The 72,089-nt window shown below is 38.2% G+C and overlaps 1 protein-coding gene and 2 long non-coding RNA genes across 13 annotated transcripts; 1 reads left to right on the forward strand and 2 right to left on the reverse strand.

Annotated features, from left to right (window-relative positions):
• Window positions 1–11,968: 11,968 nt before the first annotated feature.
• On the reverse strand, window positions 11,969–15,899 carry LOC131248612 (uncharacterized). Its single transcript, XR_009172310.1, has 3 exons — window positions 15,738–15,899; window positions 12,759–15,509; window positions 11,969–12,245 (listed from the first exon to the last, which is right to left on the reverse strand). It is a non-coding gene; the product is annotated as an uncharacterized LOC131248612 (long non-coding RNA).
• Window positions 15,900–23,930: 8,031 nt separating this feature from the next.
• LOC131248614 (uncharacterized) lies at window positions 23,931–43,467 on the reverse strand. Its single transcript, XR_009172319.1, has 5 exons — window positions 43,328–43,467; window positions 42,899–43,149; window positions 42,652–42,750; window positions 42,513–42,554; window positions 23,931–24,026 (listed from the first exon to the last, which is right to left on the reverse strand). It is a non-coding gene; the product is annotated as an uncharacterized LOC131248614 (long non-coding RNA).
• A 17,156-nt stretch (window positions 43,468–60,623) lies between these two features.
• LOC131248613 (structural maintenance of chromosomes protein 2-2-like) lies at window positions 60,624–70,186 on the forward strand. 11 transcript variants are annotated; one of them, XR_009172313.1, is made up of 4 exons: window positions 60,624–61,092; window positions 62,596–62,797; window positions 63,297–63,356; window positions 63,445–63,590. XR_009172313.1 is itself a non-coding variant. In XM_058248978.1 (4 exons), exons 1-4 carry the CDS (start codon window positions 65,094–65,096, stop codon window positions 66,122–66,124), a joined length of 309 nt encoding a protein of 102 aa, XP_058104961.1. In that variant the 5' UTR covers window positions 64,903–65,093; the 3' UTR covers window positions 66,125–66,265. The 11 variants fall into 11 exon arrangements, 3 of the variants coding, with proteins under 3 accessions (XP_058104961.1, XP_058104962.1, XP_058104960.1); XR_009172318.1 differs by having other exon boundaries at window positions 63,483–63,528; XR_009172317.1 differs by having other exon boundaries at window positions 63,449–63,526.
• Window positions 70,187–72,089: the final 1,903 nt, after the last annotated feature.

Genomic DNA, 72,089 nt, shown 5'->3' on the forward strand with positions numbered 1-72,089 from the left:
CATATGGCTTTGTAGAAAACACTGCAGATGAATGCATTTACATTAAAACCAGTGGGAGTAAGTTCATTATGGTGATTTTGTATGTTGATAACATTCTGTTAACTAGTAGTGATACCAGGATGTTGAGCAACACCAAGAAATTCTTATCTCAAAGGTTTGAAATGAAAGACCTCGGTGAAGCTTCTTATGTCATCGGCAATGAGATTCGCCGTGACAGAACACTTGGACTGCTCAGCTTGTCACAGAGGGCGTATATTACTAGGGTACTCGAAAGGTATGACATGCAAAATTGTGCTTCATTAAAGTCGCCCATTGTGAAGGGCGACAAATTTAGTTTATTTCAGTGTCCAAAGAATGATTTAGAAAAGAATCGAATGAAAGAATTTCCATACGCATCAGTAGTAGGGAGCATCATGTATGCTCAAGTCTGTACGCGACCGGACATTGCCTTTGTCACTGGAATGTTGGGAAGATATCTATCTAATCCAGGAATGCAACATTGGATAGCTGCAAAGAAAGTATTATGGTATCTTCAGAGAACGAAAGACTTCGGACTCACATACAAAAGGTCTGATCAGTTGGAGTTGATCGGATATTCAGATGCAAACTTCGCAAGCTGCGTTAATACTAAGAAGTCTACTTTAAGATACATTTTCATGATGGTGGGAGGAACTATGTCGTGGAAAAACGTGAAACAATCTACCATAACCTCATCCACTATGGAAGCTGAATTTATTGCCTGCCATGAGGCATCTAATCAGGCACTATGGTTACAGAATTTCTTCTCAGGTTTGCGGGTACTGAATCATATCCCAAAACCATTGAGAATATTTTGCAATAATTCGGTTACTATTTCTTTTTCTAGTAACAACAAGCATTCGTCAAGGTCGAGGCATATCGACATCAAGTATCTTGTTGTAAAGGAAAGGGTTCAGAATCATCAAGTGTCCGTGAAATTCATCGGCACCAAGCAGATGATTGCAGATCCGCTCACTAAAGGGCTCCCTATCACGCCATTTCAGGAGCATGTAACATCCATGGGAGTCATTGATCCCACAGATGTTTTCAGTTAGTGGGAGTTGAGCGTACTTTGATTTTCACAGACACTTAGAGATCTTGTTTTATATAGTTTGTTTGGATGATTTTGATATAAAGATTTATTTCTGCTTCTCTATATATATGCACAAATTTTGAGTAAGTAGAACTACAGTCGTATCTCGTTGGAGACATGTAAAAGCTTCAGGACCTCTTAATGATAGGCACATAACATCACACTAAAGTGTGTAATCCTTATACCACATTTCCTAGTTCGTGATCTATGTCGTTAAAATTGAAAGTATTTGTGATCGCACTTAGACTCACTTCGCCTAAATGTTGTGATGACTACTGCATTTTGAAACTGATTGTCTTGATGGACCAGATTGAATAGCATTACTCATACCGTCCCATTGTTTTCATTGGTTAACCATTTGGATATTTTCTTAAAAGATCAAAACTTGTTTTTCAAAATAATTCTATATGACTATCATTAACGTTGTTCAATGAAGCCCAAGTGGGAGAATGTAAGAACTCTATTTAGTGGGCCTCACTGATCAACGGTCTGGATTGTCATATAGTTGGACTGGATTATTGAGTAGACTAGTGGGCCCCACTTCGTGTGATAGACTGCGCAGCTTTGCGTACTAAGGCTGGAATGCTATAGCTGTCTTACGCAGACAGCAATTTGAGTTGCACTAGGATGCTACAATGTGGAGCATGGGACAGAGAGTTGTGATGGGTTTCAAACTCTCTCTCCACAGATTCTATAAAAGAGAGCTGGGTCCCCAATCTTACACCACAACAGAAATTCGAGTCTCATCTTGTGAATTGCAGAAAGGGTGTGAAGGAGAGGAAGATCCTAAGCTCTACAGGTTTTTTGGTATTCTTATCCGACTTCCATGGCGGCGTCTCAGGTTGGTAAGCTATCCGACCCCTGACCGCCATGTCCCATGCATAGATAGATCCGTGGGCCTATTCCGCATATAGATTAAGTCCCACAACAGTGACATATCATGTTCTCGCAATTTCTTGGCCTATAATTTATTGGAAGATTTTCAAATTTTGAGGGTTTTATCAGCATATTATTAGAAAAATCTTATAGAAAATAAAATATTTATTATAAATTAATATGCCTCAGATTTCATTCTTAGCATCTAGCGAAAATGAATGAGGATGAGTTTGGGTGAATCTAGATGAGATAGGGAGGATGCATCTGTTGGATGAATCTGTAAATAAGAGAGAGGATGCATCTATTGGATGAATATGCAAATAGCAGGGAGGATGCATCTAGTTTGCCCTTTCCAACAATGGTGAGGTTGGATTCAGAGACGTCTCATATTAGAAAACTATCTTAGAAAGTGAGCAGCATCCAATCATATCCAATAGTTATAAAAGAAACTGACTTAAAGGGATTAATTAAATCTAAATAAATTTTTTGGCAAAAAAGCCAATGAACATTCAAAGACAAACATTCGGTCAAGCTTAAGAGGGCAAGATTTGTACTCGTTTGTGCGATAGCAAGTATCACATGCACATACCCACTTTTTCAAGAAGTTAAAGAAGAGAAATGCTTATAAACACATCCCCGTATCTTCTCCTTATCTAACATGAGACTATAACTTTTGCAATTGAAAAAAAAAAAGGTGAAAAGAAGATAGTTTGTCTTTTGGTTTCTTTTATTCCTTTTTATTTTTTTAATAAACCCTAATAAAATATACAATGCTTAATATAGCTACAGTGAGTCTAAGTTCAACAAGTGTGCATGTGCTCCTCTTGCCCAAACGATCATATGTTTTCATTCAATTAATAAAGTGACTGAGTGGGTTCAAGAATCCAGTAGCATACCTGTGTATTTTGGGAAAACCATGAACAATGTGGTATATTTTTCTCAATGTTGCTAAGCACAGTGACATATCATATTCTCGCAATTTCTCGGTCGATAATTTCTTGGATGATTTTCAAAATTTGAGGGTTTTATCGGCATATTATAAGAAAAATCTAACAAAAAATAAAAATATTTATTATAAATTAATATCCATAAGATTTCATTCTTAGTATTTAGGGAAAATGAATTTGGATGAGTCTGGATGAGACTAGGAGGATGCATCTGTTAGAAGAATCTGCAAATAACAGAGAAGATGCATTTGTTGGATGAATCTGCAAAATAGCAGGGAGGATGCATCTGACTTGCATGTTCCAACAAAGGTGTGGTTGGATTCAGAAACGTCTCATATTAGAAAACTGTCTTAGGAAGTGAGCAGCATCCATTCATATCCAATAGTTTTATATATATATATATATATATATATATATATATATATATGGCCAAAAAGCCCATCAACATTCAAAGACCGACATTCAGTCAAGCCCAAGAGGACAAGATTTGTACTTGTTTGTCCGATAGCGAGTATCACGTGTACATACCCACTTTTTCAAGAAGTTAAAAGGAGATAAATGTTTATAAACACATCCCTGTATCTTCTTCTCATCTAACGTGAGACCGTAACTTTTGCAATTGAAAAAAAATAAATAAAAAGAGGTGAAAAGAAGATACTTTGTCTTTTGGTTTCTTTTATTCCTTTTTTTTTTAAAAAAATTTTTACAAACCCTAATAAAATATACAATGCTTAATATAGCTACAGTGAGCCAAAGATCAGCAAGTGTGCATGTGCTCCTCTTGCCCAAAGGATCATATGTATTCATTCAATTATTTAAGTGACCAAGTGGGTTCAAGAATCCAGCATCATATCGTGTATTTTGGGAAAACCATGTACAATGCGGTATATTTTTTCTCAATGTTGCTAAGCACAGTGACATATTATATTCTCGCAATTTCTCGGCCTATAATTTCTTGGAAGATTTTCAAAATTTGAGGGTTTTATCTGCATATTATTAGAAAAATCTTATAGAAAATAAAATATTTATAATAAATTAATGTGTCAGATTTCATTCTTAGCATCTTTCAAAAATGAATCTGGATGAGACAAGAAGGATGCATTTGTTGGATGAATCTGCAAATAATAGAGAGGATGCATCTGTTGGATGAATATGCAAATTGTAGGGAGGATGCATCTGGTTTGCATGTTCCAACTGAGGTGAGGTTGGATTTAGAGACGTCTCATATTAAAAAAATGTCTTAGCAAGTGAGCAGCATCCAATATATATATATATAAAAACTGATTTAAAGGGATTAATTAAATGCAAATAATTATTTTAGCAAAAATTTCATCAACATTCAAAGACGGACATTCAGTCAAGCTTAAGAGGGCAAGAAGTTAACACCACCAAAATCGCAAATTTGGAATGCCTACATGTTTGGTTCTGGAATGACTGAAGCCCGTTTCAAATTTGAAATGGTTTTAAATCGCACCAGACTTGTAAAAAAATTAGACGAGGAAAGGCTATTGAGTCCGTGTATTTTGCTGCGGTTATAAACCATAGATAGATTATCTATAATCTGTAGCTAAAGGCTGCTTTCGTCTCCAGCGTGGTTGGAGCCTAATGGTCCTTTAAGAGCTCTATGATGCCCACCGTAATTATGTGCATTTCATCTATTCTGCCAATCAATTTTTAAAGCCTATTTTAGGTATGATCCTAGAAAGGGATGCGGATCGAAGGCTCAAGGGGACCACACCATAGGAAACAGTGGAGATTAAGTGTCTACCATTGATCTATGATGTGGTCGACTTGGGCGTTCGATCTGCCTTCTTTTTGGAATCATGCCTTAAAACTGGGTGTCAAAATGAATGGACAGTGTGGATCAACTTCATACATCACGGTGGGCCCCACGAAACTCCCGATATGACCGCCATCTCTAGCTCCAAATCTTGGTGGGGGTATTTTACCCAAGAGAAAACCAACCACCTTCATTCCCGCTCTCTCTCTCTCTCTCTCTCTCTCTCTCTCTCTCTCTGTATGTGCTAGATCCAAAGAAGGGAGAGCTCCCTCCCTCTCTCTCTCTCTCTCTCTCTGTATGTGCTAGATCCAAAGAAGGGAGAGCTCCCTCCCTCTCTCTCTCTCTCTCTCTCTCTCTCTCTCTCTCTCTCTCTCTGTATGTGTTGGATCCAAAGAAGGGAGAAAGCTAGATATGCCAGCATCTGGATTTCAAAATCACAGCCACCGGAGTTCGATTCGTCACCGCTAACTCAAATCAAAAGCAGGATTTAGCGGTTGCACACCTCTAATGGTAGCCACCACTCATCTGTTAAGCCTTCTTCTTCCTCCCATCTATGATTTGAAAACCCCTCTTTATTTCGGTTGGGAGCTCTAAGAGCTTGTTGCTGCCATTAATGGCTGCCGCAAGCTCAACGGTGATGACAGTGGCAGCTGACACTAATGGTTGCCGTATTCGGTGGGTCTTCAATCGGTTGTCCGTGAAGCAGACGATGATGGAGGTGATCAGACATGTATTTCAGTTACTGTCAGTAATGGGTTTAAAATCCTAGTGATTTGGTTTATTATATCCAGCAGCCTAGCATTGCTGGAAGTTTTGGGAGTTTGTGTTGTGAAGACTACTAAGATTTTTAGGTGGTTTTTGTTTTACCTTTTGTGACTTGCAATCTATACTGAACATGATTTTAGATCCTAATAGTTGGATTTCATAGAGCCATTATGTAATACCTCCTGTATTTTGCGCATGCTAACTATTTGATAAAATGGCTTAACCAGAAATGTTTTGTGTGGATTGTAGTATCTTATATCTGGATGTGATCTTGAGTTGGTAAATTTGATACACTCATCTGCAGCCATATTAGGCAAGTGTACTTCCATTGGCAACTTTGAAGCTACAGATGTTTTATATTGAGGCATACTTGACTTTGATTTAATAAAATGATGAAAGTTGCATAAGACTTTGAAAGGTTTGGGCATTGTGTTCAAGTATAGTTTTCTTGCATTGATGGTTCTTTGAAAATAAAATGTATTGATATGTTTAGCAGTACAATACTTGATTTATTCTTCAATTTGGTATTGTGCCTTATGTTTAAATTGGCATAAAACTCCCATAAATATCAAGTCAAACCTTTGTTTTGGCATTACAATGTTGTAAACAATTTGGGATTTGTATTTAACATTCTAGGTTACATAAAGATGGTACCTAATGGTTTCCTATAATGCAACGGATGCAGTTTAAATCTCTATAGGCTCCAAGGATCATTTGCCTATTAGGAATTACTTCTATAACTAATGGTTTCTGTCAGTTTTTATTCAAGGATCATTTGCCTATTAGGAATGATCTGCTGGGTAAGAAAGAGCATTGTTAGTTCCTGCTGATTCAACTGCATGATCTGCATTGTCGTAGTGATATATAGCACATTGTGTAGTGAAATCTATTGATGTTTCTGTACTTTACTATGAATTAAAATATTAATTATCACGTAGATTTTGTTTTCTCTTTATATGCTAGACTTTCTTTTTTCAAAACTTTGTTAACAACAACAACAACAACAACAATATGGAGTTGGCTAAATGTGTGGCAACCCAATCTCTTTCATCAATTCACCCAATGAGAAATCAGAGCATGGGCAGATTCCTAGTTTGGCCCTGAATAATTCTCTCAATGCTGCAAAAATTAAAATGGAAATTTTGAATTGAAGCATCGGACATGCAAGGAATAATCATGGTAGCAACTTTTTGTTCCTTTTTTTTTTGCTTTAATAAAATCAGTCCCCTTTCTTAAATTTCTTTTATAAGAAAAGAAAGAAAGAAAGAAAGAACAATTGATGTTGGTTGAGACCCGTTTGAAAGAAGAGGTACTGTCTGTTACTGAAAGTATCACATACTGTATGGATTTACTCTAGTGAAATTTGAGTAATCCCTTCATTTTTAACTCAAATAGTTGTAGGTGGAAAGTGTGAGGGCAGTGGCTGCTGGAAAAGAAGCAGGACTAACTTCTCAGTTGGACGAGCATGCAAGGCAACTCTAAGAAAGAGAAGCTTTAGGCGAGAATGCATCTTTCACATTAGATTTTCATTTCATTCTTCTTCTTTTTTTCTTCTTCTTTTTTTCTTTTCTTCTTCTTCTTCTTCTTCTTCTTCCTTTTTTTTTTTTTTTTTTTTTTTTTTTTTTTTCGTGACGGGGAAGGTTTTTTGGGGTAAAAACGTCCTTTACATGATGGAGCAGACCTTAATATGTTTGTATATTCTGCTGTAAACATCACAGAAAAATGTCTGTGGATGTTGAGTGTGCTGCCTTTGTGGAGCTTCTCTGTCAAGGTGCATGTCTCATATTCCATTGCCTTGATGAGCAGTTTTCCTGACATTACCTCCCGGGACCGGCCATGAGATATGCGTCTCTTAACCACTTGTACATTTGTACCATTTGTCGTGCTCCATCTACAAAAGGTATGCCACATCTGTGCTTTGGTTTGTTGGTTAGTTCAGGAATTTGCATATTTTATGTCTTGATATTGGATTGAGAAAAGAAATTAAACTTCTTTGTATTCAAACATTTCTTGACTGCAAATCCTTCTTGTATGCCTTCTTGAGTCCACTGATTAGAGAGTGAGATAGCTACTGAAGCTGCCTTATTATTTATTCATTTAATCTATCATTTTGTCTCGTTCCTAGTTTTCCATATTTTGTCTGTTATGCTGAGGCAGTTGATTGCTGTTCCATGGACACTCTTTAGCTTTCATATGTGGATTGTGAAATATATATGCAGTGTTTTGGATCCTTGGATTACCAAACTTTTTCTGATTTGTAGGGTTTTCCTTCTAGTTATTCATTTGGGGTTTAGAATATCTGGTTGGCTTTTTTGGACTGCGGTCGGTCTTCAGCATCTTAGTCCCATTTTCAGCTTTTGAATTTATATTGCATGGTAAAAGCTTAGCACAGTTTCAATTTTTATGGACAGCATTTTTCTAATTATTTTCACTTTGTTATCTCTCTGTTTCTTTTTTTCTTTTTTCTTTTTTTTTCTTTTTTTTTTTCTTTTTCTTTCTTTTGTAAATCTTTCGCATTTAAAGTGTAAATCTGAAAACAAAATCGTGCCCAAGCTTCATCACAAGTGTGGATAGACTACATACATCACGGTGGGCCCCACAAAACCCCTGATAGGACTGCCCATCGGGCCTTCCACAAGTACACGTGAAATGATATGGAGACTAGCAGAAGAGGGAATGAATGTAGCATGACTAAACATGTCCCATGGAGACCATGCTTCCCTTCAGAAGACTATTGATCTGGTTAAAGAATACAGTGCTCAGTCCAAGGACAATATTGTTGCCATAATGCTTGATACTAAGGTTTGCTTTCTACACATTAATATTTTATATTTATTTGATGATTCCTCTCCAAAATCTTCTTTGAGTGCAAAACACATCATTATCATGATGTATTCCCCAGTGCATCTAATTCTTACGTAATATTGACTCTGCTTGAGGTTTTGTTTTGTTATTATTTTTTTTTAATAACACCTCTTCCATCTTTTTCTTTATAGAAGTCTTGTTGTTGAAAAAAATTATGATTATGAAATTTGGAATGTGCGATTATCTTTCTTTTTTTTTCTTTTTTTCTACTTCATTGTGCCCTTACCAAATTATTCTTAGTCACTTAAGACCTTGGAATTTCTGGGGAGAAACATGTACTTTTATGCTGATATGGCAAATGATGATTTGTTGCAATTGGATTGATGGTGCACATTGAAGTAATCTAGTCATCAATAATCACAACACACTCTTAAGAGTTCTTTGGAGATAGAAGATATCCCTTATGCATTTCATGGAGCCAATTTCATCAGTCAGAATCTTCCACTAGTCTACTTCTAGGGCCCTGTCATTTTTACATTCCCGAGTACTCTACAATAGTTATTTGAGATCCTCATCTCTGTTCGTGTGTGAAACTGTGCCTTTTCTTCTTGCTGTAACTCTGTGGTTATGCTGTTTGATGCACACTAATGCAGTGCCACAGTGACAAGGATGCTAAGTTTGTATTTATTTATTTATAATTTTTTTGCTAATGGTTGTGGGGTAGTATGAAACCTTTCTCAAGAGTGGAATAGGGAAGATTTTTGGTGTATTAGATTTAACAGAATAAATTATTACCTTGAATCAGTTATCTTTTGGGTCTCTTCATCTTTTATCTTTGTCATAGATTTTTCTTGGATCTTAAAACATTTTGCTTTTATATTTCATTGAAATGACTTTGAAAGCTTAATGCACTTTTATATCTGATGTGATCTTGTCGTAATCTTTTTTCACTTCCATTTAGAGTTTAATGATAGATCATAATTTTCTTATGGTTCATAAGTTGTCTTACTGCTTGATGCATGTATTAATGTCAGAATCCTTTTCTGCAGCTTGTTAAACTTCCACATAACCCAAATGTCGATGACATATTGATTAAGTATCTAGATTACAGGTCGAAGAAAGATGGCATGTGAGTCTCAGATGGCATAGATCCTTTCAAAAGTTGCATCACATCAGATTTTAGTTCTATTAGGAAAATTGTTACTTCCATTTTTGCTTTCCAGCTTGGTCATTAGAATTTTAAGTTTGTTCTTGATTTAATTTTATTCGAAAGGTAACAAGAATCTATTAAAAAGGCAAAAGGACAGTGCAAGAAGAGGTGGTTGACTGTTTCCTTCTGAAGGTTGTCAACAATCAACACCCTCTTTCTCCCAACTATAACCAAGTGAAAGCCAGTACTGTTACGAGACACCCATAGGACAAAAAAAAAAAAAAAGGATGTACGCATCTCTCCCGCCTTCTCGATTTTATTGATCATTCCATTTGATAAATAAGTCTCCTAGCCATCCAGATTTTGATATTTAAGCAACACAATACATGGTGATTTTCTTGGTTGTTCTAAAGATGTGATAAACAACATTAACATGCCAACTGTTCCCTTAGAATTGCATAAATGAGGCTTCAGCAACTAGAGAATCCAGTCATTTGAGATGCAAGTCAAAGAAGTTACTCAAGGATTGCATTTGAACTTCAGAAATCTTAAAACCTTTAGCCCCAAAGATTTTGAACTGCTGGGTGTATACTAATCCTTCGATTCTCTTAAGTTTCATTTGAATGATTTCCATGGTTACTAGTGCACTGACCATCTCGGATTATAGTGAATTCCTTGATGTGGACATTCTGTGTCACCCCAATGAGTATCTTGGTTTAATGTCTTTTCAAACTTGTGAGAGTCTGTGGCAATTAATTTTAGTTCAAGTACTTTGGTTCAAGTACTTTTCAAATTAGGCTTTTGCCCTATGAATTGATGTTGATAGTTTGTCTGCTTCTTATTGATGATTCTCAAAACTGGTAGATATATCTTGTAAGTATCATTGATGGTGTTCCCGATTATTTTCTTAGCTCTGTCCATGCCTGTGTAGATGTTAGCATTTAAGATTTTTTTTCCCTATCAACCAATCAAGGGATATGAAGTTCTGGTCCAGATATTTTTGACACAAATTACGTTTTCCCAAGTCAATCTATGTGATATCCTTTTTTAAAAAAATAAAAAAATTATGCTTTCCCAAAGCTGGAAAACTGTCTATTTGCTGTCCACATATTGCTTATTTCCTAGAAGCCCATGCTTGTGAAGTAGACATTTCCCTTGAGTTACTCTTGTGCTTGTTCATGCTATTAGTGATGGATGTCTCAAGCTTTCTTTCATTAGTAAACTGCCTCTAGCAAAATATGATCATGCAGTTTACAAAGGAAAGTGAGCAGGAGTTAATTGTTGCAGTTTACAATGTTATTTTTCTCTGTAATTCAGAAAACTGACATGTTAGTATTATGCTGACCTTTCCAAAAAATTCTCTTAAGAATTCTGTGGGTGGTGCACTGACCATGGGGCCCACTTCAATGTATGGTTCTATATCTACACCATCCATCCGTTTTGCCAAATCATTTTATTCCTGTGTCCACAAATGTAGCAATACAAATCTCAGGTGGATGAATGACTACTTTAAAAATAAATTTGTGGGCCAAAGTTGATATTTGTGTTTTCCCTTCATCCAGATGCATGTGTGAGACCTTGTCAACAGGTTGGATGGAAAATAAACATTACAGTGGGCCCTACAATATTTTTTTAATGGAAACAATAATCTACTAACACATGTTCCTCTATGGGAAGTTTCTATTAAAAGCTTGTTGTTTGATTACTGCACAAATCATATTTAACAGTTAGCATATGGAACAGTTTCTTTTCAAAGGTAGAATTATGTTGACTTCAAGAAATGGCACGTTTGATATGCCGTTTTTTCATGCTGACTGCTGAAAGCAGACCAAGCATACACGCAAAGTTTCACTTCATTCTCTTCTTTTATGTTCTTAGTTCAGTTGCCTCACAAATCCCAGATTTCTGTATTGACAAACTTGTCTGGCAAAGAAGATTTGACTATTGACAGTCTAGTGCTGCATACATCTTGATGATGTAGCACATGGGTTCTTTTCTTTATCAACGTGACATGAATATTGATGTCGCCATTAGCATATAACTGTAGTCTCAGATTTGATATTAAAGTTAACTTCATAATCTCTCTTTCCACTATCATTCATCGCGCCTTGTTAATTGTTACTTGCAGCGTGTGGCTTTGGAACATGGTCTGATACTAGTGGACGCAAAGTACGAATTTGGAAAGGGAGCCAATGGTACTCTTCTTTTGCTTGATGAGGTAGGGTGTCATTCATTTCAATGCAGCACTTCTATGCCTTTCGAAATGACGAACTGGTAGGAGATGTATGATTTATTTTCTGTTTGAATTAAATGTGAATTGCAGTTCCTTTCACATCTTCTTATCCTATGTTTATATGATCTTGTTGCATATATACTTCTGTTGTTTAGTGGTGAAACACTGCAATGAATTTCGTCTTCAGCTGAAGTCCGCGAGGAAAGCAGCAGAAATTGCTGCCACTGGAAGTCTTATAAGAGTAGTGTCAACAGCAGGACTTGCCTGGAAATATTCGAAGAGTCCACATGGTATTATACTATGAGTTGAATGTGATGAGATTCATGTGATCATTACTCTTTAGAAAGACACGCACATCCACATGCATCAATACAGATATGCATGCATTAGAAGAGTGTTTTTTGGGTAGATGAGAAAGACCTGCACGCCTACTTGTTGGTTTTGTATAAAAGCTTGGCATAAGATAGTTGATAGCTTGAGGGCATAGTCTCTAAATACCAGAGTACTGGAATCTCTCAAGTTCTTTGATGCGAACTCCAAGCTTGCAGTCTTTCTTTGCTTCCTCCACATCTCTCCATCTGCATCTAGGTAACACTTCCATGTACGAATGATACACTTCAGCCTGCATCATCAAACACTCATCTCCCAAAACAAATCTCAGAATATGGGTTGTTACTGCTCTTAAGAATAATTGATAGGATCCCCCCATTTGGCAAATTTTTGGTGCATCTCCCATCTACAGGGAGTCCATCATATCAACAGATTGGACACTAGAGAAAAATGGTGGCATGCTTTTAATAAAGTAACAAGTAGAGAAAAATGAATCTTACTTCTAGCATAAGATGTTTATCCTCGGCTTGCATTAAAATAATGTGTGTGAAGTCTGATTTTGGCTCAATTAGTAAATAGGTTAGATTCAGGATGACCTTGACATGGCCCAAACCTGGCCCATAACCACCCCTAAATGATTATCTAGCCAATTTACTTTCATTCAACATAAATATAGTAATAAGCCTGCTGGAAAATAATTTTGAACACAATTCAAAAGCATTTAAGAAGTATGCAACAACAATACCTGAAACTATTCTTACCACAGGAACTACAATATCTTCCTTCCGAGTACTCCTAAAAAATGTGCTGGATAGCATTCCAATACTCTGTGTAGGTCTAAAGACCAGGGTACAAGAAATATTCAGTTACTTTCAATGGTAAAACAAAGCAAAACATAACAAAGAAAATGTAATCAATAACAAGACAGAGATTAAAAGTACAAGACCAGTAACCATCTGGTTTCGTTAAAAAATATAAGCACTTCTCTAATCAATGCTAAAGATCTACATTTTTCAGTAACTGAGTTACTATACATATAAAAAAATAGTCTAGAGATGGCCAATATGAAAAAAAAAAAAAAAAAAAAAACAAAAGATATTGAGAATTTTGAAATTGATTCCATGCATGCTCACATTTATGCTTCAGATAACCAAACTGCATCAAAATGTGATTAACCATTGCCTTGATAACCAAGTTGCATCAAAATGTGATTAACCATTGCCTTGATAACCAAGTTGCATCAAAATGTGATCAACCAAAAAAGGAAGCTAATAATTGGAAAAGCTTTATTTTTTTTTTAACTCAAAATATCAAGATTCAAGAATCACATTTCATTGGTCATGGCTTTTAATGGTATTGAATATAGTTTTTTTTTTTTTTTCTTTCTTTTGTGGGCTTTCCTACATTTTCTTTTCTCATGAAAGGGACGGCCTTTTTTTCCTCGTTCAAGCAAAAGACAATGCTTAGCCCAAAGATCATTCATTCTTGAAATTTTCTCAAACCTCAGGGCCCTTCGATGACAATTCACAAAATGCAATATAAATGTCTTATCTGAATAGGCAAGGATTCTACTCAGAGCCAACACTGATTTTGCCATTCCTTCATCCTATAGCCACTTATACATTAAGTATACCTTATTTTGACCCTCTCAATTGTATATGACATACATAACGAAAATGCTATTAACGATTTCAATAGGTAACTGACACAGTTTACTAGAAAATCAATCTTCTTCACAAAATGCAATAAAAAATTATAGCCTTCCGGAGGGTATGGGAGGAAAACGTTCAAGTCCCACATCATGTGGATGATTCGTGGAAACATTGGGTTGCCCATGCTCCTTCCTACCTACAACCTAAACAGGAAAAAAGAAAAAAGAAAAAAAGGAAGTTAAACAGAATATAAAGCATGCACCTACCCGACAGAACCCACTTGCAAAGGCTGAGAAATATCCCTGATTTCATAATTGGCCATAGTACCCTGTATTTCAACGAGTGACTCTCCCATCTCACAATCTAGTATAATTCATGACAATAGAATGAAGAGAAGTATATGAATTAAATGGACATGAAGTTTTAAGAAAGAAAAGGTCGAATTACAGGAACAAATGGAAAAGAAAGTTTTAAGAAAGAAAGGGTTGAACCCACTCCATAATGATTTTTTTTTTTTTTTTGATCTTAAGTTGCCAATGAAGCATAATGTACAAAGATGGCAAGTGTTGTTGGGTAAGATATTAGCAAGTGCCTAATTTAAATAGCAAATAGAATGAAAACAAGCAAATGTACCTATACAGGACATCGAAAGTTATGAGAGCGAGCATGACCTAGATGGGTGAAATCGTAGGGGTTGATGCCACAGACGTACATACCTACTTTTTATAAATGTGTGGTCCACTTGATGAGTTGCCGCACCTGTTTTTGTTATGATCATGTATGCGTAGAAGCATCAGATGGATTAATCATCTGTAACAAGGGAGGTCCTTGTGGGCATACCACTACAACAGGAAATGGTTACAAAACAAGAAAGTTGATAAGGTAGAGTCATCCCTCTATTGCACATGGGTTATGGTCAAAAGTGAAATTGAGACCGTCCATCTAGTAGGACCCATCTTAAATCCTAATCCCTTCATTTATTTATTTTTTGGTTATGAAAACTTAGCCTAAATTTCTTCTGACTGTTGGTTTGGAATCTGCCAACCAGATGGCTAGGATCATCCAATTTATATATTTTTAATCATGTTTCATCAACAACAGGGGCAATTAAATGAACAAACTGAATTGCAACATCACCCCTGTCATGTGTACTATGGAAAGGTCTCTATAATCCTACACCGGTTCCACCACCAGTTTTGCCATAATTTCTTCTTTCTATTAGAATTATTATATGACTAAAAGCACAACTGATGGGGGTATTTGTCGAATCAGTACTGGGTCCGTACACATACATACCTGCTTCTTCTTCTTCTTCTTCTTCTTCTACTACGGCACCTTTAAGAAACAAGCCTAAAAAGGTAGAAAAAGATGGAAGTGAGGTTAGAAATCTCTTCAAAGGAATTTATAGGTGGTTTTGACACTTGAATTTTGAAGAATCTACATCTATAGTAATTGGATTCTTGAGAATTTCAGTCTCTCAAGTTGTGTTTAACACCTTTAAATTTAAATAATCTCTAAGAATATGAAAAGTAGCTTTTTAGAAAGAATTGTAAATGACTTAAAATTAGAAATTAAACTTTGGCCAAATTCCAAATTGTCAAAAGTGAAAATTAGCTCTAGAATTAAATTTTAATTTCAAAGGACAATAATTTGAAAAAAAATAAATAGATTAGAACTCTTTAAATGTCATCAATGATAATCAAGCACTTAACTTATTTAATTATTTGTCTATTGGATTGGAGGACATTTATTGCCGAGGCATTGGACATTTCCCAAGAAAAGAATGGATACCTTACTCACCTTCATCAAATCCATAATTCCAGCCATTGGATCCTTTTCTTTATCCATATTTGGCTTCAGCTGCAAAATAATAAAACAAACCTTTTAACCATTTCCGAGACAAAACCACACAAGTTGGAATGTATAGAGATTGTTCAAAGATGATAATCTCCAAGGTACCCAAGTACCTATGTGGACATATACATTCAACTATAATTCACTAAACAATATCAATTTCGGTTTTCATCATCGAAAGACAGGCTGACTCCTTGGCCCATTCAACCCATCCTAAAATTCTTAAGAAATTACCTCCTGTTGAATGGCCCATTCAACCCATCCTAAAATGCTTCCTGACTGTGAGTTAACCCAGCGCATAACCGTCGTTCCAGATACACTTTCAATCTACAGTAGAAAATCCTGAGAGATGTGAGATGTATAGAAGAAAAACCAACAATTAAAGCAAATTCAAACAGCCAAGAAGTATATCTGACTCAGTTTGCCTATATATATATATATATATATATATATATATATATATATATATATATATATATCGGTAAACATGCAAAGACATTACTATTAGGAAATGTTTTATCTGATCTTGATACACATCATTTGAAGCTATCCCTCCTGCAGAAAATCAAATTTTCAAAAATACCAACAAGGCAGAGCCATTGCGGGCAAAACAAGGCAAAGCCAAATCTACTCTGCATTTCTTCTGGACGTGGGTTAGAACTGAACCGGAACTTTCTGCTCCATGCCTTGAAGATCAGGCCTCGACAAGCCCTTAGATATTCAAATAGTTTAGCAGGCCCTCCCGTCAATCAGTCAGGCCCTTCGTTACGTTCCTTAGAGGAACCTGTATTGCGGTTGTCCATTGTTTTCTTGGTGTGGCCCACCTAATAATTGAATCAGCCTCATTCTTGTAGTGCCCCATCCTTATTGGGCCATCTTGGACACCATGGTGGGTCCCACAATCAAGTAGTTTTTGAACAATGCAACAACATCCTACTTAGTAAAATAAACAGAGGAATGATACGATGCACAGCCCACATCCTTGCACAATATACAAGGATTTTCAGTTTTGACAAGCATATAATTCCTCAAAAATCATGATCTTTAGTTGTGACGTGGGCTAAGTTCCTCTCTCTCTCTCTCTCTCAAGTTGTTTATTTTATTTTTAAAATGTAACTACTTAGCAAAATAAACAGATACATAATACAATGCAGAATCTGCATCTTTGCACAACATACATGGACTTTCAGTTCTGACAAGTAGGGCCTATGGTTTTGTATGGCCCAAACCTTGCTCTGTTGCATGCCATTGTGAATGGAGCATGACCCAAAAGACTTCCAGATTAGAAGATCCTAGTGACCAATCATGAGACTTTTTTTTTGTCTTTTTTTCAGTTTGAATTGGATGATTGTTGCATTTCTCTTCTTAACCATCAATACATATCAAGATATCAAAAGGTGAAAATGTCCTATTGAGTATATGTCTGGTACACAGCTCCAGCTCATCAATGGCAGGATGCAGCAGATCATATTCCGGATTACCAAAAAATGAGTCCCACCTGATAGAAATGGAAACCATGCATCCTATAATTCCTCATGAGAAATATCATTCCATTTTCAAATTGATCAAATAACCCCAACAAGCGACGCTTTTACATTATTGATTACAAAACTCTGTCAAATAACACAAACCATCCAGTTTCCGTCAATCAATCGCAACAAACAAACATTTCCATATTTAGACCCGTCTCAACCGAGTTAGATTTCGCATGCCAAGTCCTCTTTTGTTCATCCTCTTCCCAATTCAAACGCAACCAGTCCGAGACGAGTCGGATCACCATACCTATTGGGGGCCCACCATCAATTATAATGATGATCAAAACCCTTGACCAAGTAGGTTCTAGAAAGATTTCATCAGTGGGCAAGTTCTGCCCAAACTTCCCTTTTCTAATGGTCCCGATCTCTCCTTTTGAGTGAGAAAGAGAGAGAGATGGTTCCTTTTATTAGAGAAAACATCCATTCTATGAGAAAAGCTAAGGCATACATCATAGTGGGGCCACATAAAACACATCATGGTGGGTCTGATCGGCGAGGAAAGAGAGGCTCACCCATTCGTAGACACTGCTCGATGGCCATGGAAGATGTCACTGCTCGATGGCAACGGGATGCCGTTACTTGAAAATGGGAGAAGCTCTTGAGGGCTAGGATGCGCTGCTTGAAAATGGAAAAGAGCAAATTGCGCTCACAGGCTGGGATGCACTGCTTGAAAATGGAAAAGAGCAAATGGCGCTCGCAATCCCTCTTCTAAATATGATAAACCTTTGAAATACGAAACAGTGTGTGTTTACCATTGTTTATAACAAACAATCTGTTAACATCTGTGCATGCAAGAGGGACCATTTTCTGGATGGTTAAGATTGTATTATCTAAGAAAATTATAAATATTAAACATTTACAACTAGAAGGATTATTTGAATGGTCTGGATAACTCTATATTATTACCACTATTTTCATGAACGAGTCACCACTATTTTACATTCTGTACAAAACTCACAGAAAAACGGTAAACATAGCTTTGGAAAGGGGAGGGCTCTATGGGCCCCAACATGATGGATATGTTTCATCCACATCGTCCATCCATTTCTCAACATCATTTTGGAATTGATCCCCAAAAATGAGCCCTAATTAAGTCTTGAGTGAACCACAAAATGAGAAAACTCAGGACGGTTGGATGTCCACCATTCAAAATTGCAGCTGCACCGACGGATTATTGAGTTTCAATGCCGAAGGATTTTAGCCGTAACTAAAACCACCCCAAGTCCATCGGCTTTGCCCAATTTTTTTGTAGTGAATTTTCTCAGCTAAGTGGTTATGATTCTGATTTCTATAATTGATATGGTTGTTTTTAGGTTTTATAGCTTGAAAAGTTTTAGTATTTTTAAAATTATTTTGATTCAGACTTTTCCCTTTTAAGTTAGAAGACTTCCCTTTAACAAACTTAGGAGGAGTGGACTTGCTCTTGGGAGGTATATTTTTATCATAGCTTAGATCAGATCTATTACCACATTTTCTTGATCCGATTAGTAGTCTTTCTAGTTTAGGATCACCCTGGGCATACCTCTAAGTATCCTTCAAACTCAAGAGAGGAGACTTCTAGTTTTAGTTTTTCATTTTCAGATTTTATGTTTTTAATTTGGGAAGTTTTGAAATCTAAACACACTTAGCTTTTTCAAAACATTCCGAAAAATGTGATTTTTCTAATACTAGATTATCAAAATTTTCTTTTAATTTAAAAAATTTTTCTTTTTGAAGTTTTAATTTTACAGCAATCTTACAACTTTCCCTGTATAAGGCATCATAAGCATCTTATAAAATTTCATCGTTTTCATGATCACTTCTTAGATTTTCTTCACTAGTTGAATCACAACTATCTGAGAAAGTGAATTTGGCTAGAGTCATTAAGGCTTTGACCTCATTAGTTGACTTACGTTCAGAATCATCTGACTCAGAAGAGGCTTCAGAGCAAGACGATTCATCCCATATGGCTAACATGCCTTTCTTTTTAGATTTGTCTCTCTTTGGACATTTGTTTGCTAGATGACCATATTCATGACAGTTGAAACATTGTTTGTCTTTAATAGATTTTCAATTTTTAGATCTAGTTCTTTTCTTTTCTGAAGGTTATTGAACATCTACTCTCTTTTTACTTTTGAAAATCTTATAAAACTTCTTGGCTAATAATGCCATATCATCTTCAGAGTTTTCAAAATCAGAATTACTAACATTTTCATGAGAAGTATTTTTAGAAAGCTTTAAGGGCGATGGACTTACCTTTAGGAGTTTTAAAGTTTAATTTGTAGGTTTGTAAAGAACCAACCAGCTCTTCAACCCTCATATTATCTGTATCACGAAGTTCCTGAATGACAGTGACCTTAGAATTGAACCTATCAGGCAATGAGCACAATATCTTTGCACAGATTTTGCTTGTCATTTAACTTAGTACAGAAGTCTATGAAAGTTTCACTCTCTTCCATATATATTTCCTCAAACCGAGTGGTGAGGATTTGAAGTTTAGATTTCTTGACAATAGTCGTACCCTCATGTGTCATTTCTAAAATGTCTCAGGCTTACTTTGCAATATCACAAGATATAATTTTTTTGAATTCATCCGCTGATAGTGAGCAAGTAATTGCATTTAAAGCCTTTGCATTGGTACTACTCTCATTTTTCTGAAGTGTGGTCTAAGAAAAATAAGGTGCAACTTTCATAGATTTGATTCCATCAGTGCCTAGAACTTCAGTGGTAGGAGGGGTCCATCTTATCATTGTGGCTTGCCACATGCTTTCATCTATGGACCTTAAAAAGATCCTCATTCTGGCTTTCCAATAAGCATAATTGGATCCATCAAAAGGTGGAGGCCTAGTGATTGAGAGGCTATCAAAATTTGACATTTGATAAGCTCAGATCGATTAGCTTAAGAAATGATCCAAATAAAAAGAAGCTATTAGGCTCTGAAACCACTTGAAAAGGCTGAGCTATGCGTCTTTTAGGGGGGGGGGGGGGGGCAAATTAAAAAGTAAATGCGGAATTGAAAGAAAGATAGCACAATCAAATAATAAAGAAGCACAAGTAAATAGTAACCTCAAATGTACTAGTCTTGAGAGGTTGATACAAACTTAGCTCTAGGGACAACCTAACACCAAAAACCAAAGGCTCATGGCAAGACAATCCTACTAGAATGTTTGTAAGTATTAAAAACCCAGACCAATAAAGAGGCAAAGGAAATAACAAATGAAATAAACTAAGTTATTACAGCATTCCCACAAGTGCATAAAAGAAATTACACCATTCATCACAAATGCTTAAAATAAATTACAACATTCACACACATAAGCACATTCAATCATCCACCACAACTCCAGGAATTATAGTAGTTCGCTTGTGTGTACACCAACTGTTAGAAAATATCCACTCCCTCGGGATATTAGCGTTCACTATAAAAAAGATTTTCCAAGGTTCACCTTAAGACCTTCACAATTGTTTCTTTGATTGGGCTTACACAATTTCAAAAACCCCACACTGAGATTTTCTAGATTACCTCAGACAAACTAAAAAGAGATTTTTCTAGCACAGCCTCAAAAATAAAAAAGGATATACAAAATTGTAAATCATACTTATCTGGAAATTCTCCTTTGAAGAAGCCCAGTAGAACCAATCCGATGTAGATGAAGATATTCAATGTCCAGTCTCATAGATGAAAAGGTTCTAGTTCTAAATGCTTTTTAGATTAAATTAACTTAGGCTAGCTTGATTTGATTTTGATCTCAAGAAAGGGAAAAACTCAAATCCCTTCTAAATATAAGATTGGAATAAAGATCACAAAATTAAATTGTAAAAGCTAATTAAAAAGAATCTAAAATGAGCATAGAATAACTTAATAAATTAACAAATTTATCTCTCAGAGTGGTGTCTTGATTTCACTTTAATGAATGAAAAAACTCTGAAATTCTGTATCTATTTATAGGTGAAAATACTGTTCACTTAACTGGTCTAAGGGTCGGTTTGACTGGTCAAATGACCAACAAAATTTTAAATTTTCTGGTGCGATAAGATAAGGTCGTTCCTCGACTGGTTATGTGGCTTGCTTGACTGGTCGAGTGGAACCAGAAAAGCTTGCTGGACTTTGAGTTGAGCCTGCACAACCAGTCGAGCATTGTTCACTCGATTGGTCAACTAGTCTCCAGGACTGGTCGAGAGTCCAACAGAAAATTTCGAAAAATAACAACAAACTTTGGACTGGTCGAGAAAACTCTTAGATTGGTTGATCCAGTACTTGGACTAGTCGAACAAGGTCTAATAAGACTAGTCAAGAAAATGACCTATAAATAAAAGAAATGACCCACATAAAATATGCAATGAATATGACACAACATAAGGTCAATTTAGGGTCATCCAAACCTATTTGTGAGTTGGAACACTTGAAACACCATTTGCTTCAAAATCTTGAATAATTATGATATGTGAAGCTAAAGTTTGATTTCTTGAACTTGAGCTTGAGTCACGCTTGAGTTCTTAAGTCTTTAGCATACAGTAGTTGAACTTCAAACTTGAACTTGAGTTCTTGAATTTGAGCTTGAAACCATGAACTTTAACACTCTTCACTTCATCTTGAAGATGTAGGCAAGTTCGATAAAGGTCCAGAGAACTTAAAAATGTATGAACCTGATCACTTCAACTCAAAGCATGATATAAATACTAAATGGTTTGACACAACAAAATTTGACAATACTACGGGTGCTAGATTTATACAATAGCATTTACAGTGGTTTCATTGATGACAACGCTGCGGACGATGAAGAGGAAATATTGATCAGCGATACTAATGGTGAAGAAGAAATAGTCCTAAGTGTCAGTGATAAAGATGACGATTATTAAATGTACACATGATTTACATGTCATTTTTCAAATTGAATAATTTGATTATTACATGTATACATGTTTTACAAGTTATGATTTATTCCTTTAATTGACTTTTTTATAATTCACATTTGTAATTGAGTCAATTTCTGATCATGTCCTCCTCAAACCGGAGCGTAGCGGAAGCACGCAACATACTTCATCAGCTGTTGTGGATAAACGTTTCAACCCTATCTTCTTCTGGTAAGGCCAAAGAATACCCGGTCTGGTCGATGAGTATAGGGATAAATATATTGACAATGACTCAGATGAAAGATTATATAATCTCAAAGAAATTTCGGATCTGATGGAGGAATATAACCGTGGAAAACTTCATATGAAAGAAGTGGTTTTGTCACTTGCACATCTGAATCGAGTCCTAAGAGACCAGATTTCTCTTATCGTGACTAGTATATTGGCTGTAATAATGTCGAGTGCTTCACACAGCTTGAAATATACTTTTGCAGTGTACGATAACTTATATAGGGAGTACTTTGGATAATTGATCCGAAGTTGTTTCGTATTACAATGAAATACATGTATTTAATATAGAATGACAATGTGTAATAAAAATTCTAAATTTTACTAGAATGTTTATAGTTTTATTATATGCTACTTGCATTATAGTGTAATGGTCTAATCATATTTTAATCATCTCTCTAAGCATAAGCACAAATTCATTCTCCATCAACACTACTTGTATAATGTTTTAGTCTATTCCACTTGTACTATAAAGTTGAATGTGTTTATTATATTGATGTTTATATACTTGTACTGACATTGTTTAAATTTATAAGTTCATAGTTCACACATATTTATCATGGCACCGAGTATGAGATCAGGTCGTTCACGCATTGAATCTACCCTTTCCACCCGTGATGTGATGGAGACATCATCGACGCCGCATGCTACATCACAGGCGTTTGAGCCCTCAGTTGAGCATACATCGGACACTGCATGTAAAGTCTAGACATATATTTATTTAGTGACTTCTGTTTATATTTAGACTTACATATTATTTTTTTGCGACAGCATCGTTGACTAGCCGACAAGGACGTGGATCCACGCATGGGTTAGTTTTAAAGCGACTTATGCATGAGGGTAGGGTGACGGTAGAATTCCCACAGGACTGCCTTAGACCTGTTGGGGACAATGTTAGGTTGTTTATATCAGAGGTCGGTGTCCTATGCTGATCTCTGATCCCCGCCACCACCCCCCGTTGGGCAGACGTAATAGATGATGTGCGGCAGCTCATCCATCATCGCCTTTAGGTAAATTTTAGTAAATTAAATTTTCTTTTGTGAAAGGTCATTTACAGTTAAGTTATTTACTTAATAACACTACTAGAAAAAGGGGCAAAGGCTACGAATAAAAACCGTAGCTAGAGGCCTATTGTTACGGTGATAGTCCGTAGCACGACCGTAGCAATTAGTGGTGCAGCTAAAGGTTAAAAGGCTATAGCTACGGATTAAATCCGTAGCAATATATATCAATAGCTACGGATATAATTCATAGCTATACTTTCTGTACCGAAATGTACATACAACTACGGATAATATCCGTAGCTAAAAGTAGAATGAAATCTGTAGCAATATGTTAAAATCAATAATAGCTACGGTTTTCAAAACAAGAGCTACGACTAATATCTGTAGCTATTTTTTTTTTTAATTAGCAAAAAAATTATAACAATGGTTTCTGTTACCATTGCAAGAACCTTCTGTGATTGATCAACTCATCTAAGCTAGTAAATTAATGCTACTACGAATAGTACATAAAATGCAATCAAGAAAAAAAAATGATGCATTCATATTACAAATAGCAATCAAATCATATAATGCATCCTACATTCTCATTTCTAAATAAACAAATTTTAGAATACAACAGATCGCTGGTTATAAGTATAATAAGAGTAGAGATCGTCCAAATGCATGATCGTCCAAATGTATTGTCAACTCCGGCACCACAATAATATGGACCCTGCACAAACCGTCTAAATACCATTTCTTGCTAATGTGGAACCTATTTGTTTTTGTTGCCTTCTTCGCAGTGTATTGGAAGACCTCAACGACTTCCAGGTAAAAACTATAGCAATAGAAAATCTAGCAAAAGCACCAAGCGACCCAGCATTCTAAATGTTGAAGCTATTTTGTAAGTGCAAATGTAGCTTGACAATAAAGAAAGGTTTTCATAATCTTCCATTGCCTCATACTAACGTGTCAATATGTTACACCCAGTGTCATACAGATAGTATATAAAAAAAATATCTCTAAGCAAAATAATACATAGTAAAAACAAAACTTAAGGCATCTTTGTATGCTGACCAAAATTACACTTGAATAATTCTCTTAAATATATAGCAGGTGATCACAATGGAGGTAGGAGCATTTTAATTCATACTGATGACCTCTAATCACAATCAATATGTTGCAAGTTACACGAGTTACATTTGAATGGTATGAATCGCTATCTGGGGGATAATTAAAAGAAAATTACTATCTGGAGGTGACTCCCGCATTATGAATGAATAACGAATAGCCTCATGTAGTCATTTCTTGTGAGACCTGACCCGAGTTCGCATGTGTGCATGTGTGTGTGTGAGTATGCATCTTGTTCATTTTAGTCCCGCGGTCCTATCGATCAAATTCCGGCGACCCGCGACCCTTAAGTAGTGTTTGCGGTCATCCTTGAGTTTGGTCATGTAGAACAGACCCAGATTAATCCAAGACCTATGCCATTGTGACCGCATCGTCGCCGCAGTTCCACCGCCGCGTCTTGTGTGTAAATCCGACGTGTGTATCAAAAGTTGTAGGCCGCACATTATTTGGGCCCTTGATCACGATGTGGGACCCACCTGGTGCTTGTGCACATTTTCCTAGGTGGACCCACCCTAGTTCCATCATTTCCTATGAGAGCTATCATTACTTATAGATATCTAGTCAACTCTCTTACAAGCCATCGTGGATTTTCTTCCCAAAAAGGTCATTATGAGCTTTCTTACCAAAAAGCAATGATTTCCTTACATTACAATGATGAGTTCTCTACAACACTCCATCTTCTTCTCATATCATTCATTTTCTCTCCTCTAGCAACCCAAGAGAAGGCCCTTGGATGTCCCCCATATTCTAGCAACTCCAGCCCATTTTCTCTCAAAAACCTCTCAATCTAACCTTTGAAAAGTAATCTCAACCATAGATCTATAACCCTTGGAGCTTAAGGAGCTTAGAGATAGGAGAATCTTGAAGATCCATTAAGGTGGGTGCACTTAGCTTCGTATTTTCTGATTTTCTTGTGGTAGATTCCCCTTCATCTCCTTAGGAACTTGTGGGGCCCATCAAGTGATGATGGAGGTCCCCCATGTTTCCATGATTGAGGCTAACAGTCCATTCCTTTGCATGCAAGCTCCATGGATTGGACCATTCTCCATGGACCCCATCATGGCATTTTTCCTTAATGCATGTCTTTTAGGGGTCATCTAGACCATAAATTTAGGTGAGAAAGGCATTCCCACCATTGGATTGATTCCTAACTCTATGCATGTGCTAGATATATACTGTATATGATCAAATGGATGACATGAATGTGTTGTGATGTGTAACGCCCTGAAATTCGGGGATCGAGCATAACTCAGCTCCCGAGTTCCAAAACATCACTTATGCAACATATTTAATGATGAATGTATGTTAACCGTATTAGTGCATAAAACATGGAATAGATTAAGCCAAAACACAGATATGATTCAGGGATAAGTGAATAAAGCAAGCGGAAGACTTATAGTAAAATGTATACAAGTGTAAATCCCTGAATTACATATACAACCAGATCGTGTAAAAGTGTTCTTTAACAAAATTATAAGTACAAGTTACATCATTTCAGTCCCCAAAATATCCCAGGAATCCCGCGCATCAGACCGAGGCTCGCTAGAACCCGTCTGAAAACTGCATATAGGAGAAGGCAGCCTCGTCGTCATCCAGCTCCCGCTCTGCCTCAGACGTCGCATCCACATCTGCAACATCAGGGCCTAAGACAGTCTGGTGGGTGTTTAACACCGCCCCAGAAACGTGGGAGTGAGTGATCAACTCAGTGGAACAATAAGGCACTGGTTAACATGTTATCAGTTCAATCAAACAGTAATGATAAAGCAGGATAAGTAATTAAATCCTAAGTACTCTTGTTAATGCAAGTATGAATGCAATATGATGCGTGCCCTCACACGTACACCCTCAGCGTCTTCATCTTACGTTACGCATGACATCGCCTCAAAGTGCGCCACATCTACAAAGCACATGCAAATGCGGTGCATGGATATGATTACCAAGTTGTTATTAGTCCGTTTCACACAACAGGATTGGGAAGCTAAGATACCTTCCTCATATCACCATCCAAACAGTAATCCATACTAGGGTCGTCAATCCTAGATATCTCATACGATCATATAGTTGAGGTCGTAGCAAAGGGCTCGTCACCAATCAATGTACGCCTTTCATGCCCTTACTACCACAGATCGGCTCGTCACCTCCTTGCGGTATCCAGGTATGCTCGAGGTCACTACAAAGGGCTCGTCACCAATCAATGTAGGCCGACAGCATGAATATAGTGTCCCATACCACCATAATCGGCTCACGAGATTAAGTTGCTCACTGGTCACTACGGGGAGGCTCGTCACCCCACGGTGGACAGACCGACCACGGTGTCCCATACCACCATGTCCGGCTCATGAGTCTTAGCGGATCAGGTACCATGGTTATTAGGATTTCACTGGTAAGTTCGGTACCCTAGATTCAAGCAGTAGCGTCCATACATGGTTAACATACACTGGACAATCGGGTTAGTTGACGAACTCGACTAGCACGAGTGCACGTTGAATTGAACGACATGGAGTGCGCAAACACTCCGCGTGGTCGAACCACTGCCGACAACTCTAATACGACTCGGGTTCGTCTAATGCGTCTCACGTGGCGAAAGCAATCTCAACCACGAATATAGGGTCAATTACTGATCTCCTGGACTAAGGCATAGTCCCAAATATCCTACACTACTACAGATATTCATATGGAATGTAAAACAGTAATGGAACAATAACTCAAATCATGGCACAAACGCATCTGAAGAATATCAACTTAACATAAATGTAAGCATAGGAGATGCTTGAATTTAAATAACTTGGAATGTAACTGCATAAAGGAAAACATGCGCATCAATAGGAGTATTGAGAATCACTTCTCAACGCCCACAATTAGTGTAATCAGTTACACTTAGGTCATTCATGCATTTCTACAAACACTTAGCATACAAGGGATAACATACATGACGTATGTTGGAATACATGCACCTAGACAATTCCCTTTACCAAGGAGTTGTCATACATGCATCTAGCATACATACATGACCAATAATCATGGCAAGCACAAGTGCGTATTTTATACGTATACGGTACTTTATAAATACACTTAAAATACACAAATCTCAATATAGCACATGCATATCAGGAAAGCAATGTAAACATAACATTTGACATGTGAAATCTCATCCATAACAAGAATAAATCACTAACTGGGATTGAAAGCCTTGAAAACCATAACCTATACACTTAAAGTCCGCACCTTAAGCGAAGAAAGAACCGCCGAACTGATTTAGACGAGTTGTCTTCGTCAACGGCGCTAGAATACCCTAAAATAAGGATAGAAATGAGATACAACAACACCAAGTCTAATCTAAGCTCTAACACAGATTAGGGTTAGTTTAACTTACCCCAAAAGAACTCAGAATCGTCAGAGGAACGATTCAAAGTAAAGGTTCAAAGGTGAAGAAGAACAAGGAAGAATCAAGATGATTCACCAACCAATCTCTCTCACTAACTCTCTCTTTTCCACTCTCTTTCCAAGCTAGGGTTAGAGAAAATTCGTATGGAAATGAGAGCTAGGGTTTAAGGACTATATATAAGCCTTAAAATGATGGAAATAACCCCAGGGTCAAGGTATACTTAGGTTATAACCAAAGCACGCCTTTCTCGATCCAACGAAGCACTTCTGGTGGGCCTATAACCACGAAAGGTCGGACTTAAGCTCACTGACCATGGATCTAGGTCAGGCTGAGTTTTCGTTCCAATCGGTTTTCAGATCAGCCGTGGCGGACCACACTCAATTCAACGGTCACGGAATCTCGATCAGGTCCACAAACACTAGGATATGCCTGGGCCAACCATCCTGATCAGAGGGTGAAATTGGGTTAGAATCCAACGGTCAGAATGCTTAAAATCGTCGCTCAAGCGACACGACTCAGATTTCAATAAAAGCTTATTAAATTCCAACCGTTCTCACACTCTTCACTCCAAGCTCAACCAAATCGACCCAGAACATCAGATTGACTTGATTTTCGAGGTGAAGATCAAGCCCAACTCGGTGACCGCAACAGCCTAAGATCATCGCTATCGGACTTTCGACGCGCGGTCTAGGTCCGATCCAGATCTTCCAAAAATTTCCCAGAACAACTGGATTTAGCGATGGATCCCAGATTTCAGAGTAACGTAGCGCTCACTAATCTACACGTTTAGAGCCATGCAGATACAATTTAAAGTGATTGATGCGAATTTCACAAGCAATCGAGTAAAGCACTAATTACCCCAAAACAACTACTTAAGGAAAGATAAGCACAAAAATTCCAAGGTCGTTACATGATGAAGGGAGGACCTCAATAGTGGTGGAGATCCTCTCTTGTGGTCGGACCTTTATTTTTCCCTTATTCTATCTTTCTTTTCTAATGTGTGTGGCCCACTTGGGGGCCCTGGAATATCCAGACCGTCCAAGTAACGTGGACGCCCATGGCTGTCCATTCCTTAGACGTTGGCACCCTAATTCCTCCATATCGGATGCATGTAATAGGTTTTATGAAGGGAAATTGGTCTGGATGTTTGTGGGGCCCACTGAGGTGGACCACAACACTGATTTCATGGGGGTGATTCCCCTTATGTTGGTTCCCATGCTCAGTTCATTTCATATATATGTTACTGTCTAGAAATTTTCTGGATAGTTGCTGGATGGTTTTTGGGTCAGGATTATGGACTAATAAGAGGGATGTTTCACCCCCATTGATAGATGATTCTTAGAGGTGTGGACCCCACCTTGATGTGTGTTGAATCCAACCTCCATCCGCTCTTGATTGATCACCCAAAAAGGTGGGCCAAGAAGGTTGGTCAGTCCAGATTTTCTGGACTGTCCAGCCACTCTGCATGTTGTTAAAAAAAAACATAAATATCAGCTTGTTTCTGAAACGGTGGGCCACCTTTGTGGACCCCACCTTGTTGTATACTTGTACAGGGATGTTGGCCCTACATTTTCCCTAATTTTGGCAGATCTGGGACCACTCTAATGGGGTGCACAATTCAGGGGCAGCAGCATTGTTTCAACAGGAATTATTTCTAGACCTTGCGGTTTATAATTTATGTGAATTAAATAAAATACTTATACTACCTCAAAAATTCTAAATTTTTTTCTAGGTCTGGTACACCCATGGTAGGACCCACCTACAAAATTTGGGGGCCAATGGACACGTGTACACACCATGGTGGTGGCTGGACCAGCCTACTATATTGTGGTGTCCAGATCAGGCAGTATCTCAGGACAGATTGTTTTCTTAAAATAAATTAAAATATTTTTAGATGTTCAAAAATCATAAAATTTTGTGGAGGTGTATTCCACCCATAGTAGGACCCACCTACAAAATTTAGGGACCAATGGACACTTTTACAGACCATGGTGGTGGCTGGACCGGCCCACCACGTTGGGATGTCCATGTCAGTCTGATTTTCTGGACAGACTGCTTTATTTAAATTAATTAAAATATTTACAGATGTCCAAAAATCCTAAACTTTTGTGGAAGTTTGGCCCACCCATGGACGTATCCCCTTGAAAAAATTCAGAGCCATCGAGCCCTTATACTGCCCGCGGTGCGGCCTGGAGTGGCCCACCAGGTAGGGATGCCCAGGCTGGGGTGTCTAGCCTGCTTTGTGGACCCACCTAGACATGTTGTATATCCCATCATCCATCCATGTGGGGTCCTTAAGGGACTTGATCATCTTCCCCTTCAGTGGTTTCCAATTGGGGCCCATTTGGATGAAATTCTGGGCTAAATACCTGGGCTCATAGGGTTGCCTACACATGAGGCATCCCTGTCTTGGGCAGCTACTGGGCCTACACTCTAACGGCACGGCCCACTTGATATATGAGTTATATACCCCCCCCCCCCCTTACATATGGTGGGACCCACTGTTATGTATGTGGGCCATCAGGAATTTCATCTACTATAAAAATAATTTTTTTATTGTTGGATTCCAACCAACCCAGGAAAATGGGTGGGCTGGAATTTGGCAATGAACCCAATAATTATTGCCTATAAATGTTTGTTTTAGGGCAGTATGGCCCACTAGATTTGAGGAGGATTTAAATCAGTTATCTTACCATTTTTCTATAGTATTATGGAGTGTAATTAGGGCCCATATGAGGCCCACCCAAGTTGAGTTTTAATGGAATATTACATGTGATTGAAAGACCAGTTCCTTAGGCCTTGTGGACTAAATCCTTTTAGATAGGCTCAATGATCTTAGGCCTATACTCTCCTATCTATTGTGATGGATTTAAGGGCTATAATATGTAAGTAGTTAGGCCCTTGGCTGCCTACTAAGTTGACCCTATACTTGGGCCAAAAAGTGGGGCCCAACTCACTTGTGTAAAATATGAAATTTGCCCATGAGGATGAACTACTGGGCTGCCCATGAAGCCCACCACAATATATGGATTTATGACCTTTATGGTTGGGCTCAAACCTTGCTTGAGGGCCTACTATTTTGCCTATGAATTGGGCTTATGTATAGCCCATTAGGAAATGCAATGCTTGGGCCTTAGACCTTACTTTATTTGCGTAGCGGGCTACCTTTTGGGACCCAGTTGAGGTTGGATGTCCTCCTAGGTGATCCTATGGTAGGCTCATGGGTTTCTTTATGGATAGTCTAAGGCCCACCATAGACCCTAGGCCGTTTATTTGAGGCTAAATATGGATGTATGTGGAGCCTACCTCTACGTATGTTGGTCCAAGCCATTCAAGCCTTGGATCGCCCGATCATGGAAGCACTCTCTGCCTTGGGTTGCTGCTGGACTCACAATCCGGTAGCAGGTCCACTTGATCTTTTCATGATGTATACACAATCTCCATCTGGTGGGGTTCCCCAGTGGGTATAGTTGGCTTTCATGAGATTATTTCTACATAGTTAACTAGTTTCTGGACCTTAACAAGTCCAGGAAGTCAAACGGGCCAAAAGTTATTCAAAGGGCCTTAAATGAACAATTTTATGGCTAAAACTTTATTTGGCTGTAGGGCCCACCATATTGAGAACATGTGTACATGTTTCATGCTTATGTTTTCTTATAATCTTTGGGCTTAATCAGTGCATTATTTTTGGTCACCTTTAGTGATCATATGAGGACCCCATCTTAGATTAGATTTTTGGGACATCCCATGGGCTCAGAGTGGGTTGGGACGTTCCAGCTTGGCCCAACCATATATTGGGCTGACTTCCACCAATTTGATGGACTTGTGGGCTAAGATAAGGATAGTATTGGGCCCTTGGTTGCCCACTTAAATTGCTAGTTATTGGGCTGATGTAGTTGGGCCCATTTCATCTAAACTTAAACTTATTTTTTGGGCCGTATATTGTGTACGCGGGCTACCAACCAAGTCCAACTTAATGCATGGATTCTATGGCCATTAGGAATTGAGCCTTGAGCCTTAATTCCCCTCTTGGAGCCCATGCTGTTAAAAGTGGTATTATATCTTTTTATGACCTATTATGAGGAATATATGTATGTGGTTACCTTTATTTTTTTCTCTCATAAATGTAGGCCTTGGGCGTCCTATCCATATAGTTCATGGTTGATATGCCTTTTTGGGGAATGACGGTTAAATGTCCCCATTATGGACCCCTCTAGGCCCGGTTGTATTTAAGAGTGATTGGATAATCATCTTAGACTCTTGTTAGGCTCATTTTTATATTACTTAGATCCGTAGCTTGTACACTTAGCCTCGAGGGCTAGCCCAGGTAAATGGGCCCCCACTAGAAGTTGGATTCCTTAAGGATATTGTCTAAGCACCTAGTCTTGATTCCTTCTTGGATAGGAGGAATGTAATATCATTGTATATCACCATATAATATGATTAAATTCATCCTCATGACCCGTGTACATCATTGGATGCTTGGTTGACAATGTGTGTATGGTCATATTGTGCCATTAGGCATTGCATGTTACCTTCTCCGAGGGACGTAGTATTCCGTCTTAAGCACGTTGGATGCTTGGAATTGATGCATGGTTGATTGTGTGATTCATGCATCTGGCATCACATAACATATGAGCATTATCGCCCTTACCCTTACTTCATCAGGGATGTAGCCTCCACAGATAGATCGTGGATGACCATGTTTGGACACCGAAAATGTTACATGAGCATACCGGGTGCATAGGATGCCCATGGGTGAAATTTTCAAAACTTCCATAGTAACAAGGATCTGATCTAATGCCATGACCGGGTGGAATATATGAGCACACAAGGGCCTTACACTGTTGGTCGCGACTCTCACTGTCGTGTAGTCGGTTAGATAGGGATGTGGACTTACTCGCCTGATGTAAGGAGGCATTGCTAGGCTGAGTCTGACCAGCTCGTGATTGGGTCTGCTACCGTCAGGCCTTTCTGGTGATTGGGTGTCCACAGGCGGGTAGTGAGGTCTCTTATGCTCGTTTGACTGTGCGAGGTCTATAGAGTGGCAGTCATCCAGCGGTGTAATGAACCCTGGTGATTTCCATATGATGGAAATGTACTTGATATGTGGATTGGATATGAGCACTAGCATTACTTCGTATTGCATTTGCATCGCTTGTGTAAGCCTCATATTGCATAGTATTCATGATAAGCCTTGGCATAACACCCAGTACTCATTGCATTTTATAGCCTTGGTATGACTTCTTTCATTATTATACTGCCTTGGTATAGCTTCTTGCGTTCATGACAGCCCTAGTGAGGCTGGTGGTGTTGGCTTGATCATGTTTCCTTCCTGTATCCCCTATTAGTCTTTATTAGTCTTCTGTGCACTATTATCATACACCTTCACCACCCTCTAAGTTTCTATAAGCTTATGCATGATTGATGCGTGCAGGAGATCCTAGGCAGGTGTCGTAGTGGCAGAGCGTGGAGTAGAGTTGAGCTTAAGGACCCTAGTGTTGCAAACCTTCCTTTCCTTTTTCTATCATCTTATGTATGTCCTTTTGGACCTTATGGATACTTGTAAAAGTTTAAATTCATAGTGAATTTTGTGATGTGTGCCTTTGTTATTCTTAGATTTACTTGCTATAATCTTGGGTATGCTCGTATTAGTAATGATTATACTATCATGAAAATTGTCCTTGTAGGGTCCCAGGATCGGAACCTACTTTAGGAGCCGAGAATGGGGCAATATGGACACTGTTGTGACTAGAACCGGCTATCGGGTTCCTTGTGAACACGGTTACCGAGTCTGGGGCGTGACAGGAGTTGGTATTAGAGCATAACAAGTAATTTTGGAATAACTTGGGATAGTATCACATATCTACTGCGAGCTTAGGACAAGTAGTGTCCCGAGTGCGTTTCCCTCATTCCATTTGAGCCTTCAAGGATTCTAATTCCTAAGTGTCCATCACCTTTGTTCTTTCTGTAGACCATGTCGTATCGTCGAGGTGCCCATGATTGTGACGCCCGTGTCCGTGGTGCCCATGGACATCATTCTCATTCCGCTCCAGTGATCCGAGTGACTTTTGCTCCACCATTTAAGATTCCTGTTTCCCCTCTGGAGCTTGCCGTGTATATTCCTGAGGCTCCTGCTGTACCTGTGCCTCCGTCAAAGGCCAGTGCTACCCCCACTTATCTGACGATTCCTGTAGGAGCTGAGCATCTCCAACAGTTGATGCAGGTCGTCATTGATGTTCTTCAAACCCATCGACCCGTTCCTGAGGTGCCCGGACAGGCAGAGTAGGAGCGTGTAAGCCCCCTTTTACGAGATTCGACTTCGCAATGAGCCCTGATGACAGTGTATTTACTTCAGGGAGAAGGCCGAAAGAGGAAGGCACATTTCAGTGGCTACTATCAACGTCAGTGTCGTTGACGTATGAGACGGTTAGGGTTTTGAATGCCAGTGGACAGCTAGTGCCAGCTTCTACCTAGTTAGCTTCACCATCGGCGCAGCTAGCAGTCCCTTCTCCTAGACCATTCACTGGAGTTTGCTTCGATTATAGGCAAACGGGACACCGTAGGAGCGAGTGTCCCCATCAGCAGGATGGACCTTTGCAGCGACCGCAGTAGCAGCAGAGACCGTAGATGCAGAGGAGACAGACACCTCCCCAGCCACCTCAAGCTTGATTTTCCGCGACTTAGTAGGACCCTTAGTTATTAGGGAAGTTATGGGTATTCTCCTTGTCTCTGTATGCAAGTCTTGTGTTTTGGTGCATCGCACCCTTTTTGTATCAAAGGGCTTTTGTTCACTCAGATTGCTATTAGAGTCTGCTGTAAGGGATTGTTAGTATTGACATTTTTAGGAAGATCGCTGTGTTAGGTCGATGATATTATCGTGTTCCGTTTTGCTTGGTGAGATGTTCTTGCTTGCTGAATAGTTTCGTATTGCCAATGTTGAGCTTGTTAGCTTGCTTTGTTGACACGACAGTACTTCTGGCATGGGATGAAGTGCCAGATTTCTATTTTTTTGGCCGAGTGTGACACATGCCAGCGTGTCAAGGCCGATCACCAGAGACCCCATGGTCCCTTGGAGTTGTTGAACGTTCCAGAGTGGAAGTGGGAGCACGTATCGATGGACTTTATCGCAGGTTTGCCGATGACTGAGCGGGGTTATCGTTGATCGTTTAATGAAGTCGGCTCATTTCATTTTAGTACGTGCCTCCTATTCTATGGACCAGCTTGCAAAGGTGTTCATTGAGGAGATAGTGAGACTACACGGCGTCCCAGTTTCGATTGTTTCAGACTGAGACTCCAGATTTACATCTCAGTTTTGGAGGAGTTTCCAGCATGCATTGTGGGTCACTTTACATCTCAGCACCGCTTATCTTCCGCAGACGGATGGGCAGACCGAAAGGGTCAACCAGATCCTTGAGAATACATTTAGAGCTGGTGTGATCGACTTTGCGGGCAGTGGGGATGAGCATATGCGCCTCACCGAGTTCGCGTGCAACAACAGCTATCAGGCAGCCATCGGTATGACTCCTTTTGAGACACGTTATGGTAGACCGTGTAGATCTCCAAGTTGTTGGACCAAGGTTGGAGAGCGTCGTCTCTTAGGTCTCGAGCTTATGTAGCAGACGTCATAAGCTATTGATGTTATCAGGCGGAGGATGCCCACAACTCAGAGGTGGCGGAAGAGTTTTGCTGATTGTTGGCGTCGACCCCTTGAGTTCACAGTCGAGGACATGGTATATCTCAAGGTCTCGCCTATGAATGGCGTGGTTCGCTTTGGTGTGAAGGGCAAGCTTACCCCGAGGTTTATTGGACCTTTTGAGATTATCGAGCACATGGGTGCTGTAGCCTACAGGCTCGCCTTACCTCCTGAGTTGTCCGCGACTACGACTTGTTCCATATTTCTACGTTGCGAAAGTGTGGGTCGGACACTATTCCTGTGATTGATTGGCAGCCACTTGAGGTCGGTGAGAATGCTTCCTATATTGAGCAGCCGATTCATATTCTTGATCGAAAGGAACAAGTCTTCAGGACCAAGGTCATTCCCTTGGTGAAGGTGCAATGGGGTCATCATTCGGAGGTCGAGGCTTCTTGGGAACGCGAGGCCGAGATTAGGGAGCATTATCATCATTTGTTCGATGATTGATTACTTGTATTGCCTTCTCTTGTGATTGATGATTGTGATATACATATATATATGATGATGTTGTGCATTTTATTATTCTGGTTTTGTCAATTCGAGGTTAAAATTTCTTTATTGGTGGGGAGGATTGTGAGACCCAACCCGACCCAAGTTTGTATGTGTGCATGTGTGTGTGAGTATGCATCTTGTTCATTTTGGTCCCGCGGTCCTACCGATCAAATTCCAGCGACTCGCGACCCTTAAGTAGTGTTTGATGTCATCCTTGAGTTCGGTCAGGAAGACCCAACCCAAATTGATCCAAGACTTATGCCATTGCGACCGCATCGTCGCCACGGTTCCAACGCTGCGTCTCGTGCATAAATTCGACGTGTGCATCAAAAGTTGTAAGCCACACATTATTTGGGCCATTGATCACGATGTGGGACCCACCTGGTGCTTGTGCACATTTTCCTAGGTGGACCCACCCTAGTTCCATCATTTCCTATGGGATCTATCATTACTTATAGATATCTAGTCAACTCTCTTACAAGCCATCATGGATTTTCTTCCCAAAAAGCAATGATTTCCTTACATTGCAATGATGAGTTCTCTACAACACTCCATCTTCTTCTCATATCCTTCATTTTCTCTCCTTTAGCAACCCAAGAGAAGGCCCTTGGACGTCCCCCATATTCTAGCAACTCCAGCCCATTTTCTCTCAAAAACCTCCCAATCTAACCTTTGAAAAGTAATCTTAACCATAGATCTATAACCCTTGGAGCTTAAGGAGCTTGGAGATAGGAGAATCTTGAAGATCCATTAAGGTGGGTGCACTTAGCTTAGTATTTTTTGATTTTCTTGTGGTAGATTTCCCTTCATCTCATCCTTAGGAACTTGTGGGGCCCATCAAGTGATGATGGAGGTCCCCCATGTTTCCATGATTGAGGCTAATGGTCCATTCCTTTACATGCAAGCTTCATGGATGGAGCCATTCTCCATGGACCCCATCATGGAATTTTTCCCCATCATGGTATTTTTCCTTGACTCATGTCTTTTAGGGGTCATCTATACCATAGATTTAGGTGAGAAAGGCATTCCCCCCATTGGATTGATTCCTAACTCCATGCATGTGCTAGATTTAGATTGTATATGATCTAATGGATGACATGAATGTGTTGTGATGAAGGGAGGACCTCAATAGTGACGGGGATCCTCTCTTGTGGCCGGACCTTCATTTTTCCCTTATTCTATCTTTCTTTTCTGATGTGTGTAGCCCACTTGGGGGCCCTGGAATATCCAGACCATCCAAGCAAGGTGAACGCCCATGATTGTCCATTCCTTAGATGTGGCCACCCTAATTCCTCCATATCGGATGCATGCAATAGGTTTTATGAAGGAAACTTAGTCTGGATGTTTGTGGGGCCCACTGAGGTGGACCACAACACTAATTTCATGGGGTGATTCCCCTTATGTTGGTTCCCATGCTCAGTTCATTTCATATATATGTTACTGTCCAGAAATTTTCTGAACAGTTGCTAGATGGTTTTTGGGTTAGGATTATGGACTGATAAGAGGGATGTTTCATCCCCATTGATATATGATTCTTGGTGGCGTGGACCCCACATTGATGTTTGTTGAATCCCACCTCCATCCGCTCTTGATTGATCACCCAAAAAGGTGGGCCAAGAAGGTTGGTCAGTCTAGATTTTCTAGACTTTCCAGCCACTCTGCATGTTGTAAAAAAAAAAAAAAACATAAATATCAGCTTGTTTCTGAAACGGTGGTCTACCTTTGTGGACCTCACCTTGTTGTATACTTGTAAAGGAATGTTGGCCCTACATTTTCCCAAATTTTGGCAGATCTGGGCCCACTCTAATGAGGTGCACAAGTCAGGGGCAGCAGCATTGTTTCAGCAGGAATTATTTCTGGACCTTACTGTTCATAATTTATGTGAATTAAATAAAATACTTATACTACCTTAAAAATTTTAAAATCTTGTAGAGGTATGGTCCATCCATGGTAGGACTCACCTACAAAATTTGGGGGCTAATGGACACTTGTATAAACCATGGTGATGGCTGGACCGACCCACTATATTGTGGTGTCCAGATCAGGCAGTATCTCAGGACAAATTATTTTCTTAAAATAAATTAAAATATTTCTAGATGTTTAAAAATCTTGAAATTTTGTGGAGGTGTGGTACACCAATGGTATGACCCACCTACAAAATTTGGTAGATAATGGACTCTTGTACACACCATGGTGGTGGCTAGACCGGCCCACCACGTTGGGACGTCCATGTCAGTCCTATTTTATGGGCAGACTGCCTTATTTAAATTAATTAAAATATTTTTAAATGTCTAAAAATTATTAAATTTTGTGAAGGTGTGGCACACCCATGGAAATATCTCCCTGTAAAATTTCAGAGCCATTTGGCCCTTGTACAACCCGCGGTACGGCCTGGAGTGGCCCACCACGCAAGGACGCCCAGGCTGGGGCATCCAACCTGCTTTGTCGGCCGACCTATACATGTTGTATATCCCATCATCCATCCATGTGGGGTCCTTAAGGGACTTGATCATCTTCCCCTTCGGTGGTTTCCAATTGGGGCCCATTTGGATGAGATTCTGGGCTAAATACGCGGGCTCATAAGGCGGCCTACACATGAGGCATCCCTGTCTTGGGCCGTTGTTGGGCCTGCCCTCCAACAGCGTGGCCCACTTGATATATGATTTATATCCCCACTCTCATTTGGTGGGACCCATTGTTATGTATGTGGGCCATCAGGAATTTCATCTACTATAAAATAATTTTTTTGTTGTTGGATTCCAACCAACCCAGAAAAATGGGTGGGCTGAAATTTGGCAATGAGCCTAATAATTGTTGCCTATAAATGTTTGTTTTGGGGCAGTATGACCCACTAGATTTGAGGAGGATTTAAATTAGTTATCTCACCATTTTTCTATAGTAATATGGAGTGTAATTAGGGCCCATATAAGGGCCACCCAAGTTGAGTTTTAATGGAATATTGCATGTGATTGAAAGACTAGTTCCTTAGGCCTTGTGGACTAAATCCTTTTAGATAGGCCCATTGATCTTGGGCTTATACTATCCTATCTATTGTGATTGATTTAAGGGTTATAATATACAAGTAGTTGGGCCCTTGGCTGACCACTAAGTTGACCTTGTACTTGGGCCAAAAAGTGGGGCGCAACTCACTTGTGTAAAATATGAAATTTGCCCATGAGAATGAACTATTGGGTTGCCCATGAAGCCCACCACAATATATGAATTTATGACCTTTACGGTTGGGCCCAAACCTTGCTTGAGGGCCCACCATTTTGCCTATGAATTGGGCTTATGTATAGCCCATTAAGCCATGCATTGCTTGGGCCTTAAACCTTACTTTATTTGCGTAGCGGGCTACCTTTTGGGACCCAGTTGAGATTGGATGTCCTCCTGAGTGATCCTATGGTAGCCCATGGGTTTCTCTATGGTTGGTTAAAGGCTCACCATAGACCCTAGGCCATTTATTTGAGGCTAAATATAGATGTATGTGGAGCCTACCTCCACGTAGATTGGTCCAAGCCATTCAAGCCTTGGATCACCGGATCATGGAAGCACTCTCTACCTTATGTTGCTGTTGGACTCACAATTCGGTAGTAGGTCCACTTGATCTTTTCATGATATATACACACTCTCCATCGGTGGGGTCCCCTAGTGAGTATAGTTGGCCTTCATTAGATTATTTCCACATAGTTAACTAGTTTCTAGACCTTAACAAGTCCATGAAGTCAAACGGGCCAAAAGTTATTCAAAGGGCCTTAAATGTACAATTTCATGATTAAAACTTTATTTGGCTGTGGGGCCCACCATATTGAGAACTTGTGCACACGTTTCATGCTTATGTTTTCTTATAATCTTTAGGCTTAATCAGTGTATTCTTTTGGGTCACCTTTAATGATCACATGAGAACCCCATCTTAGATTAGATTTTTGGGGCATCCCATGAGCCCAGAGTGGGTTGGAACGTCCAGCTTGGCCCAACCATATATTGGGCCGACTTCCACCATTTTGATGGGCTTGTGGGTTGAGATAAGGATAATATTGGGCCCTTGGTTGCCTACTTAAATTGATAGTTATTGGGCTGATGTAGTTGGGCCCATTTCATCCAAACTTAAACTTATTTTTTGGGCCATATATTATGTACGCAAGCTGCCCACCAAGTCCAACTTAATGCATGTATTCTATGGCCATTAGGAATTGAGCTTTAGGCCTTAATTCCCCTCTTGGAGCCCATGTTGTTAAAAGTGGTATTATATCTTTTTATGGCCTATTATGAGGAATATATGTATGTGGTTACTTTTATTTTTTTCTCTCTTAAATGTAGGCCTTGGGCATCCTATCCATATACTTCATGATTGATATGCCTTTTTGGGGAATGACAGTTAAATGTCCCCATTATAGACCCCTCTAGGCCCGGTTGTATTTAAGAGTGATTGGATAATCATCTTAGACTCTTACTAGGCTCATTTCTATATTACTTAGACCCGTAGCTTGTATACTTAGCCTCGTGGTCTTCTCGAGGTAAATGGGCCCCCACTATAAGTTGGATTCCTTAAGGATATTGTCTAAGCACCTAGTCTTGGTTCCTTCTTGGATAGGAGGAATGTAATATACATTGTATATCGCCATATAATGTGATTAAATTCATCCTCATGACCCATGTACATCATTGTATGCTTGGTTGATACTGTGTGTGTGGTCATATTATGCTATTGGGCATTGCATGTTACCTTCTACGAGGGACGTAGTATTCCCTCTTGAGCATGTTGGATGCTTGGAATTGATGCATGGTTGATTGTGTGATTCATGCATCTGGCATTGTATAACATATGAGTATTATCGCCCTTGCTTCATCAGGGCTGTAGCCTCCACAGATACATCGTGGATGGCCATGTTTGGACACCGAAAATGTTACTTGAGCATACCGGGTGCATAGGATGCCCATGGGTGAAATTTTCAAAACCTCCATTGTAACAAGGATCTGATCCAATGCTGTGACCGAGTGGAATATATGAGCACACAAAGGCCTTATACTATTAGGTCACGACTCCCACTATCGTGTAGTCAGTTAGATAGGGGTGTGGCCTTACTCACCTGATGTAAGGAGGCATTGCTTGGCTGAGTTTGACCAGCTCGTGAATGGGTCTGCTACCATCAGGCCTTGCTGTGATTGGCTGTCCACAGGAGGGTAGTGAGGTCTCTTACACTTGTTTAACTGTGAGGGGTCTATAGAGCGGAAGTTATCCAGCAGTGTAATGGACCCCGGTGATTTCCGTATGATGGAAATATACTTGATATGTGGATTGGATATGAGCACTGGCATTACTTCGTATTGCATTTGCATCACCTGTGTAAGCCTCATATTGCATAGTATTCATGATAAGCCTTGGCATGACGCCCTGTACTCTTTGCATTACAGTACTCATTGCATTATATAGCCTTGGTATGGCTTCCTATATTATTGTACTGCCTTGGTATAGCTTCTTGCATTCATGACAGCCCTGGTAAGGCTGGTGGTGTTGGCTTGATTATGTTTCCTTCCTGTATCCCCTATTATTCTTCTGTGTACTATTATCACACACTTTCACTACCCTCTAAGCTTTTATAAGCTTATGTACGATTGATGCCTGTAGGAGATCCTAGGCAGGTGTCGTAGCGGTAGAGCGTGGAGTAGAGTTGAGATTAGGACCCCAGTGTTGCAGACATTCCTTTCCTTTTTCTATTATCTTATGTATGTCCTTTTGAACCTTATGGATACTTGTAAAAGTTTAAATTCATAGTAGATTTTGTGATGTGTGCCTTTGTTATTCTCAGATTTATTTGTTGTGATCTTAAATATGCTCGTATTGGTAATGATTATACTATCATAGAAATCCTCCTTATAGGGTCCCAGGATCAAAACATGCTTCAGGAGCTAAGAATGGGGCACTATGGAGGCTATTGCGGCTAGAACCGGCTATCGGGTTCCTTGTGAACTTGGTTACCGAGTCTGGGGCATGACATTTCTGCTTTATTACATTGACATATTGCCAATCAACTCAACTAAGCATCCAAATACATACTTAGTAATAACAAATTTCAATACATTCCAAATGATTTTGCAATAAAATACAACAACCTCTATACCAGTGAAATATTGATTTGCTAGCTCTTTTATGACGTTTGAATGTGATTATAAATTTGGCAGCAACCACTAGCCTATGAAGTACACTACTTCTTCAAGGTGTAGATGAGTTTTAAAGTTTATTTGTGAGTACCTGCATAATGAACTGACATAAATCATAATGCATCTTTTGTAGACATAATCAATGTCTTACAAAACCTAATTAAGAATTGAGACCAAAATGAAGATAATGAGAATAAGAAATAAATCACAGGCTTGGAACAGCTTTTTAGACTATTTACCCCTGTAATAAAAAATAACTTGAAAGGCTACCCCTCTAATGATTTGTCCGCTTGGATAACCAAGAGCTTGGTTTTAGGCAATGATAAAAAATATTGAGGTTCATAATCATTTTATGTGGATGATTCCTAGATAAGAGACAATTTACCTCCATAAAGTCTTCTAACTAACCAGAAGAATGTAGATCACATCTAGTCTATGCACTAACTCATGTTGCTAAATTAAGCACCCTACACTTTCCATGGCAATTCATAAACAAAAACAGACCTGGTGGACATATGGCTCCATCTGATGCAATAGCTCATATCCCTGCAAGAAAACCAGGTCAAAAGCTTTTAAAGAAGCACCAAAGAAGAGCAACAAACTACATTCAATAGGACAGTGAACAAGGAAATCGTATGCGTACTTGTTTGAAATAACGAATAAGGTGAGCATCCATTGCCCCATTAACAGCTTCCAAAAACTCAAACCTCATCTTGGCCTCGACATTAGAAAGAACTGTGACCTGGAAAGAGAGAATACGACAATTAATGGCACCAGCCACTGGCTATCATTAGACATCTATATCCAGGATCTCATATCAATGCATCTCTGCTGGAAGTAATAATGTTGAACATGGATAGAATAGTCTGCGTGCATAAAGTTGTAAATACCAGATTGAAGCGAGCCTGCTCGAATGAAGATCTTGCAATGTGGAGGTCTTGAAATATGCTTATTACTAAATTAATATTTCTATCTTAAGGAATTAAGCTGACAAATGAAATACCAAAAACAAAATGTCAGATTTTCTATGAGTCAGGATTAGAAAAAGGCCTCTCAGTTGAAAATAGGACAATACCTCTTCTAAGACAACAACAACATCCGACTTTGTACCTTTCCTCAATGATATAAACTTCTCACGAGCCTGTAGCATAAAAAAGGTATTATGAAATAGGCCATTTGATTAATGATGGAATTCTGCATATTTACTAGTTTGCATTGGAACAAATAACCAACAAATTAAAAATCAGACACTTCCAACCAATTAAAAGAACAAAATTCTTGTCGATTACAAGAGATGAACTGATAATTTGAAGATATACCTTCCAACGAGTATTTAACAATATTCAGCTTAAAGTACACTTCCATTCAGCAGCAATTTCTACAAGTGAAAGCATATGGGCCCAGAATGATGTCAGCTGCAACCATTATCACGTCTACTAGTGATTACAAGGATCAAGATGTAAACAATCATGAGTGAACGACATGCATATATGTAAGATGTGGTAGCTTTTGAGTTCAACATCATATTTATAGACTAACAACAGAGGGGGACAAAAGAATGAAAGAAAAATAAAAAAGAACTCGACCAAGAAAAAGACTTGGACTTAGTTGCCAATCTAGTTCAGTGCCATGGGCCCACGAGTCATCCACATAACTTGACTCAAGATACAACAAATTGGTCCACTGCCAGAAAAAGGTGGTGATTCTCACACTACACCGCCATTTAAATGATGGTGGTGACTCTCCAACCATACACGTGTGGATATGAGTCCGGCAGACTAAAATGACAACAGAGGAAAGACCAAAAATAAAAATAAAAACAAAGAGTCGCCACTAACTTGTTTACAACAAAATCTACTCTAGGCCAACTAGGAATCCAAATTTTATAAAAATGACTCCAAATGGTTTGAAAATCAGAAATCTAGGCATGTACCTAGGTGATGGGGAAGGAAGTTGCTAAGCACCCTTTCCCACCCACAGATCAATGTTAAATTCTTCCTTAAGAATTGTCGCCTGCCAAAAGATATATATATTTTTTTTCATACACAATCAGTTTCATATGACAAGCGGCTTTTAAATTTGAAATGAGGTCCCTTGTTATGACTTCTAATTTCAGTTGGTTTACAAGTTAGATAAATAATAGGAGAATATGCATAGGATTCCATGGTTCTCAACTATTGGAGTGCATTAACAAAATCAAAGCAAAATGAGATGAGATATCAATTGACCTTTCAACCAATCATGAAAAACTATTTCCCTAGACCCTTTAACAACAACTCATTGTCTTGGGCAAAATTTGAGTCATGGATGATGTCTTCCACATTGGGGAAATCATAATACGTTGGATTCCTAGTGCAACAACATTCTAAAGCCTTGTAAAAATCATGCAGCAGAGATGGGAATGCTGAGGTAATTTAAAAAATTAAAAATTAAAACATAATAGTTAAGGATACATTTGATGGCACAATAATGATAATTAAACAGGGAATATTAGAAGTTGGAATAGCAAAGCTAGAGATAACTAGCATTGATAACTTTACCCAAGGCAAACCAATAACCTATTTGTCACGCCCCAGACTCGTTGATTGGACCCACAAGGAACCTGATAGCCGATTTCGGCCGTAATAACCTCCGTAGCACCCTATTCTCGGCTCCTATCATAGGTTCCGATCCTGGGATCCTACAAGGAGGATTTCCATATTACAAATTCCAAACTAAATCGAGCATACCCATGATCATAGCAAGTAAATCTCAGAAAATAAACAAGGAACACACTGCAACATCCATTAAGAATTTAAACTTTACAGGTACAAGGCTTAAAAGGAAATACATAATATAGAAAGAGGGAAGGAAAGGTCTGCAACAGATCCTTAGCTCGAGCCAATCCAATCCACAGCTCCTCCACTACTGTGCTGACCTAGGACCTCCTGCACGCATCAATCGTGCATAAGCTTATAGAAAGCTTAGAGGGCGGTGAAGGTGTGTGACAATAGTACACAGGAGAAAATAGGGAATGTTGAAGGGAAACATGATCAATACTAATGCTGCTAGCTTTACCGAGGCTAAGCTATAATGCAAGGAACCATACACTACCAAAAAAAGGGGCAAAGGATTCAGACCACGTTACTTTTTTGCTACGGATATAAACCTTAGCTATAATTGCTACGGTTTTAATCCGTAGCTAAAAAGTTGATACACATTTAATAATTAATAGTGTTGTAAGGGGCTCTATGAGGCCTAAAAAAATTATATGTTCTATCTAAGCCATCTATATAATTATAAATATTACTTTAGAGGATGGAAAAAAAAATCAGCTAGATCAAAGGCTCAAGTGGACCACATGGTAGGAAACATTGATATTAAATTACAGTTGCTTCTTATGGTGTGGTCCACTTGGGCCTTCAATATACTTGAAATTTTGTGTATTAAAGTAAAATAATTTATTAAAATTATGGATCGGAATGGATTAACTAAATACATCATGGTGGGCCCCACGGAGCCTCTAATTTACGTCTGTCCACATCCGTCCATCAGAAGACCCCCATATTTGGGCGCGCCCTCAAAATAGAGCCACGCCCAAACACAAGTATTTCACTCGCGCTTTCTCTCTCTCTCTCTCTCTCTCTCTCTCTCTCTATCTCTCTCCGTTCCCTAATCAGAGCTTTCCCTAAGCTCTTCTTTCCTAATCCTCTCTCCCTCCCGATCTCTGCTCCATCTCTCTCATTCTCCTCCCTTTCTCTCCAATGCATCAGTCGTGAACGCCCTGTGAGGTGGTTTTTTTCAAAGGGGGTTCGTGATCCCGACCCGGTTCCTCAACCTCCCGATTTTCGTCTCCCTCTTAAAGAAAGCGGAAGAGGAGTTCGGATTCCAGACGTGCGGTGGCCTGGTTTTGCCCTACGAGGTGGGTTTTTTCAAAGGGGTTTTGAAGATTCCCGATATGATGTGCATTTTGTTTCCATTTTCTATAGTATTTAAGCTAGTTTTTTTTAATGTTTCACTTACAGATTTTTTTCGATAGAGGAACAACTTTCTTGCTATTATGGATTCCCAAGATGCCGTGGGGTTGTCAATGACTGTAACGCCCCGGTTTTTGAAACCCGAGTATATGACTCATCCTCCAAAAACCTGAGTGTTAGCCTATAAAATTCAGTGTAAATTTGAACTGCTTATTATTAATCAGAGTGAATATCAACGAAACTAGAGTAAACCATGCATTGTATAAAAGCACTTAAAACACCATAAATAAAATCCAAATGTAGTGCCGATACAAGACTTATACAATCCCAAATAACAAAGTTCATATAAGCAAAAACATGAATCAATCAACTAGTAGTAGAGCTCAGTATGGGCCATAGGGCCCCCGTCTAGCTCCTCAGCTACCTGATCTGCTCTAGCAATCCAGTGAATAGCATCAGCTCGCTCTACACCTGCATACTCTATACAGTTGGATATTCGATGAATGAGTGACTAGCTCAGTGTGAATTCCCCACAAGATTACACACCACCGCCTTAGCAAACATAGTTTAAAGAAAAATAAGGAAATAATCCAAAACAGGCAAGATGCAGTCTTATTAAAATGCATGGATGTATGAATGCACATCGACTTGGGGAAGCTCATCCAGTCAGCTTGGGCTCATCACCCATGCAATCATCGACCTGGGGATGTATCCAGTTGGACTTGGGCTCGTCACCCATGCAATCATCGACCTGGAAATGCTCTTCCAGTTAGACAAATAGGTCGATAGTCGGTGGTCTAGGAGCTAGCAAAGTAATCCCTTAATGCTCCTAAGGGAACATGCTACAACATCTAAAATTAGCCACCTGTCATCGCCAATATGCTATGGATACATGATCAGCCAAACTGTTATTATTCCAATTACAATCAATCATTTTAAGTAACTCAATGGTCACTAGAGGGCTCGTCACCCAGCGTAGGCCAACAACTCGAGCATAGTGTTCCATTACCACCATCCCCGGCTCATGAGATTTCTCCCACCTTAGGATGCTTAATGAAACCCATCGATCAGTGGTCAATCAAATGAATTGAGTAGGGAATCTCATGTCCTACATAACCTCTAATCGAGGGTTCATTCCATTCCACACTCCATCATGTTACATCATGGGTTCACATACACTAGAGGGTTTACCCACTAATAAGTGTAGTGAATATAGGTCCATAATGACTTACAACAATTCATATGAAAATATACCGCTATAGCATGACAGGCATATGTTAAGCATAATAATCACAACAGGTCATGATGTGAACTATAAATTAAAATGAGAGCTATCATGTAGCAACTATCGCATGCAATCATGTTTCACAATTATTAATCGTAAATCATATATAAACCATATAAGAGATCGCATGCTATGAATTAACAATTTTAACATTTGATAAAGACTATAACTTAAACCAATTTGGAAATGGAAAGCTTAAGGGGAAAAATCATCACCTTATACTTTGAATCGCCTACCAGAGTTGCTAGGGAGTGCGTGTCCTTAGAATCAAACCCTATCATAAGTTATAAATTTATACAATTAGGTTCAAGCTTACACACTATTTAGGGTTAAGGTCTCAACCTAAGGTTTAGATTACCTAACCAGGTTGAACATTGATACAGGTAAGATCCAGGCAACGTTGACCACACTCCACATGGAATATATGTATAGTGATCAAACCAGAGATCATGTAGGCCCCTCAGATTACTAGAGAAGTAGTACCCCATCCAGGTCGGCAGGTGGGATAGAAAACTTCAGCCAAGTTTTTTTTTAAGAAAAATTATTTATTTACGACTGGCGTGCAAGATTAGGATTTTTTTAGCAATAATATTAATAAGAGAGGGGTTTTATAGCAATGGATGAAAAGATAGATATTTATATATCAAAATTAGGAAGTGAGAGCTAGACCTTTTGATGTGGCCGAAATGCAACCGGTTTCAAGAGATCCGTACTGGAACTGGAATCGAAATTTTAAAACAGAAAACTACGTGAGATGAAATAAAATATCGATCAAAACAGGAGGATTTGAATCCAACTAACGGGAGAATGGCTAGATTCTAATAATGGTGTGAATTAGAGTTCAGATCTGGGGTTTTAACTGAATCCTCAACCTTCTCTTTCTCCCATGTTTCTTCTTTTCTTTCTGTCGTGGCTTATACTGGTGGGACAGGAGATCTTTTGTAGACATGAGGACCCGTGCGTGGTGGGACGGGAGGTCTTTTGTAGACATAAGGACCTGTTCATATCTCTCACGCAACCGGATGATTGGCTGGACTTACGTAGCTCCAGTTTCGTGCGTAGAGAAGGCAGTTGTGGTTTTGCCTTTGGAGAATGGATCGGCCAGCGATCCAGGTGTGAGGTATCTCTCAAATCGGCCTCCTTGGCGAGGCTAGGAATCCCCTGAGGATGAGTTTGGATGGTTCTGATTGCACTAAGGGACAGGCTGTTGATCGCAGAACAATTTGAAAAGGCCAAGCTATATGTCCTAGAGGGGGGGTGAATAGGACGATGCCAAATAAAACTTAAAACAGCGGAATTAAACACAATATGATAGCCAAAGTAAATCACAATGCAGTAAATTAAAATAACCTCAAAATTCAGATCTTGAGAGGTTGATACAAACGTTGTTCCAAGGACAACCTTACACCAAAAACAGAGTTTATGGTAGGACAACCTTATTTCTAGAAAGATCTTTGTATCAAGTCTCAAACCGAAGAGGAATACAAAAAATAAATACAAATAAAATTGAAATAAATTGCAATCACAAATGTATTGTTCTAGGGATAGCCATACACCATACAAATGGCAGGGTAACCTTGCTGGAACAACTTTCAAATGAAATTGAAAATCAAGCTGATAAAGGAATAGCTGAAAATAAATTCTAAACTATTACAACATTCTCACAATGCTTGAATTAAATGATTACAACATTCACCACCATACATACACCCCACAAAAGAATAATTTAAAGATCAGAAAAATAAATCAATCAACCACAACACAAGGGTTTATAGTGGTTCGCCCATGTGTTCACCAACTGTTAAACAACAGCCACACAAAGAGCTACTCCACTCCTAATATCCTCACACAGGGGATATTAGCGTTCACTAAAAATAGGTTTTCCCAGGTTCACCCAAAACCTTTACAATTGTGTCTTTGTCTGTGGGCTTACACAATTAAAAAACCCCACTTCTGAGTTTTCCTGGCTCTCCTCAGTTAACCAATATAACAAGATTTTTCTGGCAAATCTTGAAAGAAACCAAAACAAAAAGGAATTTACAATTAAATGTAAAATACCTGATTATCTCCTTCGATGTAGCAGCCCGGTAGAACCAAATCAGAGTAGATGATTGAATGTCCAAGTTCAATGTCCAGTACTCAATTACAATGGTTCTAATTCTAATAGATTTTAAATTAAACCGAATAGGGCTTGCCTTAATTGATTTTGATTCTAAAGAAAGGGAATAACAATTCCTCTTATCAAATTAGATTGGAATAGCAGAAACAAAATTAATTAAATAAAGCTAAGGAAAGAGAATATTAAATAAGCACACTTAGCTTAGATGGAGCACAGAATTATCTCTCAGAAGTTCGACGAAGATTGGCTTGAATAGATTAGTTAATTCGATAATTTCTTCTGAGATTCGTGCACTATTTATAGGTGAGAAGATCGGGTCTTCGACTGGTCTAGAGTGCTCTTCGACTAGTCGAAGCAACAACAGATATTTGAAAAATCCGGCGGGATATGCTTTGACCGTTCTACGACTGGTCGAAGCTTTCCTACGACTGGTCGTAGGTCACCTACGACTGGTCGTAGGACCTGAAAAACTTCGCTGGAATTCGAGTCGAAGATGTTCGACTGGTCGAAGATGCAGTCGACACTGTTCCTACGACTGGTTGAACAAATTCCTAGACTGGTCGAAACCTAACAGATTTCATCCGGAATTTGTAACAAACTCATGACTGATCGAGGAATTTCTTAGACTGGTCGAAGCAAGTCTAGGACTAGTCGAAGAAGACCTAGGACTAGTCAAAGAACAGACCAATCACATGTAAAATAAACATTCGGTTTATGTATCCGAAATGACCTACTTCTAAGGTCAACCTATGGTCAATCAAACCTCAATCATGAAGTATGGACATTGAAACATTAGGAACAAGTGACCTTGAAGTATCAGTCTTGAAGTCTTGATGTAGATCAACCTTGAAAGCTTGATGTAGCTCAATCTTGAAAGAGTCTTGAGTTCTTCATAAACTGCCATGTACTCTTCTTGAAGTCTTGCAGCTTGAGTCTTGTCTTCTGAGCTTTGCTTGTTGTGAGTTTGGCTTGTTCATGAATGTTGATCCTTGAGAGAGCTTCACTTATGCAAGTTATATATAACATAACAATGATTTTGGCACCACAAATTTGACAACAGATAGGGATAAAAACTATAGCACTTACAATCTCCCCCTTTGTCAAATTAGTGACAAAACACATAACCAAGATAAACAAAAGTAAAACAACTGGTTAATACTTGCAAATCAATATTCAATATTCAACATTCAACCAGTTTCAACAGTCAACCATTTTCATTCAACAAGATCAAACATATACTCCCCCTGACTCCCCCTGAGTAACATAACCAATGCTACTCCTCTCACAATCACATTAAGAACAAACCATTCTCCCCCTTTTGTCATAATATGACAAAGAAGAACTAAATAAAGGAAGTCATGAGAGGAAACATGAGGAAGTAAGAGAGTATAGCAAAAGAGTCATAGAGATACTCAAGATAGCATCACATATATCCAGCATAAATATTACATCAAGAACACATATCCAGCATAAAACATAAATAAAATCTAACTCAAAATCAAGCAAACAAGTGCTAAGTAATAAAGTTATTACAGACCAAAAGTCTCATAAAAACTACTCAGAACCAGAACTTGATGATGGAGCAGGAATAGAGGGATCAAGTTGGTGCATGCCTTTGTTCAAGCGCCTGAGATATTTGCGCATGTACTTGAATTGCAAATCATGAGCAACAGACATGTTTTCCAACTTAACATTTATATTCTCAACTTTACCCTCTAATGCACTCAGACGTGCATCAACATCAGATGGTATAAAATCTGGATCATTTGCTGAATCAGAATCCAGTTCCTCAAAAATGTCATCCATATTAATGTCATCACTAGCTTTTTCATGACCACCACCATAACCACCACCTTGTTCAGGAAGCAGATCCAACTTCATCTTATTAATATTTGTATTGTTGAATATCAGATGATGGATAGGTGCCTCATCAACTGGCATATCGACTAACATATGTGTAGCCAATACAGTCATAAAATAGGCAAAAGGAATGTCACTATGACCAGGATGGAGTCGAACCTGAATAATGAAATGACAGATTAAGGAAGGCAAACAAATCTGAGTACCATTGGAAATAGCATGGATAACACGAACCATAAACGAACTCAAGTCAGATTTATTACCCGAACGAGGATACAGATGGACACAAAGATTCTGTGGAGAATTCTGTATTTGGGTAACAAATACCTTGCGGGGAGCGCATTCCCTTTTTGAGTCCATTGAACATCCATTTTGCACAAGTCTCTAGTGAGCATGCATTTTTCAGCCATTGAGGGTTTATTAGTTAAATTATGGATAGGAATACCCTCATCATTCACAGGAATTTCCATAAGGGTTGAAATTAAATGACGATCAACGTCAAAAGGCCCTTCTCTAGTAGAAATTTGAAAAGTTAAATTATCCTGTGAAAAAGCATTAATACATGTAAACATGGATTGGGCAATGGACCGGTATGCAGGCCCACCCCAATGCAATAAGTTAACCCAACCTACAGCTTCAAGCATAGGAATGATGTCAAAAGGTGCAATATGATTGACATCAACAGGATGTTCAATGATAACGTTACGTGATCTAATGTTCCTAACATATGATGGATCATCATTGGGAACAACAAGATGACGTTTAGAGATAGCGGTCGATCTGGAGGAAGAAGAAGGACCACGCGAAGTAGTTTTTCTACCTCTAGAAGCCATTTGCAACAAGGATTTCAAGGAATAAGGAAGTTGCAAAGGATTGAGAAGTGGGTTTACTCAAAACAGATTTTTCACAATCTAAACCCCAAATCTCAATGATTTTCAAAATAGAAAGCTACAAGAGAGAAAAGGAAACAATCTAGACACAAATATGCAAGAAAAATGGGATTTGGAACACTAACCTTGAAGAACTTGAAGGATGGGTTCGACAAGTCAAAGTTCGGCTCCAAGGAGAAGAAAGAAGAAATGAGGAAGAAAGTGAAAAATCCCCAATTTGAAGTGAAACCCGTGCTCTACGACTGGTCGTGGGTATCTACGACCGGTCGTAGGACGACTGGTCGTGTATACTCACGACTGGTCGTATAAACCCCAAAAATTCAAATTACTTGCAAATTCTACAAAAATATGGAATTTAATCTAGCAAATATATACACTATAATACAAGAAGGTATAAATAATCAATTTAAAATGCACATGCTAAGATCAAATTTCATCTTTTTGAACCTGCTTTTATCGAGAGGTTTTGTAAAAATGTCAGCACGTTGATCTTCAGTAGAAATATATTCTAGAGATATAACTTTTTCTTCTACTAATTCCCTTATATAATGAAATCTAATGTCAATGTGCTTAGTACGAGAATGCTGAATAGGATTTTTTGAAATATTTATTGCACTGGAATTATCACAATGTAATAACATAGACCTCTTCATGTAAATCGCCATTTAGAAAAGCACTTTTCACATCCATCTGATAGATCTTTATCTTTTTAAAACATACAATGGATATAAATAGTCTGATAGATTCAAGGTGTGCTACTGGTGCAAAGGTTTCATCAAAATCAATCCCTTCAATTTGAGTATAACCTTGTACCACTAGTCTAGCCTTGTTTCTAATTATATTTCCACACTCGTCAGACTTATTTTTAAAAATTTATTTTGTTCCAATGATGTGTTTATCTTTAGGTCTTGGTACGAGATACCAAAAATCATTTCTTACGAATTGGTTGAGTTCATCTTGCATCACAACAATCCAGTTCTCATCAGCCAGAGCTTCTTTAACGTTAGAAGGTTCAATTTGGGATGTAAAACATACATAATTACATATATCCTCAAGTTGTCTATGGGTGCGAACACCGGTGAGAGGGTTTCCAAGAATTTGAGTAGTTGGATGATCTTTAACAGTCCTCAACTCAGAATCAGTCTGATTCGATGAAGTATCGGGTTTATCAATGATTAGTACTTCATCATTATCTGAATTAGAAATTGGTGTGTTTAAGTGATCATCAATGACAACATTAATGGATTCTTGAATCACACCAGTCCTTTTGTTCAGAACCCTATAAGCTCGACTGTTTAAAGAAAATCCTAGAAAAATACCTTCATCACTCTTCGTATCGAACTTTCCCAAATTTTCACGATCATATAAAATATAGCACTTGCTACTAAAAACTCGAAAGTATTTAACAGTAGGCTTTTTATTGAACCACAATTCGTAAGCTGTTTTATTATTATCTTTTCTAGTGTAGACTCGGTTAATAATATAGCAAGCTGTGTTGACTGCTTCAGCCCAAAGATTTTTAGAGAGCTTCATGCTATTCAACATGACATTAGCCATTTCTTGAAGCACCCTATTCTTTCTTTCAACAATTCCATTTTGTTGTGGAGTTTTGGGAGCAGAAAATTCATGTAATATTCCTTGGTCGGTACAGAACTTCTTAAAATTGCTATTCTTAAATTCAGATCCATGATCACTAAGAATTTTACTGATTTGAGAAGATTTTTCAGTTTGAATCCTTTTGAGAACTTTTCTTACTTCTTCAGGGTTTCAGATTTGTCCCTTAAGAAGACTACCCACGTATATCTGGTAAAGTCATCAACTATTACCAGGATATACTTTTTCCCACCACGACTTTCCGTTCTGGTGGGTCCTATCAGATCCATGTGGAGAAGTTCGAGTGGTCTTGATGTGGTATTTGAATTCACCTTTTTTGTGTGAGTTCTTTGTTTGTTTGCCTATCTGGCACTCACCACATATTTTATCTAATTTCTGAAGTTTGGGTAAACCTCTTATAAGTTCTCGTTTGCTCAATCGATATAAATTTCGATAATATACATGTCCAAGACGTTTGTGCCATAAATCAGTCTCGTCTGTATGGACCATGTAACATGTTTGATTAGATGAGCTGGATTCACTAATAATATAGCAATTTTCAGACGTTCTACGTCCAGTTAATATTACAAAATCCTTATATTTTAGAATCTCACAGCTTTGATTAGAAAACTGAACATTATGGTTATTATCACATATTTGTGATATACTAAGCAAGTTGTGCTTTAGGCCTTCAACGTATAAAACATTTTTAAACACCGGAAGATTAAAAAGTTGAACCGTACCTTGGCCTATAATCTTGCAGTTGCTACCATCACCAAATGTAACTGAACCATCAGTCATATCTTTCAGATCGGTGAATAAAGCTTTGTCACCTGTCATATGCCTGAAGCATCCACTGTCTAGGTACCACTTTGAATGACTTGTTGCTTTGAAAGCAGTGTGAGCAACCAAGCAGGTGACTTTAGGAACCCATTTCATAACTGTTTTGGGTTTAGGAACATAGTTGGTCTTCTTTTGTGTACATTTATAGGAATGACCTATAGAGTTAGATTTTAAGAGCTCCTTGAGTAAATCAACTATCTTTTCAGCTAGTGGATTTCGTTTCTGATTAAAGTTGACATGGCTGTTTCTAGGTTTTTGAAAAGTTTTTGAATTTTTAGAAAAATCTTGATAAGTATTTTTCCCTTTTGAGTTTTAGGACTCTCCTTTAACAAACATAGGAGGAGTATATATTTGTTTAGGAGATAAATTTTTATCATAGCCTAACCCGGATCGATCGCCACAATTTCTAGATCCGGATAAAAGTTTCTCTAACTTTGGATCACCTTGGGCATATTTCCATGTGTCCTTTAGACTCAGAAGAGAAGATACTTCAGTTTTAAGTTTGTCAATTTCAGATTTTAAATCAACAATTAGTGAGTTTTTGAATTCCAAATCGCATTTTGATTTTTCAAAACAATCTGAAATTTGTGATTTTTCTAAGACAAGTGATTCAAAACAATTTTTGAGTTTAGAAAACTTTTCTTTTTGAAGTTTAAGTTTGACAGCAATTTTACAACTTTCCTTATATAGGGCATTGTAAGCATCTTGAAGATCATCTTCATTTTCACATTCACTATTCAGATTTTCTTCACTTGTAGAGTCATTATCTGAAAATGTGAATTTGGCTAGAGTCATAAGAGCTTTAATCTCATTGCCCGACTCAGTTTCAGAATCTTCTGATTCAGAAGAACCTTCAGAATCAGATGATTCATCCCATGTAGCCAACATACCCTTCTTCTTGGGTTTGTCCCTTTTAGGACATTTATTTGCTAAGTGCCCATATTCTTGACAGTTGTAACATTGACTATCTTTCAAAGATTTTTGAAATTTGGGTCTAAACTTCTTTTTATCATTTGATTTTTGAAAATCAACCCTTTTCTTGCTTTTGAAAATCTTGTCAAATTTTTTAGCTAAAAGAGCCATATCATCTTTTGAATCAGAATTTTCTTCTGAATTACATTTAGACGATTTTAGTGGGATAGATTTTCCTTTAGGAGCTTTAAAGTTTAACTGGTAGGTTTGTAGTGAACCAACTAGTTCTTCTACCCTCATATTATCCATATCACGAAGTTCCTGGATCGCGGTTACTTTAGAATTGAACCGTTCAGGAAGTGAGCGTAATATTTTTGCACACACTTTACTTTCTGGGATTTTATCGCCAAGACCCCACATTGAGTTTACAATGTCATTCAATCTAGTATAAAAGTCCATAAACATTTCATTTTCCTCCATATGAATTTCTTCAAATCTGGTTGTGAGGAGTTGGACTTTAGATTTTTTGACAATTGTAGTACCCTCGTGTGTCATTTCTAATATATCCCAAGCTTGCTTTGCAGTATCACAGGAAATGATTCTTTTGAACTCATCCGGTGATAGTGCGCAAGTAATTGCATTTAGTGCTTTAGCATTTGCACTACTCTCACTTTTCTGAAGGGTGGTCCATTGGTAATATGGTGTGACTTTCATTGATTTTGAACCATCAACCCCAGTAACTTCCATGATAGGAGGATTCCATTCAATCACTGTGGCTTGCCACACATTTTCATCCATTGATTTGAGGAAGATCCTCATTCTGGCTTTCCAATAGGCATAGTGGAGCCATCAAAGGGTGGAGGCCTAGTGACTGAAAGGCTATCAAAATTTGACATCTTAAATAGCTTAAATCGTTAACTCAGGAATTAAATCCAAGAATTAAAAAAAAAAAGCTATTAGGCTCTGATACCACTTGAAAAGGCCAAGCTATATGTCCTAGAGGGGGGGTGAATAGGACGATGCCAAATAAAACTTAAAACAGCGGAATTAAACACAATATGATAGCCAAAGTAAATCACAATGCAGTAAATTAAAATAACCTCAAAATTCAGATCTTGAGAGGTTGATACAAACGTTGTTCTAAGGACAACCTTACACCAAAAACAGAGTTTATGGTAGGACAACCTTATTTCTAGAAAGATCTTTATATCAAGTCTCAAACCGAAGAGGAATACAAAAAATAAATACAAATAGAATTGAAATAAATTGTAATCACAAATGTATTGTTCTAGGGACAGCCATACACCATAAAAATGGCAGGGCAACCTTGCTGGAACAACTTTCAAATGAAATTGAAAATCAAGCTGATAAAGGAATAGCTGAAAATAAATTCTAAACTATTACAACATTCTCACAATGCTTGAATTAAATGATTACAACATTCACCACCATACATACACCCCACAAAAGAATAATTTAAAGATCAGAAAAATAAATCATCAACCACAACACAAGGGTTTATAGTGGTTCGCCTGTGTGTTCACCAACTGTTAAACAACAGCCACACAAAGAGCTACTCCACTCCTAATATCCTCACACAGGGGATATTAGCGTTCACTAAAAATAGGTTTTCCCAAGTTCACCCAAAACCTTTACAATTGTGTCTTTATCTGTGGGCTTACACAATTAAAAAACCCCACTTCTGAGTTTTCCTGGCTCTCCTCAGATAACCAATATAACAAGATTTTTCTGGCAAATCTTGAAAGAAACCAAAACAAAAAGGAATTTACAATTAAATGTAAAATACTTGATTATCTCCTTTGATGTAGCAGCCCGGTAGAACCAAATCAGAGTAGATGATTGAATGTCCAAGTTCAATGTCTAGTACTCAATTACAATGGTTCTAATTCTAATAGATTTTAAATTAAACCGAATAAGGCTTGCCTTAATTGATTTTGATTCCAAAGAAAGGGAATAACAATTCCTCTTATCAAATTAGATTGGAATAGCAGAAACAAAATCAATTAAATAAAGCTAAGGAAAGAGAATATTAAATAAGCACACTTAGCTTAGATGGAGCACAGAATTATCTCTCAGAAGTTCGACGAAGATTCGCTTGAATAGATTAATTAATTCGATAATTTCTTCTGAGATTCGTGCACTATTTATAGGTGAGAAGATCGGGTCTTCGACTGGTCTAGAGTGCTCTTCGACTAGTCGAAGCAACAACAGATATTTGAAAAATCCGGTGGGATATACTTTGACCGTTCTACGACTAGTCGAAGCTTTCCTACGACTGGTCGTAGGTCACCTACGACTAGTCGTAGGACCTGAAAAACTTTGCTGGAATTCGAGTTGAAGATGTTCGACTGGTCGAAGATGTAGTCGACACTGTTCCTACGACTGGTCGAATAAATTCCTAGACTGGTCGAAGCCTAACAGATTTCATCCGGAATTTGTAACAAACTCACGACTGATCGAGGAATTTCTTAGACTGGTCGAACCAAGTCTAGGACTAGTCGAAGAAGACCTAGGACTAGTCGAAGAACAGACCAATCACATGTAAAATAAACATTCAGTTTATGTATCCGAAATGACCTACTTCTAAGGTCAACCTGTGGTCAAACAAATCTCAATCATGAAGTATGGACATTGAACCATTAGGAACAAGTGACCTTGAAGTATCAGTCTTGAAGTCTTGATGTAGATCAACCTTGAAAGCTTGATGTAGCTCAATCTTGAAAGAGTCTTGAGTTCTTCATAAACTGCCATGTACTCTTCTTGAAGTCTTGCAGCTCGAGTCTTATCTTGTGAGCTTTGCTTGTTGTGAGTTTGGCTTGTTCATGAATGTTGATCCTTGAGAGAGCTTCACTTATGTAAGTTATATATAACATAACAGTGATTTTGGCACCACAAATTTGATAACAGACAGGGATAAAAACTATAGCACTTACACAATTGCCATTACCGGTTTCAATGGGAAACGACTATCCTTGTTTTGACTGGTGCGAATGCCACGAGTTGTATAGAGTCTTTCAGTTTTTAGAGGTTTTGGGTTTTGTCGCGTAAATAACCAAATGGATAGTTCAGATCATCCCTAGGGATGATCATGGTGGGTGACGACTCGTCCCAGTGGACGGTCGTCCGTGAATGCGGAAGGAAGAAAGAATTTCCTTAGCTGAAATCTCGAGCAAAATCTGGGCTAGCCTTGGTTTTGGTGATCCTCGGGAGTGTACACATTATGTGTATATGCACCACCAATGTGTGAGGCCTTCAATGAGGATTAGTGAGATCCATACTGTCTGTCATGTTTTATGGGTCCTATATAGGCCATCTGACTATGGGTGGTGCAAGATCAAAACTCAAGTGGCTCATGCTAATGGGGTACACCCCAAATCTAAACTACAGATTGTTACGCGGACGATTTTCACGAGCATTGCTATAGTGTGCGAGAGAGTTTCTTTTCCAAATTGGTTCTTGAGTTAGCGGGGTCCACTGATGGTAGGGATCATCCCATATGGAGTGGTGAGATCTGTTGATGCTAATCCTAGTTGGTGAGATCTGTTGATGCTAATCCTAGTTGGAATGTGATTATTTTAGGAGGAAGAAATGGAGGTAGTTCGTTTTGAATTTGAATACATACTTATTTCGGAAGGGTTGCTAGCTTGGAGAGTTATGACTAACTGTAGCATTGAGTGGGGTCCACTTTGATGGCATTCCTAGAGATCTAATCCGGTCATTAGTTTTGTATGGTTATTTTAGTCAGGGGCCAAAATATGGGGGAAATCCTTGATAGATGACCCACAAGCGGTGTAGGGAGGTAGGGTGAAACCCATCATTCCATCTGGTTTAGTCGCTGTAACAGTTGTTATAGCTTATGAAGGTGCCAATTTTGATTAGTTAGGTGAGATCCACTTGTGATGATCTTTCGGAGAATCCGTGCCATTCACCACTTTTTACATGTCGTTGTGGCCCACAACCCCAAGTTTGAGTCAGATCCGATTTCCAAGTAGGCCACACGATCTTTCGATGCATGAGGTGTCATTCACCGTTTAATCCCATCCTCCTTAGTACGTGGTTGCCATGCACTTGGTATTTATAAATTTTCCCTTCCCTCTTACTGTATCTTCTGCCATCCGTTCCTCCCTACCGTGCTATCCAAAAGAAGTGAAACTTTACCAATCATCCTCATTTCTTAAGATCTCTCAACCGATTAAATTTGGGGCCTGATCTACCAAGGATGGCCGAGATGCTCTTTTATTGGCTAACACTCTCCACAATTAGAAACAGTATTTGTACACCTTTGATTGACGAGTTACCGGGTAGTTTCGACCTGTCCTAAGATCTTTATGATGGTCAGTTCATCCAAACATGATGGATGGTCAGATGATTAGCTAAAAATAGGGGGACTTGGTGGTTAGCACTCTGACCATGTATGTAGGTGGATGTAAGGTCAATTTTGTATACGGATGGTCATAAAGTGTGTTTATGGAGTAATTAGGGGTAGGACATGTATATCGTTAGGTTCGAGTGACTTTCTCACACGTGTAGGTTTCTCATATTGTAATTCTAATGGTGGGTTAAGCATATTCATATGGTGTGAACAAGATGAACAGATCATAATCTTGATCTAATAAGTGTACGGACGGATGTAGAGATCAAGTAGCTAATTTAATGTGATCTAAGGGCTGAAATTTGATGTGCACGGTTAATTTATAATAATTAGGCTTGATATAAAATTTCATATGAAAGGGATCATGACAACCATGTGAATTGGAATTCAGGGTATAGGTTGATGGCATTTTCATAATTATTGCTGATCTCAGAGTTTTGTAAAATCTAATGGTTCTAAATGATTATATGTCATTTTCTAAACAATTCTTACAAAAGGACTTATATTTAAATCATTATAGATAAAGACTTATTCACTGATTTAGTTAAAGGAAGGTACATATATCAAACTGCATGAGCAACGGTCGAATCACTTGATTTATTGATGAAGATCATTCTCAATGGTCAGATTCGTGTTGGAGGATAAATATAGGGTTAGGATAGTTATATTGGCATCGTATTCATGTACTTATTAAGTTAGATTTCATGGTAACACTCGAGAACTTTCAATACTTGGGTATTGAAAAGTTCGGGGTGTTACAATAACATTGAAGTAGAGGAACCTGCCATCTGACTATACCTTTTGTTGATATTGTAGGAGAGTAAATTAGAGATGGTTTTGCATATCTATTCTTGAACTTGAAATACAGACATATGGCTTCTGTTGCTGCAAGAAACCATGGGATTTCAGTCATTGTTGCCAGGCATCTTTTTGGGAATACAAATGGCATGGCTCCTCATGCACAGTAATTGATTAAACTCTAGTTTAGACTATTTACATGTTTGTAGTAGCAAAGTGAATGCATGTATGTAGGTCTTTAGAAATTTTATTATACTCTTTTTTTTTTTTGTCAATCTGTTTAAACTTTGCCGTTTACGAGGCATTGTATAAAATCTTCAGGATCTATTCCTATTTCTCTACTTTCTAGTTGCAGCAAAAAATAGTTGGAAAGGTTCATTTCCTCTCTCCATGTGCATGTTGCCTCTCTTCTTCGGCATATGGTTGGATCAGTTGGTACGTTCAAAAATTTAAATTTATTGGATTTTTTTTCCTTATATGCACCTATTTAATACTTATCTTTTTTGTAGATTTTAATTGCATTCATGTTGTTTTAAGAGTAGTGCTTCTTGTTTACAGATTTTACATTCCCATTTGTAGTTGTGCAAGGACAAACATTATATTTGACAATGGGACCCATGGTTCTGTAATCCAGACCATTGGCCTATTGCATCGAATTGCAGATTGATGAAGGCCTGAAAATCTCTGTGATGGGAAATTCATAGGCACCAATCTTTGGATAAACTTCATTTGGATGGAGATCGGCACTCTAATTTTCAACCAAAATGAACTTTTTTATTTTGCCACAATCAAAAGGCTAGAATTGTCCCAGCTAAAAGAATTTAATACTCTACACAAGGAAGAATGTAACAGACCAATGGTCAGGACTGCTTATTTGGCTTTGTGGAAATAGAAATGAAGGAAACAGTGTTTCTTAAAATGCCATTTATAAATGTTGAGAAAGGTAAAATAGTTTGTCTTAAGGCCAATTTGAATAAATTGCAGATTGGAGAATGCAACTAGTTTGCATCAACAAGGAATTTATACCTATTTGGGAAGCAATTGCATTTACCGGCTGTATTCTCATTCCTTTTATGCAAAGAAGGATTGTTGGTCTTCATCAGAATACATCAGTTGGATCAACTGACATAACTGAATGTTTTCCTTCAAAAAAAAATTTATTTTTTCTTCACCTTGAGCTTGGAGGAAGATTATACTGTGGTTTTGACCAAATTTATATGCCTATTTTCATATCCAAATACAAAATTCAAGGGTGTTTGATGAATCTGAGTTGAATGGATCACTTTGGGAATTGGGAAAAACATGCAAGACAGATAAATAATCATTTTTTGTTTTTTGGGTTTCTTCTTTTGTTTTGTATTTTCAATGTAATGGGCCCCAATTAACCTAATCATATTTGATGCATGTTCTATTAGGGCCCATTTAGATGATTTTCCAGTTATTCGTGTTTTAACCCCTTTTTTTCACTGATTTTTTTAATCAATTTTTTCTTATCTTTTTTATTTTTATTGCAAATGATACATGATTAGGTTGCTTGTGCTCATGCTTGGAGGAGTAAGGAAAGAAAAGTTGATTCGGGCATCTTTGGACATTTTTAGGCATTTTGTGTCTTTATTATTATTATTATTATTATTGTGGTTTACTCTCTATCGTAATTAGGTTGCTTGTGCTCATCCTTGAAATTATTATAAGCATGTTTTTTTATGACAACATGTATGTAACTTGTTTATATATAAACATGTATTTATTGTCTTTGTAAAATTTGCTGTTTTTTTTTTTTTTTTTTCCATTTTTTCTTTTCTTTTTGCTATTTAAGGTTAGGCAGGTCAGGTTAACAGAAACCATTAATGCCCCATCAAATGTATGCCACAAAATATGAATGATACACATGTTTTGCTTTTTTACTGCATATAAATGTGCATGTCTTTTTTACCACAGAAACCATCAGAAATAGCTATTTACTACATATAAATGGGATTGAATGCCTACCGTTGACAATCACTTGGGGAAAGCAGTTGGTAGCTTATTATAGGTCTAGTGCAATGTGTTTCAAGGTGTAGTAGGGGAAGTTGCTTTGACTTCAGGTGGTGGATTGAAGAAGCTATCTTTATTAACTCATAACTATGAAGAGGTTGCAATGGTAAATCATTTATACCAACTCTCTTACCTGATTTTCTCCCAATTTCCATTTTCTTTTATGCTCATTTCTTACCACATTAATGCCAATGTTTTACTCAAACTCTCTAAGTGCATCATAAGAATACAATTCCACGAATGTAAAGTGGGCTAAGCACAGGCTAAGGTTTGACCCATTTTCTATTTATGGCAGAGTGGAAAACATAACCTACCTTTATGCAGGCTGTCATTTCCCACTTTTGATGCTAAAAATCACAAGTGAGGTAAGAACATGAAGGTCCTATTCTTATCTCACTTGTGATTTGGACATAGCCACCTATCATGAGATATTGATAGGTTAATTGACATTGGAGTAATTATTCCAATGCAATTAGTAGCAGTCCTTGTGTTTTACATGAGTTGGACACAGCACACCTATATATATTGATTTTTATTTATGTTTTATTTTATTTCTAGCTTTCTTTTTTAAGAAAAATCTTGATTTGGAATTTCTTTTTCTTTAGAATAAAATTCTGAGTTTGTAGTAAATTTCAGAAGCAGAACTGATGCATGCCCAAAATCAGGTTTGTAGTAAAATTTAGTTAGTTGTTCAAGGTTTGTGTAAGAGTAATAAAATTCATGCCATTGTATATGTATCTTGTCATGTATCAGCTAGGGTGGTAACTGATCGAACATCAGGATATTTGAAGGGCTTTGGGTTTGTCACATGCCTTATGATTGAAGAGATGGAGCAGGCATAAAGGGAATGGATGGTCAGGTAATTGCTCATTGCCCAGGGGCTGTAATGGTCCTCATTACTTTCAGATGTGTTACACTGGTTTGTACCAATCAACACTCAATGTCTTTAAACGTGCTTTGGTTGCTGCAGCTACATCATTGATAGAGCCGGCGACCCCCTTCTATTTTGGTATTTATCAATGGTAAGACATTGTTTTCTAGGTGTAACCCATATATATGATGAATAAATGGGATGATTTTTACACTAGGTGATCCTCATAGTGGGCCAACGTATTGAAAGTTTTGGATGTTACATTCACTTAATAGGTTGGAAGTTATATGTTGGATGTTACATCTATGGGATAAGGGTTCCCAGAATGCAACACAGAAGAAGAAAGGAAAAAACAAGGTATTGAAGATAGCCTTCTATCTTTCTTCAACATCTTTAGTGTAGGTCTTTGGGTTCATCAAGTCAGCGAGCTGACTCAGTTGACCCGATGAGATTTTGAGCTGTGTCATCAGGTTCAGGAATGCAAGCCTCAGTTTGGTGTAGGTTTTATGCTACCCTGTTTTCAGATATTGAGTCATCAGATTTTTTTTCTGGTAGTGAGTGTATTTCATTTCAGGCTGGTTAATTGTCATGTAGACCATACATTTTCTATTAAATAAAATGAAATTGCTGAAATTGCTGCTGAGCCTAAGGATGCGGATGAGGCTGGGGCTTGCGGCCTGGCTACACATGATTCATATATGCTTTCTTTCCTTTATATTATGATTTAGATGTGTATAGATATTCTATGAGTTTTTGCAATTCACACATTTGAATCATCATATATGCTTATGATTTTAATGCACCAAAAACCACCCATGTAATCTCAGCCCTGCAAATGCGTCAGCATATCAAGCTCATGGACTTGACATGGATACGTTTGATGTCGCCTAGGTGCGGAACTAGTTGTCCATTCCAATGTTACCAAGATCACCAACCCACCTCATTCTTTTGACAAAAAAGAAAATGAAAGAGTAAAAAGGTGGCACTTCTAGCAGTCATAAATATTATTGTCCTCAGCCCCTATAGTCTACATTTGGATGTTCTGATTTCTTTGTGCATGCAGTTTTTTTCCATTGAATTCAATATCAGTGAGTTTCTCAAATGTAGGATGTTTTGCTAGCAATGATTTCTTTGTTCTGATTCCTTTTACTTTATACCAATGTTTTTATTCTTAAAGTTTAATTTATCTATTTCATTATGGCGTTTTCTCATAGGATGCAAGCTCTGGTTGAGGCTTACATTTTCAGTGGAGGCATTTTCTCTATGTCGGTATTTCAGTATGCAAATGAGGAAAAAAGCTCTCAAGGTTAGTTCATTTCCACTTAAAAACATCGAATAACTAGATAAATCAGCCGGTATGTACATTGATCAGTTGGTAGTTTTTTGGCTTTATCTCGTTTTTCTACAGTGGAGCCTGAATTCATAGATAAATCAGCTAGTATGTACATTGCTCACTTGTGCGATACTACCTAAACTGCACTTCTATTTTGTTGTTGATTTATAGGTTTGATCTGGAATTGCAGATATTTCCATGGGATGTGTCTTGCATTTGAGCATCAACGTAGGTAAAAGCAATCCCAACAAAAACAAGACTGATTCAATTCCATCTTCAATAGACAACAAGGTGCATTCTTGCATACACTTCTTATTGTAATTGGTGCATTCTTGCACATGTTTATTTTTAAATTTTGATGCATTCAATTGTGAAAGGATTTATGACTTTGAAAATGAAAGAGAGAGGCTCATTATGGAGAAGGACGCAGTCATTCAAGAGCATGCTTCCCTAGAAAATCAATTGGTTTCTTTATAGTCACAGATATACAGCCTCACTGCAGAAGTAGATAACCTTACAAGCAAGGTGCTTAAACTTACAATCTAACCCTTTTTGCTGAACACAAAATGCACGCGTCTTTATTGCCTTTCCTATTACAGGTTAGTTCCATAAAGAAGGAATATGATCAAGCCCAATCTGAGCTCAATTTGAGTCATTCAAAGATGAAAGAATGTGACGCTGAGATCAGTGCCATTGTCAAGAAGCAACAGAAGCTTCAACATAAAATTAGTGATGCAAATGTTAAGAGGAAAAAATTGGAAAATGAGGTACTTGCAGTGGTTGTTCTGTTCCTATTTTATTTAACTTGCTTGATCTATGAAATTGTGTATGTGTTCTTGATAGAAACCCACTCTTTCCCATTCACACAGATTAAGCGAATGGAGATGGAACAGAAAGATTGCTCCCTGAAGGTAGATAAACTACTAGAAAGGCATAGTTGAATTGTAGCTGAGAAACAATTATTTGGAAAAAGTGGGACAAATTATGACTTCTCATCTCGTGATCCTCTTAAATCAAGGGGGGAGCTTGAGAAACTTCAAGTTGAACAATCTGGGTGTGTGATTAGATTACTTGCTATGTTGTTTCCTGTGCTTCTTTGTTTTCTTTTCCATGACAATGAAATAGTATGATTCAACACCTAATTGATGTTTGGTTTTGCATTTTTTTTGAAAGAAGAAGGTTAATGGACATGCATCTCAGTTAATCTGATTGATTGCTTTCAGCCTTGAGAAGAGGGTCAACAAAAAAGTTATGACAATGTTCAAGAAAGCTGAAGATGAATACAATGACTTATTATCTAAGAAAAACATCATTGAGGTATATTGCTATATTTCTCAGCCTGTAAAGGATTTCATCTTTTTTTCTTCTTTTTTTAAATTGAATTTGTTTAAGTCTGAAGTTGTTTGTTTACTGTATTCTTCTCTTGCTTGGAGTGATAAGTCAAAAATCAAGAAGGTGATTGAAGAGCTTGATGAAAAGAAGGAAACACTAAAAGTTGCTTGGGTTAAAGTGAACAAGTGAGTCACCACTTCTCTGCTCTCATGTTCCAGTTCATATTTTATGCTTTCTAGTTGAAAATCAAGAATGCTATTTACTTTTGTTGGTATATTTTAGCAAAAGAAATTTCCTTTCCGGATTATGAAAGTGTGCATGATTTCAGCGTTTTGGATGGCTGAAACTATGGCCCAAATTATAGTATCTGGCTTCCTTGTATCCCAGGATCAGACGAATTCGGTGGATCCCGGGGACATGTCGTGTTTATGTATTTGCTCGAAATTAATGGAGCAGACCCAGATATGCATCGGAGCTATCTGTATGAGTGGGGGTCCCTGGAAGGTGGGAATCGCTGTTATGACCATGATGAAGCTGTCCATTTCCTATGGACAACATTGGAGGGGCCTGGCCATTTAGACAGGCTGTGTTTATATATTTGCTCAAAATTAATGGAGCAGACCCGGATGTGTGTCGGAGGTATCCGGATGAGCGGGGGTCCCTGGAAGGTGAGAACCGCTGTTATGACCATGATGAAGTTGTCCATTTCCTATGGACAGCATTGGAGGGGCCTGGCCATTTAGACAGGCTGTGTTTATGTATTTGTTCAAAATTAATGGAACAGACCCGGATGTGCGTCGGAGCTATCCGGATGAGCGGGGGTCCCTAGAAGGTGGAAACCGTTGTTATGACTATGATAAAGTTGTCCATTTCCTATGGATAATATTTAAGGGGCCTGGACATTTGGACAAGCCGTGTTTATATCTATATTTGCAGGGACCACACCCTTAACCTAAAACCCAAACGTAAACCCGATCTCGAACCCGAATCCGATTTTCTAAACCTAAACCTTAACCTATTCTCAAATCCCTAAACCTAAACCTACACCTAATCCTAATCTCAACTCCCTAACTTGAACCTAAACCTAAACTTGAAAACCCAAACCTATACCCGAACCCGAACCCGATTTCCTAAACCTAAACTTATAACCTTAACTTAAACCTATTCTCAAATCCCAAAACCTATAACCTAAACCTAAACCTAAACCCTAACCTATAACCTTAACTTATAACCTTAACCAATAACCTAAACTCAATTCCCTAAACCTAAACCTATAACCTATACTTATAACCTAAACCTATACCTAAACTTAAAACCTAAAACCTAAACCTAAACCTAAAACCTAAAACCTAAATGTATTCTCAAATTCTTAAACCTAAACCTACACCTAATCTTAATCTCAACTCCTTAACCTGAACCTAAACTTGAAAACCCAAACCTAAACCCAATCCCGATTTCCTAAACCTAAACCTTAACCTATTTTCAATTGCTTAAAGCTATTACCTATAACCTAAACCTAAATCTAAAACCTAAATGTATTCTCAAATCCCTAAACCTAAACCTACACCTGATCCTAATCTCAACTCCTTAACCTAAACCTAAACTTGAAAACGCAAACCTAAATCCGATCCTGATTTCCTAAACCTAAACCTTAACCTACTCTCAATTCCCTAAAGCTATAACCTATAACCTAAACCTAAACCTATAACCTAAACCTAAACATAAAACCTAAATGTATTCTCAAATATCTAAACCTAAACCTAAACCTAATCATATTCTCAACTCCTTAACCTAAACCTAAACTTGAAAACCCAAACCTAAAACTGAACCCGAACCTGAACCCGATTTCCTAAACCTAAACCTTAACCTATTCTCAATTCCCTAAACCGTAACCTATAACCTAACCTAAACCTAAACCTATAACCCAGACTTATAACCTAAACCTAAACCTATAACCTTAACCTAAATGTAAAACCTAAACCTAAACCTAAACCTGATCCCGAACCCGAATCTGAATCCCTAAATCCTTAGCCTAAACCTAAAACCCAAACGTAAACCCGATTTCGAACCCGAACCTGATTTCCTATACCTAAACCTTAACGTATTCTCAAATCCCTAAACTTAAACCTACACCTAATCCTAATCTCAACTCTCTAATCTAAACCTAAACCTAAACTTGAAAACCCAAACCTAAACCTGATCCCGAACCCGAACACGATTTCCTAAACCTAAACTTATAACCTTAACCTAAACCTATTCTCAAATCTCAAAACCTATAACCTAAACCTAAACCTTAACCTATAACCTAAACTATAAACTAAAACCTAAACCTAAACCTAAAACCTAAATGTATTCTCAAATCTCTAAACCTAAACCTACACCTAATCCTAATCTCAAATCCCTAACCTAAACCTAAACCTAAACTTGAAAACCCAAACCTAAACCCGAACTCGATTTCCTAAACCTAAACCTTAACCTATTCTCAATTCCTTAAAGCTATAACCTATAACCTATAACATATAACCTTAACCTAAACCTATAACCTATAACCTTAACTTAAACCAAAACCTATAAATTAAACCTTAACCCATAACCTATAACCTATAACATAAACTTATAACAGATAACCTAACCTTAACTTTAACCTAAAACCTAAACCTAAACATAAAACCTAAATGTATTCTCAAATCCCTAAACCTAAACCTACACCTAATCCTAATCTCAACTCCCTAACCTAAACCTAAACCTAAACTTGAAAACTCAAACCTAAACCCGATCCCGAACCCGAACCTGATTTCTTAAACCTAAACCTTAACCTATTCTCAATTCCCTAAAGCTATAACCTATAACCTACATCTAAACCTAACCTAAACCTATAACCTTAACCTAAACCTAAAACCTAAACCTAAACCTAAAACCTAAATGTATTCTCAAATCCTTAAACCTAAACATACACCTAATCCTAATCTCAATTCCTTAACCTAAACCTAAACTTGAAAACCCAAACTAAACCCGATCTCAAACCCGAAGCCGATTTCCTAAACCTAAACCTTAACCTATTTTTAATTCCCTAAAGCTTTAACCTATAACCTATAACCCATAACCTAAACCTAAACCTAAAACCTAAACCTAAACCTTAACTTAAACCTAAACCAAAACCCATAACCTATAACCTATAACCTAAACTTATAACCTATAACCTAACCTTAACCTAAACCTAAAACCTAAACCTAAAACCTAAAACCTAAACTTAAACCTAAAACCTAAATGTATTCTCAAATCCCTAAACCTAAACCTACACCTAATCCTAATCTTAACTCCCTAACCTAAACCTAAACCTAAACTTGAAAACCCAAACCTAAACCCGATCCTGAACCTGAAACCGATTTCCTAAACCTAAACCTTAACCTATTCTCAATTCCCTAAAGCTATAACTTATAACCTATAACCTAAACCTAACATAAACCTATAACCTTAACCTAAACCTAAAACCTAAACCTAAACTTATGACCTTAACCTAAACCTAGGTTTTGAGTTTAAAAGTCCATCCTAGGTTTGAACACATAACTCATGTTGGATTTTGCCATAGTCTAGAAGATTTGTAGGTACATTTTTGATTTCTTCATATATAAGTGTTTTTTTTTTTTTTTTTTGTCTTTCTTCCTTTTGATATGTGTACAAAGGCATGCTTGTTTGATTGTGTCTACAAATGCTATTTTATATAGACTGACAAGCTAAAGAAGTCAGTGGAGGATGAAATTCATTTTCTCAAGGGAAGGGTTTCAAAACTTGAAAGTGATCTTGTGTCGAAGTCCACAGAAGTTACATCTGCAGTTTCAAGGAAAGAAGAAGCTCTATCTTCTGCATTTGATGAAATTGACCGTCTAAAGGAAGAAAATTCTGTAAAAATGTGACCATTATTGAATGAATATGGAGGGTGTTTACTGTGTTGGAGTGTATTTGTTTCTTCCACATGAGGGCACGCCTTAGTTGTAATTCTTATGATAGGTTGAGCAAAATGAAGTATTGTTTATTTAGAAATGTGAACGTAGGATGCATTGTATGATTTGATTGCTATTTGTAATAAATGCATCATTTTTTTTCTGATTGCATTTTATGTACTATTTCTATCAACATTAAGCTTAGATGAGTTATCAATCACAGAAGGTTCTTGCAATGGAAACAGGTCGTATTATTACAATTTTAAAAAAATAGCCACAAATATAATTTGTAGCTATAGTTACGGCTTTTGTCCATAGCTATTGGTATCTATTGCTACGGATATTACTGGTGCTATTGGTATCTATTGCTATGGATAAAATCCCTTTTGCTACAGATATGATCCATGGCACTTCTGTCACTATTGGTGGGGTAGCTAAAGGTATTGTTACGGATATAATCCATAGCTATTGGTATCTATTGCTACGGATTATATCCGTAGCTATTGGTATTTATTGCTATGGATATAATCCGTAGCTATACCTTTAGCTACCCACCAATAGCGACGGACGTGCTACAGATCATATTCGTAGCAAAAGGGCTCTTGCTACAGTTTTTGGCCGTAGCCTTTGCCCGTTTTTCTTGTAGTGGTACCAAGGGTATGCAATGCAATAAGGCTTAAACAGTCGATGCCAATGCAAATGTGAAGTAATGCCAGTGCTCATATCCAGTCCACATATTAAGCACAGTTTCATCATAAGGAATCTACCGGGGTCAAGTGCACTGTAGGATGATTGCCGTTTGACAGACCCACACAGTCAAACGAGCATAAGAGACCTCACTACCTACCTGTGGATGGCCAATCACCAGCGAGACTCGATGGTAGCGGACCATTCACGAGCTGGTCAGATTCAGTTTAGCAATGTCCCCTCACTTAGGCAGATAAGGCCACATCCCATCTCAACTGACTTCATGATAGTGGGAGACATGGCCTAACGGTGTAAGGCACTCAGACGCTCATGTTTTCCACCCGGTTACAGCGTTAAGGCATCTTCTCGGTACCCTGAAAGTTTAGAGGCTTTCACCAGGGGCATCCAATGCACCTCAAATGCTCGAATAGTGTTTCCGATATCCACAAACGGCTACCCACGATATATCAGTGGAGGCATCGGCCCTGATGAAGCAAGGGCAAATAATATCCATGAAATGTAATGTCGGATGCATGAGTCGCACATACCAATCATGCATCAGTTCCAAGCACTCAACGTGCACAAGAGGGGAAACTTCATTCCTCAGGGAAACTATCACGTTTTCCCAATGACCACGCACAATGCAATCAAATCACACAATGATGCACATGGGTCATAAGGGTGTACTAGGTGTGCCATACGGTGATGATGTCGTAGTATACGCCTCCTTTCCAAGGAGGGACTAAGTCTAGGTACTTAGACAAATTCTCTAAGCAGTCATCCTCTAGTGGGGGCCCAATAGTTTGGGGTAGCCCACAAGGCTAAGGAGAACAATAACATGGGCCTAAATAGATGAACAGTCCTAGCAAGGGTCTATGATGGGCCTTTAACCACCCATAGAAACCCATGGGCCTACCTCAGGGCCACCAATGTGGACATCCAACCACAACTGGTCCCCAAGAGGTGGTCCATCTCTAATCAATCGCGGATTAAGGCCCAAGGCCTATTCCAATACATGGATCTCGTGAGCAACACACATAGCCCAACCCATAAGCAATATCATGGACCCATATGGAAGTTTTGGGCCCAAACACAAGGGTCATTAGTCCACATATTGTAGTGGGCCTAGTGGGCAGCCCATTACTCAAAGCACCTGTGCAAATTCTCATGTGTAAGTCAAGTGAGTTGGGCCTACAACCCGACCCAAGTATAAAGTTGATTTGGTGGGAAACCA

Source organism: Magnolia sinica, chromosome 6 (assembly GCF_029962835.1).
Source record: "Magnolia sinica isolate HGM2019 chromosome 6, MsV1, whole genome shotgun sequence".
NCBI lineage: Eukaryota > Viridiplantae > Streptophyta > Magnoliopsida > Magnoliales > Magnoliaceae > Magnolia > Magnolia sinica.

Coding starts and splice junctions, on each gene's coding strand:
- LOC131248613 (XM_058248977.1), top strand. CDS start 65,628: ATGCAAATGTTAAGAGGAAAAAATTGGAAAATGAG. Junction 65,663..66,118: donor GGAAAAAATTGGAAAATGAG/GTACTTGCAGTG, acceptor GATTGCTTTCAG/CCTTGAGAAGAGGGTCAACA.